General features: G+C 29.5%; 3 protein-coding genes across 9 annotated transcripts in view; 1 reads left to right on the top strand and 2 right to left on the bottom strand.

Moving 5' to 3' along the window:
- Positions 1 to 6,021, top strand: part of LOC107440296 (peroxisomal Multifunctional enzyme type 2) — an 80,191-nt gene extending 74,170 nt beyond the window's left edge. For all 3 annotated transcript variants that reach the window (XM_071183013.1, XM_071183012.1, XM_071183014.1), the window contains exons 28-30: positions 12 to 153; positions 2,466 to 2,599; positions 5,574 to 6,021. In XM_071183013.1, coding sequence (XP_071039114.1) covers positions 12 to 153; positions 2,466 to 2,599; positions 5,574 to 5,663 — 366 coding nt within the window. In that variant the 3' untranslated portion in view covers positions 5,664 to 6,021. The remainder of the gene's footprint in view (positions 1 to 11; positions 154 to 2,465; positions 2,600 to 5,573) is intronic.
- Positions 6,022 to 10,729: 4,708 nt separating this feature from the next.
- On the bottom strand, positions 10,730 to 56,898 carry LOC107455184 (BTB/POZ domain-containing protein KCTD3). 3 transcript variants are annotated; one of them, XM_043039774.2, is made up of 18 exons: positions 56,670 to 56,898; positions 50,749 to 50,802; positions 49,357 to 49,402; positions 46,661 to 46,734; positions 45,092 to 45,150; positions 39,649 to 39,729; positions 38,645 to 39,007; positions 37,050 to 37,146; positions 34,142 to 34,332; positions 30,457 to 30,572; positions 28,083 to 28,170; positions 24,790 to 24,906; positions 22,198 to 22,368; positions 19,780 to 19,935; positions 18,937 to 19,033; positions 15,677 to 15,809; positions 13,873 to 13,921; positions 10,730 to 12,515 (listed from the first exon to the last, which is right to left on the bottom strand). In XM_043039774.2, the coding sequence occupies exons 1-18, from the start codon at positions 56,723 to 56,725 to the stop codon at positions 12,295 to 12,297; spliced, it is 2,169 nt and encodes a 722-aa protein (XP_042895708.1). In that variant the 5' UTR covers positions 56,726 to 56,898; the 3' UTR covers positions 10,730 to 12,294. The 3 variants fall into 3 exon arrangements, with proteins under 3 accessions (XP_042895708.1, XP_071039116.1, XP_042895709.1); XM_071183015.1 differs by having other exon boundaries at positions 56,655 to 56,897; XM_043039775.2 differs by lacking the exon at positions 45,092 to 45,150 and adding an exon at positions 42,977 to 43,035 and having other exon boundaries at positions 56,670 to 56,896.
- A 3,423-nt stretch (positions 56,899 to 60,321) lies between these two features.
- Positions 60,322 to 72,089, bottom strand: part of LOC107455169 (protein SSXT) — a 29,884-nt gene continuing 18,116 nt past the window's right edge. For all 3 annotated transcript variants that reach the window (XM_043039770.2, XM_043039771.2, XM_071183011.1), the window contains one exon: positions 60,322 to 69,868. In XM_043039770.2, coding sequence (XP_042895704.1) covers positions 68,790 to 69,868 — 1,079 coding nt within the window. In that variant the 3' untranslated portion in view covers positions 60,322 to 68,789. The remainder of the gene's footprint in view (positions 69,869 to 72,089) is intronic.

The raw sequence follows: 72,089 nt of genomic DNA on the forward strand, positions 1-72,089 counted from the left end.
TTCTCTTCCAGCCATTTGATCCATCTTTGAGAAGTGAACCTTGTTTTGTTGAACTCGGAACTAGAGTTGCTAGAAAATCTGAATTAGTCAAGGAATTTGATGTTGTAGTTGAATGGAATGTTACCAAAAATGGCAAAAAAGAAACACAGTGGAGTAAGTGACTTTCCATTTATTAAATTTTAAATTCTGTCAGTCAACATGAAGTTTTTTTTAAAGGTAGTTTAAATTTGAACTTACCTAAAGAGATGTTTAATTTTAAGCATGTTCTAGTTTAAAGTACTAAAAAGTGTTTTATCCTAACTCAATTTTAAAAGGGGGTTCAAAAATTTAGTTTGCATTAAAATAAATTAATGGTATTTATGGGCCAGGGTAACCTGGTCTGTAGGGCGCTGGGCCCATGTCCGAGAATTCGTGGGTTCGAACCCCGCCGGCCGAACACTCCATGTGTAGTAAATGGTCACTGATGCACGTAAAATCTATCTAGTCGCAAAGTCCTCCATCTTCCCATAACAAATCGATGCCTCTGGGGGTACTGAATTGGAGATTGGTCGTTCTCTGATTCAGTTCGAAATTACGATCTGTGGATGTATGAATGGGTCCGCCTTATAAAACAAGTGTGACGTATGGTATGGCAAAAGTTAATTCTTGGCCATGGCGTCACTGGAAAACAAGAACAATCACTCCCCTCTGCCTTAACAGGCATATGAGAGAAAGACAATGGCAATTATGTTTTTGTTATCACGTTTTGACTATATGCGATCAACAGGACAGATATTGATAATAAATGCATTTTAAGCATTTTTATTTTTTAGAATTTTTTCCCTTTTTTATTTTGAATGATATTAAGAGCATTATTTTGCTTGTGCTCATGTTTTTTTTTTTTCTCTCTCACTCTCTCTTTCTCTCTCTCACACACAGACACATCTATATACACATATACATTTCTACAAGTTTCAACTTTTACACCTATTTTTCGGAGTGTAATAGCTTCTTTAAAAAAAATTGTAAACATTTTTTCAATGTACATATTTATATATGCATACTCACACATCTCATTGTTTTTCATTTCCTCCAATATTACAAGTTTAACACATTTTTCAAGATATAAAAGAATTCGATTTTGAATTAATGGTGATCTTTCAATTTTAAAAATATTTAAACAAGACTTGATAATGCAGTGTAATTTTTTTGCAAAATTGATTGATTTATCTTTATTAAGTATTACCTTACTTACATTTTATTTTTTTTCCAAAATTATGTATTTATTTTAATTATAACATTATTTTTTTTTAAATATATAATACAAACTCAAGCTATGATTTATAATTTTTTTTAGAAAAAGCTAACATAAAATATAGTTTCAAAAAAAAAGTTTTACGGTGAGCTGTATTAAGGCCATTATTTTTTCATTTAAAGTCTTGAATTTTTTTTTTTCTTTAAGGCTTGCTTTTTTTTAAAAAAATGTTTAGATCATTAACATCTTATCCCTAATAATCAAGTATGTGTATTAAGTTTTTACTTTGAATATTCTTTTTCGTTTAAATTTTATAATTAGCTTTGTAGAGACTGTCTCATCGACAATGCCAACCTTCATTAATCAAAAGGTACCTTGTGATCCAATCGAGTTAGCATGGCTTTTATACTGGTGAACTGATGTTTAATAATCATAATGGTAGTTACACCATAATACTCCCCCACCAGAATTTTATCTAGGATAGAATTTGATGAACGGATACCACTAGTTGCTGTATTTGCGAAAGACTGGGAGAGTTGTATTAAGTTCACTGAGTGTTCACTTTTTTGAGAGTTTGCTCTGAGCTGTATTATGCTGTTACTGAGAGCTGGTTGTGTGTTTGCTCTCTCCTGTGTTGCTATTAGTAGTCGAGTTAGTGCAGGATTCCGTTCTGTGAAATTGAGATCGTGAAGCAACAGCTTGAAAAGGACAATGCTGCAGTCACAAATAGCAGGTCAATTTTTTCCTATATTGGCCCTATGTAGAATTTTTTGATTCCAATATTTTACAGCCACTTTATAACCAATATCAATCATGTATAGAATTGTCAGATTCACCTGATATTTTGTATCCATTATTTAGCCAATTTAGATTCTATATAGGCCAATGTAGGACCCATGTATTCTGGGACCAATTATAAAGGCATCTAGACTTCCCAATATTGGTCCCTTGGCGCATATTTTTATAGGACCCATATTAAGCTAATTTTGAACCCAACTGAGGCCAAGGTAAAATGTTGCTAGGGTCATCTAGGTCACCAGGGACAGTGATATCGACTCTGCCAACCTTCATCTATCAAAAGGTACCTCTCAATAAAATAGAGTTAGCATGTCTTATATACTAGTGAATTGATGTTTAATAGTCGCAGTGGTAGTTACGCCACAGTTTCATTGAAATATATAAGGCTATAATAATATCTCAATGATACATAGAATGTTTTTCTTTTTCATAGTTATGGATTTGAAAACTGAAAAAGGTATGCTTTCCCGTGGACCTGCTAAAAATGGCATGAAGCCCTCTATTTTTATAACAGTTGATGATGATATTTTTGCTGACTGGATCCTTCATAAAATACAAACTAATCAAGTAATTTGATTTTTTTATTTAAATATTCTGCAAGTACTAAACTGTAAATCAAGTATGCAATAATTGACTACAGCGATAAATATGGAGTAGATTAAGTTGGTTGATATCTTTATGATTATCAAAAATTGTAATTGTTGTGTTTGGGCTAACATTTTTTTTTTACTTATGAATAAATTTGTTTGACAATTTTGAAAGAAACATTTTTTTCCCTTTGAAAAATGTTATCCAAGATTTTTTTTAAAAATATATATATTATTGAAATTTGATAATTTTTTTAAATCATTATCATTATCATTATTTTTTATCAATAATTTCTGACATTATTTCAACCCTTAATGTAATTTTTACTTTACAATGTTTCTGATATGCGATTTTTCTCTATATTATTCAATAGAGGAATTGTCTATCAAAGAAATAATTTTACAAATTTTACTATGAATTTACAATGAATTATTTTTTTACTTATGAATAAATTCGTTTGACAATTTTGAAATATAAAAAAATATTTTCTTTTTAAAAATGTCCAAGATTTTTAAAAAGAAATGCATATTATTAAAATTAGACCATTTTTTTATCATTAGATATCAATATTTTCTGATATTATTTCGACCCTTAATGTAATTTTTAGTTTACAATGTTTCTGAGATGTGATTTTTCTCTATGTTATTCAATACAGGAATTGTCAATCAAGAAAATGTTTTTGCAAATTTCACTAAATTTTACATTGATTAAAGATGTGCCACTTCAGTTTTGAAAATGTGTGTAACCTTTGAAGTTACCCTGCGATTCGGTAATAGTATCTAGTGATGATTGCTGCTGCTCGTATAATCTAGTGCAGCAGTTTCCAACCTAACCAGGGCACCAATCATGTAAAAAGAAGAAAAAGCTTTGAGACCCACTAACTACTAAATATACAAGTAAAAATATATAAATATAATAGAGCCTTAATGGCTCAGCTGTTAAGGAGCTCAAATGTCGTAGTGAACTGAATTTAGATCCATAGTGGTGACTTGAAGCCCCCCTCCCCCTCCTCTTCAAATCAATGGCTACCAGCTTTTCAGGGAAGTAAAGTCCGCCAGTGCTGACCTCATTGTCACACTCATGTCGCTGGTTATGAAATTGCAGACCTTTAACCTCCATGACCCCGAACAGGCTGTTGAGCGATTGCTTTACTTTTTTACAGTGATCGTAAGTAGTGTGCTACTACTAGTTAAACTAATGTAGTTTTTTTTTATATATATTTTGTAGTATAATTGTTCTCTCCTTTTTCAAAGGAATAGTGTGGTACAACCAAAACAGTACCTTGTTATCGTTCCTTATGTTTGCTTTTAATGTTACTTTAGTAAAGCATGGTGCATAGCCTTTTTAAAAAGTGCTTGAAGGTGCTTATTTTCGATTTTAGTTTTTAAAAGCCCTTGAAGGTGCTTTTTTCATTGAGTGTTTTTAAACATGGTTAATTTCCCTTTTCAAAAATGAGATTTTTTTCTTTACCATGTCGATTTTCGCCGCATGGTATTCAAAAGCGTGCTATCAACATTGTTCTATTCAACGTTTTCACAATTCATTCAAACACAATCTATTTCGGTTTTCCGTTGGTCCGTAGCTTATGAAAGCGCCATTCATTTGACATGTTTGATGAAATACTTGCGGGTCCGCATGTGCATATACTGAGTTGGGTTCGGTGAGATTCTTACTCTCATATGCAACTCTGCTGCATTTCACAAGATACTCTCAATTTCAGGCTTCATTTTTCACCCTCTGACATTGAACCTAAAAACCTCTTGATATTTTTATAATGGCTAATATAATCGAGAAAAGAGTTCTTTGTCAGAAACTGGTTATTTTATCATGATCTTGTAAAGTGTTAGAAAATTATTTTACATTTTGTTAATGTGTGTAGTGCTTGAAAATACTTTTTGAGTGCTTAAAAGCTGCTTATTTTTTGTTGAAATATTTGGCTACGCATCCTCTAAAGAATAAAGGTTCAAATGTTACACAGCGGCAAGTTTTTCCCTTAATCTAGACATTAGATATGTTAATTACTGACATTTAAACTAGTAATAATGAAGAATAACTACTATATCATTTTAGCCATGCCTTCAAATCGAAATGTACACATTAAATACTAAAAGATGTACATGTTATTCCAGTGGAGTGGAATACATTTTCTCTCTATTTTTTTATGTACTTTATTTCTTAGAGGAAATAAAAATGCTTTATATGCTTAACAAAATCACAAATATTTGATAATTTCTATATAATAACCTGAATAAATATTTCTTAATTATTTAGTATATTTATTTAGTTAGTATATTTTTCAAAACCATTTTGAACATCAGTGTAAATTAAGATATAATTAAATTAAGATAAGGCAAATTTAGATCCGTCTGTAGAAAAATTTGACTCCTAAAAATAGTTAAGTACATTTCAAAAGTAGTTTGTAATCAATACATTCTAAATTCTAGTTGACTACATTTGTAATAAAAAAAAGTAGTTAACTATCAAAAAAATTAGTTTTTCTGCACACTGTTTCTATATATATATATATAATATGCACTTACATCAAATGTGGTTTGGTCACTTTCAAATAACTGCATAAATCATTTTTTATTATTAAAACAAGTTTTCTTAGCTCTATTTTTTTTAAAAAAATACCTATGTGTATGTTTTGGCAACAAAAAAAAATATTAACATGAAAGTAGTTTTACTTTTTAAAAGCATTTTTAATATTAAAATTAGCTACAGCTATGAACTGAATAATTTACTAATATTCTTAGTTATAAAAAATTCCTAAATTAAAGATCAACTAAAGTAAAGTTTAGAAGATTTCAGGTTGCTTTATGTTGTTTCAATTTATTTATATTGAAGGAGAAAAAAAAAATTCTTTTTCCATTTTTTTAAAATTAATAACCTAATTTTTATAAAATTCTGATTCAATTCTAAAGATTGATTTTCCTTTTTAATTTTTTTACAGGTTCTTTCTGCAAAAACTACTGAAATTAATGGCGATAAATCCCTTGTATATAAACTATTGGACTCTTTTAAATTGTCATCAAAGTTGTAAACTGATTGGGATTTATTCATTTATATACCTCAAATGATATTGCAGCTGTACTTAGCAGCAAAAATGACATATTAATAAAAAATGATGAATTGTTAATTTGATATGTATATTCTTTGAAACTACTTTATACACATGCATATCTATCTAATGTATTTATCTCAGTTTTTATTTGTATTTAAACAGTGATTTTTAAAGGCATTCAATTTTCTTTTCTTGGAAGCATGTAGAGCGAAAGTAGAGGTTATGAATTGACATGACTTATGATCAAAATATTCTCAAACCTGTTGCATTATTTTTTTTTCTTTTTTATAATTGTTTTTGTATATTTGTTAAAATAAAAAATTTATATTTTTATGAAGCATGCATGTTTCTTTTTGTTTTGTGTCTTCCTTGAATCTGTCTTTATATACCTGTGTCTTTGTATATAGTACAATATATTTGTACTTTATATATAGTACAATATATCAACCACTTGGAAAAGTTAGCTTTAATATTGTTTGCTTTAATAATTAAGTTAGCTTTAATAATAAAATTCAAAAACAGCTTGTTTCATTTATTGGCAAGTTAGAGTTTCGAAATTTTCTTTGTAGCCCGTTCTATATTCCGGCTTCTTTTATTTGCCGTGTCCGCATTATTATTTAATTATCAATTAAAGTTAGAAAAAATTATTTTTATTTTTAATAATAGTGGAAAATTTCATCACAATTTCATTCTTCACTCATAAATTATCAACAATTATTTTTACGAATTTAGATAATTAGAATTTTTTTTTTCTACATGTCTCCTGGCAAACCATTAACGAAAAAGGTTTTGATTTTTACTTTTTATGCATTGTGCAGAGGGTCAAAAAAAAACAACAGCAAAAAGCGGACAACCCTGAATAGCTCTTGCTCTGATGATCGGATCTTCATGTTCTAGGTCTCGATCTTAAAAGTTCAAGATGTGACCTGAAATAATCTAATTAATTAGTGCAGGCGATATTTTAAGTTATATAATCAAACACAAAAACGTTATTAGCGCTATTATAAGCACTTAGGAATGTAATAATTTTAATTGAAAAAAAATTTTATAAACATAATTTTTAAATAATTCTGGGTTTCGAACCCAGGACCCTCACGACTGGCTATTATAAGCACTTAGAAAAGAAATAATTTTAACTGAAAAAAGTATAGTAATATTGTAAAATAATATTTTTTTTTATTAAACATAATTTTTAAATAAAAACTTTGTCCGTGGCGTTCGAACCCAGGACCCACGGGACTGGCAATTTGTTATTTTCTATCATTTGACCCTACCGTACCTTCTATCCTACAACTGTCTGGCTGACTTATAACAAGCATTTTAAGTACTTTTTTGCCCTTTTTCAATGGTACCATATTGTGGGCCCCCTAATTTATCAATATTTATAGTGATCGTAAGTAGNATAACGATGACACCATAATGGCTATTCAAGCCAACTGAAAAAAATTATAATGCACACAAATTAAACTGTATAACTACAAATTAAAAATGTAAACTAAGATTAAAATCATTGATAGCTTACTGGTTAAAAATCAAAGGATTATTAGACATAAGTAATTTATAAATCTTTATTAGGAATTCATAATTTGTCACAATATAAGTTTAGAGTTCAAAACAAGGTGGAATTCTTTTAACGCTATGAAACTGAGTTTAACAAAATAAAGACTGTTACAAAAACTAAAAATTATCTTTGGAAATTATTCTGCAATGTTGATAAGAAATGACTGTAATTAATTAAAAAAAATAATTTGTAATTAAATAACTACAAGCTAAAATTATAAACTTACTTTAAAATCGTTAAGTTCTTTTAAAATTATATTAAAATAAGTTATAATTAACAAACATAATAATTTTAATAAAACTATTTATATAAAAGTGATAAATTTATAATTATTATTTTAAATTTTGATAAATTGTCTGATGTTATTAATTTTTAATTAATAAGGAATAACTTAGTGAAGTTTAAAATAGTCTGCAATTAAAAAAATTATACTGAAGAGCACGTATTTTGCGATTAAATAACTACAAACTAAAATTATAAACTTACTTTAAAATCGTTAAGTTATATTAAAATGTTGATATTATATTAAAATAAGTTATAATTAAAAAACATAATAATTTTTATAAAACTATTTATGTAAAAGTGATAAATATGAAATTATTCTATTAAATTTTGATAAATTGTCTGATGTTATTATTTTTTAATTAACCAGGAATAACTTTGTGAAGTTTTAAAACAACTTTTAAAATATTCTGCAATTAAAAAAAATATACTGAGGGGCACGTATTTTACAATTAAATAACTACAAACTAAAATTATAAGCTTACTTTAAAATCATTAGATTAAATTAAAATGTTGTTATTATCTTCTCCTAATAAGCTGCATTATAATCCACATCGGGAAGCTTGTTATCTCTAATCTTCCAGAATACTAATTGATGCCATTGCATTTAGAAAACAATTTTTTGATTATTCCGAAGGTTTCAAGCGAATGCAGTACGGACTAGCTCATTTCATTAAAGAACTGTTTGGCGATAAGCATCTTGAAGAAAAAAGATAAACATTGCCATTTGGAATCCACCGCGAAGAGCCTTCCTTTTTGCATGGTTTGAAGTTAAAATTTGGCAAGTAAGGGGCGATAAGGGATACTCCTGTAGCAACCCCCTCACATCGACTTATTTTGCTCCTCTGGTCACCCTCCCCTTAATCCTCTCACTTGCTGGTCACCCCTCCACCCAACTTTGAGTTTGACAGCTGAAGATTGATGAAGAATCACCCCTTCTGGGATGACTTTGCGTAGACAGCATCACTACTACCCATTCACCCTTCAAAGTTCCCCACTGACCCCAGACGGTCGTTAAGTAGTCCGGACTTCTTCAGGCCACTTGGTCTTTAAANGTTGTTATCTAATTTATAGTATTTCGTAAAATCTACTGGATTTTATTTGATCCATGTTGGCAGCTATGATTATATAAAGAATTTTGGTTGTTCACTTAACTGTAAAAGAAACAGGTTTACCACAGGCGACTATGTCAACTTTTTTGCCTGAAAAGTATTAAAAAGCAACTATTTTAAGGTAAATGAGACAATTGGGAGACTTTTCTGTACTCCTAGCGATGCTTTTTGAGCATGAATTGAGATGACAACCTGTGGCTCACGGGAGTTTCTGTACACAATGAATTCTTTTCTTAAAAAATAAAAGATGTTGAAAATTTTCAATTGCAGATTTGAGTCATCATTTTTTAATGTTCTCAATTTGCACATATCCCACTACAAGTCTATTTTGTCCCGCAGTGGACTGATCGTTAAGACACGGTTCCCATCAGATCACCGAAGTCAAGCATCACTGGCTGCGGTCAGTGTGTGGGTGGGTGACTACTTGGATCAGTCTGCGTAGGAACCGAGGTTGTGCGGTATTGGCCCTCGTTAAACTGTGCTACAGTAAAGTGCTCGACTTCGCGGGCAGGTCGTCGGGCTACCGAAGCGGGGGTGCCATCCCCTCTGCAGAGGATCAAAATTGTGATGGCATGTCTTCGGATCATCCTCAGGGATGTTTCCCAGACCGTCGCCAATAGCCCATTGTGCAGCTCTAGTGCGACGTAAATGAGCAACAGCAAGTCTATTTTGTTTCTTGATCGCCTTTTCAACGGTTCTTGCTATGAAATTCTGCATGATTTTAAATAACCCAATTTTTAATATAATATTATGATGCACAAATTTCGAATTTGAGTTATCACTTTTCACAATATTTGCTAAATCCATTATTGATGAAATGGGAAATTGTTTAGACAAAGTATGCTTTTTTAATGAAAAAGTATATTTTTTTTTATATAAAAATTTAATGCTAGAACACAAAACGTTTACATAAAAATTATCACATTTGCAACCAACTTGACTAAATGTATAATGGTATTATGACAATTAAGTCATTTAATAAAATCTTAATTATAATATTAAAAAAAAAATTTCTCATTTAGGCAACTATTTATTAAATTTTTGCTATAGTAATTGTTTTTTTCTCTCATAATTTTATGCTCTCAGTGTCCTACATGAGGTAGATTTTAATAAGATTGAAAATTTAAATCAGATGGTTGATGACGACAGATTATCACTGTTTTGGCAGGAATTAGTTTTAGTTATGCTTATTTTGTTTCAATTTAATGACATATTTGATTTCAATTCTAGATTTATTTATTAACAATGCAATTTGGTACAGTAAATTTGTTATCTCTAAATTTAGTTTTTAGCCAATTTTTTAAAACTATATTGGTGATTCATTCTATTAGAGTTGACTTAACTCAGTTTCAATAAGTAACTTATTATGCTGCAGGAAGAAAAGGTATGCTTTTGAAAAGGTATTCGTTCTACAGCAGATAAAATCTTTAAAAAATGCTTAGATTCCTTCTTTTAATTTTTCATATCATAGCTCTAAATCAGACAATTTGTCTTTGTTACACTCAACAAAAAAACATAAACTGAAATCTAGATTTACTTACACACTAACAATAAATGTTATTTTATTAAAAATGTGTTGTGTTAATATCTGAAGCAGATATTAAACTTTTCTCTTAACGTGAAATGTATAGTACTTTTTTTTTCCAAGTTGTAAATATTTGGCTAAAAAAAAACTAAACAATGAACACTTTTATAAAAATAAAATGTTTATTTTATTTACTTTTTTATCATTTCGATTATGGGATGATAAATTAAAAGGCAAATAGATACAACAAAATAGCAGATGGAAACAAGACTTAGTCCAAACCACATCCCTATGTAGCTAAACAGTGTTCCCACACTCTTTAAAATACTGATAAAGACTGTAAAAGGTGACATATGTGTTTTATCAACTGCTAACAAAATGTTATAACTTATTGAATTCTTAATTGGAATAATTTTTTCAACAATTATATTGTTTAAGCTCTCAACATAGTTTGTTACTTAATAATAAAAACTTAAAAATTTTTAAAATTATTCTAAAATATTTTTAATTAAAGTGTTTCACTAATTCAAATGTGCCTGGAATATGATAATGAAACAAACATGCAAAAGGTTTTATGTATACTTTATTAAAATTATTGAATAATTAATATGGACAAACATAAAACATAATAAATCTCTTAACACACACTTATTGAGAAGTTAACACAGATCAACCACTTTTACAAAATATCTTTTCCTGTTCGAGGAAAAAAAAATTGCAAGGCAATGGGAAAAATGCGTTCGAGTAACTTAAGAAAAAGAATAAATAAAACAAAATATCAAAGATATAAATTATATAAAAAAACTTCATCACAGTATAAAACATTCTACAAAGGGATACTGTAACTAGTACAATATCAAAACGAGGCCTCTTGATGAGTTCAGTCGAAGAACAGTGAGATTTTAGGGAGTGTCTGGCAAAGTTCTGAATCCTCGACTTTTATGCTCATAATTTTTTTTCGCAATGCTCGAATGAAACTTCTGTAATTTGGCAACCAGTGGGTGGGGAAACAATTTAATGATCTCTTTAGAGATGCAGTCAACTTACGAAAAGTGAAATCGTTTTTTTTTGTTTTTTTTTTTTGTCAATTTTGTACTTGACCAAAGATAAACAGGTCTTACTGTGTATTCTTAAATTTACAAGCAATCAAAATATTTAGTGATATAAAATCAACCACACAATTAAAAAAAAAAAAAAAAAAANAAAAAACTAAAAAAAAAAAAAAAAAAAAAAACATGCTTAAACATTAATTTTTATTTACACTTCCATTAAAAAAAATTTTATATAAATTAAAGATTTACAATTCAAAAATTTATTTAGATTTTAAAAAAAATTATACAAAAAAGTTCAGTTGCCAAGTATTTTAGTTTTTACAGAAATTGAGAATTTTCCTGAATTTTTCAAGTGTCTAAAAAATTTGTCTGATTCCTTTAAAATTACTAGAAACTCTCAGTTCAGTAAATTTGATAAAATAAGTTGGAAAAGAATAGAATCACGAAGCTGCTCTTTTTTTTTTTCATTGAAAACTGCCGCTCTTTATTTTAAACAATTTGCTCTTTTAATCAATGTTCTATATTTACTGCCAATTACTATATGTTTAATTTAGTGTTTAATAAAACCACTAAACTTGTACTTCCATTATGAATTATAACATGATCAGCAATTTGAATGTTTCAAGATATCATTCAACATAACTTCCGCTATGAATTATAATGCAAAGGTGTTGATTTTTGAGAGAGATTTTTTCTATTGGTAGCAAAGTATATGATTTTTTTTATTTCATCTTTTGTTCAAATGTGATTTAAAATGCTTTTAACCACCCTAATAAATATAATATTCAAATTATACATATATGAGAGCCAATGATAATGCTGGCAAAAGTTAGACATAATCCTCAAAAACTAAAAAAAAAAAAATTATTACTATTTCAAAAACCTCAAGAATCACAAAAAGTTGGCAGCTATGATTTGCAATTTGAGTTTCGTAAAATATCACTCGACATGTTAACACACTTTTTTTACATTCTCAAATGCCTTTTTTACCTTTTCATTCAATAACAGCCGGCAGCAAATAATACAATGTTTATAAAAATAATTTATAGCTTGGTTTTTATTTAAAAAAGATTAATTTTCATGTATTTAATACTCTATCATCTGATTGAGTGGATTCTGGAAAAAGTTTAATTTGATGATTCAAAAAAGCTACGTTAGAAGCTTTCAGTTTGGAATTTGCTTCAAGAGTCGCAATAGAAGGGCTGACACATGGCGTTGAGCAGTGGGAATTAGTGAGATCACACTGATCCAAAAGACGAATCATTTCATGAGAGGAAGGTCCACCAGTAAAATTACAACCTAAAAAAAAAAAAGATTCCAAATTAGTTGAAGAAACAAAATATTTTAAGAAAGCATGTTATAAGATTTTTTATAACTTTGAAGTAATTCCAAAATTGTTAAAAGTACGGATAGTTGACTGAATAAAAAATAACAAGCTTCCTAAAATCGGAAGAAATTCAGACTTAAACAGGCTTAATATTTTGGAAAGTTAGGTTTTATTATTGTGATTTATGCTTAAATGTATGCTTTAATTTTACTATTCATAAGAGTTTCCTGTAATTTATAAATTCTAACATGACGCGAGCCTAAAACAAATTTAACAAAATTAATATCACAGCATAAATAAAGTGTAAAGCTAGCCCTGTTTTTAATGTTATCCCTTATTTAGCTATATTTGTGTAAATTAGCGCTGTTTGTTATTTTTTAGGTAGCTTGCGGAGTCTTCCGAATGTATTTGTTGTTTATTTTGTTGAAAATTAGATTGAGAGAATGTGCTATATAGAAAACACTACCAGTATAATAATAGTAGTAGATGGTGCATTTTTTTGGAGCTTAGAGGTAAAAGTCAATTGGAAGTAGTAACCTGGAAGTCTTCTGACGAATTTTAACCTCCAAACGCTTAGTTTTACATGGTCAACCATTCATAATTCTAACATTAAATTTGTTTTTAAAAAAATTATTCACTTTATGTTTTATTTGACCTGTTACGCATTTGAATCGGTTAATTCTAGTCTGAAACCAAGCAAATTTTTTTTTTTTAAATTAGTAATGAAAAATATATTTAAAAATAATAACAATTAATAATAACAATAATAAAGTTTGCATTAACCAGTCAAGAAATTTCATAAAAATATTAATTTTTTATCGAAAATGAAGTTATAATTCAAAAGTGTATTGATAGAAATTCAATTTTAAAATAGTTAAAGGCTTTAAGATTTCTCGTGGAATGATTTTTATTTTATCTAAATTAAAAGTTGTAAAAGTGAAAAAAATTTATTAATTAGAAAACATTTTTTTAGCGGCATATTAAGATGCAGAGGATATGAATAGTTTAAACGAGTGCTAGGTATTATAAATTTCTTCAATTAGAAACTCAGAGGGACGAAATAAAGTCAAATATTTTTCCTTACATAAAAGAGGAATTCTTAAAACGTGTTTCATTCATGCATAAAGGAAAAAAAAATTTTAATTCATTCGCAAAAATACATATTTATTTATGGGTAAACATGTTTTTATGTTCTCTTTTTACCAAGTGATACATTTCTGATTCCACTTTTTTGATAAATAAAAAATTAATAACCCGAAATATAGCCAAAGATTTTCACAAAATTCTACTTTACTTTTAACATTAAATGGAAGAAGAAAAAAAACTTACTTTGGTCTCCTTTAGATGCAAGATCCAAAGCAGTAGTAAGGTCCCACATCTGTAAAGTTGAAAAAATATGTACTCAAAAATTACAGCAAAATAAAATAAACTAACAATAAAAAATTTATATTAATGAAAATTTAAATGATCTTACAACTTTATGGATAAAATAATTAACGTGTCTCCCTAAAGTAATGGCCAAAAATTAACAAGGTGTTTTTTTTTTGTTTTTTTTTAAAAATAAAGAAAATTAGAAAAGCAAAGATGGTCTATGATTGCTTTAACCCATACATACATCAGCTTAATATTTTTCAAAAAATCCAATCATCAAACACTTTCATAATGGAGCTTTTCTTACTTGTCATGTCATAAGGATTAACATTTTTCAAACATGCATGTAGTGAAACTTTTTTTTATTTATTCATCAAATAATGAGGATTATTTAATATTTTTCAACTACACATATAGTGAAATTTTTTTTGCATTTACTTAAGGAACAATGAGGATTTTTCTTTTATGCTCTAAAGTATTTAATGATGCTTCATAATTAACACAGGAGTGAAATGTGTGTATGCTTTTTAATCATTTTCTCAAATTTTTTTGGTATTTATATTTCACAAACTTTTGATAGAATAAAGAAATTTAAATTGTTGTGACTATGAACACTTCAATTTATAATTGTGTTGATATAGAAATTCTACGAATTCTCGGTTTAGAATGTGATTTTCAAGTATCGTTGAAATACATAATTAAAGTGTAAATGAAATATGGATGATGAAGGAAGGGACACCTAGTTCTAATCCTTTTAAACACACAATATGATTTAACTCACCATGACTTTTAAACTTTAATCTAACAACTTACATCTAGAATTTTTGATAATAATGCAGCCAACTATTTAATAACAGGGTGCGCAGCCAAATCATTCAACAAAAAATAATCACCTTTCAAGTACTTTTTAAGCACTCTCTATACTTTAACAAAATGCAAAATAATTTTCAAAAACTTTACATGACCGTGATAAAATAATTAGTTTCTGACAAAGAACTTTTTTTTAAATACATTAGCCATTATAAAAAGATCGAGAGGTTTTTCGGTTCAGAGGATGGAATTTGAGAATATCTTGTAAAATGCAGCAGAGTTGCACATGTGAGTGCAATAATCTCACAGAACTCAGTTCAGTAGATGCACAAGCGGACTTGTAAGTATTTCATCAAACATGTAAAGTGATTGGCGTTTTTATACGCTATGGTCCGATGGTACGCCGAAATAGATTGCGGTTGAATAATTTGTGAGCAATTTTGAATAGAACAATATAAAAAACACACTTTTGCATAATACGTAGCGAAAATCGACATGGTTAAAGAAAAAAAAACTCATTTTCGAAAAAGGAAAATTAAGCACTTTTTAAAAACTTGCAATGAAAAAGCATCTTTAAGGGCCTTTAAAAAACGAAAATCAAAAATAAGCACCTTTAAGCACTTTTTAAAAACGATATGCACCATGTCTAATGATTGTAGCTTCACATTCTAGAACTTAATCTTAATGGCTCGCGGGAATGACCACAAATCAAATATGCTAATTAATTAGTACAGACTATATTTTATGTTACAAAAGCAGACACAAAAACTAACTTTCTTTGAATAAACGAAATATAAATAAGAAAAAGAATGAAAAAGGAAAGAAAATTGATTTGAAATGATTTTCAAAAATTTTTTTTTTTTTTTTTTACTACAACAAATAACATTTCGGGGAACTAAGTTCCACACCAGCTACAGCACTGGCTATTCTTAGATTGACAAATTTTATATACCTGTATAGCTCCATTGCTGTGACCAGTAAATATGTAACGTCTAGGCCTTGAACCCATTCTATTTGAACCCTCACACTCGTGAACACAAAATGCTGTTATAGATGAATTATCAACTGATTTTATGATGCAGATCCTAAAAATTAAATCAATTAAGCATTTAAAACTAAAGTATTTGTAGCAAAGATGAACACAAAAAGAAATAAAACTGTTAAGAAGAAATTTCTTATTTCCATTCTCCAGTGATTTTACTAAAGTGAAATTAGATTAAAAAAGAAAATTTGTAACATTCAAAATTATGATGACGAAACACAGATCAAACTAAAAAATATGCCATCACTTTAGACTCTATTTCTGTAATTTTAAATCATGTAATAGATCCATTGATTAGTATTTTATATTGGGTTTCAATAGACTTGAAGATTTAAAGATACACATTATTGATAGTTAGATCACTGATAGCTAAAATTGATAGTGATCATTAAAAATGTTAAGTTGTTTCCATAGAAATTATAATTTTTTTTGTTGTGCACAACTCAACTTTATGGAATATAAATGTATCGTTATTGCTTTGCCATTAAACATGCAGAAGGACTGCAACTTTTTGATCTTCGCTCTTTTATTTAATGAAGCTGTTTTAAGGTGAAGTTATTTTCAAGGGAGGTGGTAGTGCTAGAATCTTCTGATTTTAAAACTGGCTTTTTATACAGGCTTGGTTACTTCCGAAACCACGGCGTACTACGGCAAAGAGTAAGAAATGTGTTTATTCATATAGATATAACATGAGTGGACTTGAGTAAGGTTAAATCATCTGTAATAGTTGGCAGAGTAATACTAAGACACAAACAGGTTTTATAAAGAGGCAAAAATTTAAGTGCAGTAGCCAAAGATCTTTAAATCTCATTTATATTGAGTGGAATATTTCATTTTTAATGATCGATTTGACACCTTCACATGTGTGAAGAAAATCCACTTGTTGGAAATCTTAAAAATCCTGCTTTATGCTGATAAAAGATTTTCAGTTTTTCTAGAAATTTTTTTTAAAAAAATTCTTTTATTTTTAATTTTTAAGAAAGATAAATATAATTCGCAAAAACATTTTTTCCATTGCTTTAAATAAAATTTACTTCAGGAATTTTTTCGGAGTTTTAATCTTCAATTTTAACTACCAGTGTGACCAAAGTGGACCTAGGAAATTGTCATGAGACACCTGAGAAAAAGGATGAAAATTTTAAGTTTATGACTTATTTAAAAATATATTGTAATGATCATAATCCAGTGGAATTCTTCGAGCACAAAAAAAAAATCACTATTCCCTGCTTTTTCCCTGTTATTTTAGGTGATACAGTAGAGAACCAATTATCCGGGATGCTCGGGACCATCGCTATCCCCGATGCCTGAATTTCCCGGTTTTCTGAATCGACCAAAAAGTGTCGTTAGTCAATGTTTTATCGAACCCGAATTACAAGGAAAATGTGTAACGCATAAAGTAAGAGAAAAAAAGAAAAGCACTCCTAAATTTAAAAAGAAAAAAAAATGGTAGAAAAATAACATTTAAAAGAATAAAAAAAATTTCAAGTTTAGATAAGAAAAACAAGTTTAAAAAACACAAAATTCTTATATTTATTTTTTTAAAATAATTAAAATTCTTAAATTAACTAATATAAACAAAACCAATGATTAAATAACGCAATATATTTCATACCTAATCATACAAGGGCGGGGGGAGGGGGGACAAAAAATAAAAGGAAAACTTATTAATCTAAATCACAAAGTATGTGTCGTGATGTCTCTTCTTCTAGATGACATCCTCGACATAGAGAATTGGATTCTATTCCCATAATGTTTAGGTGTCTCCTGAGGATACAGTGACCAGTAAAAAGACCTACGATCTTCCTTATACTGTTTCTATTAAGCTTTAAGAGCTCCTTTTAACGTACACTAGGACAGTCTCGATTCAGCTCCTTAGCTTGTCTCTGACCGCCAGCAGTGCGCCATTGCTCATGGGCAATCTTCCCGAAGAGCTTGAAAATGGTTGTCCTAAATGAGGAGGGAGAAATTCCCAGCGCAGGTTCAGGGCCCCGGAAAATGATGTGATGTCTATTCTGCTCAAAGATTTGAGCATCTAGGACAGCATTGCGTCAATGCCTGGGAACTGCAAGATGTTCCTGTAAGGTGCTTGCTGAACTTTATTTCAGCTATAGTGCTTTCTTGCTAATCGCAACTAGGGTTTGGGTACAATAGACCTCTGGTCGATGTGCCTTGCTCGTCAGAGCTGCCCAACCTCTAAGTCTAAGTCTATTAATCTAAATAAAAACACTTGAAAATTATTGAACCAAAATGATAGTTAAAAAAGCAAGGCAAGATCAAAGGAATTTTTAAAAAAAAACTAATGATAAAATTTATGAATAAAAAGAATTTATTGAGTGCAAAATTTATCGTGAAAATAAAAAAAAAATCAAACGTAGTGGAATCAGAAAAACAAAACTGTAATCTGCTTCATAAAATAATACTATGTTTAAATTAATAAACAATTCTCCTTTTATTTATTTATTTTTTTGTTGATAAAAACACGATTTTTAATTACAGCAGATGTGATTCCACATCAAGAAAAAGTTGCAAATGATCCCGCACTTCCAAAGAATCAGAATTTGTTCAAAAGAAAAAGTTTTTATTTTTATTAATCTATGTCAAATAGATAAATATATTTTTCTCTTTCATTTTCTGTTCACTGATGTGCATGCAATGCATTTCCCACCCCCCTCGTAAATCAAACAGAAAACGAAATCAACATGCCACATCCTTGAGTTTGATTGACAGCCTAAAGGAGAAAATAAAACATTCCTCCCTTTTGTGCCTCCTCTCGATCTTCAAAGTCACAGAGGAAATGACGTTTCTCTGTTTAAACGTGGGGGGGGGGGAGAATTCTCCCCTTCCTTACATTTCCTTCCACTCAACTTCAAGGACGAGTCCAATTTCCGCTTCTTTTTCATAATCGTTCTAGTTTAAAATGGCTGGAAAACTGAGCAAAATTTCCCCCGGTTTTCTGGTTTCCCGGTTATCTGGATACCGGATAAATGGTTCTCTACTGTATTTAAATTCCCCATGTTTTCCAGGTTTTCTCTATTCCCGCTGTGGATTGGCAACCCTATTTAGGCAAGCAAATATATTAATGCAAATCTTTTTTGTTTTCTGAGTTTTTCTTTGCTTGGGGTGTCAAAGAGGGTTGGGCTGATCCTGATATTAATGATGGCGGTTCATACCGTTTTCCGGTGGAAGCATAGCGAACATAAAGTTGATCAGTTTCTGGAACAACTTTTTGAATGAAGACTTGTTCATCATCTTGCTCTCCATAAGGACCTGTAAAATTAATTGTACTTAATCAGAAATAAAATCTTTTATCTAAATTTAAATTACAATAGTTTATAGCTGCCAACATGGATAGGAAAAAACCCAGGAGATTTTACGAAACAATATAAATTTCATGATAATTATTGCATAATGTACTAAATATTTTACACATAAGGAATTTTAGGGTTTTTTATAGTCATCAAAATAAAAAAATTGCAAGATTTTCCAGTTATGATTGACATTAAACATACTTGAAATGTTACGTATCATGTATACTCATAATTTTGACTATTAATAGACATTTTGACTATTAATAGACATTAATAGACATAAGATTTTCCAGTTATGATTGACATTAAACATACTTGAAATGTTACGTATCATGTATACTCATAATTTTGACTATTAATAGACATTTAATTCATCAAAGATAGTAATTAATTTTTAAAAAAAAAGAGTTCAGAATAAAAATAAACTTAACATTTTAGAACAAAAAAAGTTTTGAACTAATTTCTATAAACAAGGTTTGCTTCATTATATATTACAATTACTTATTTAAATATTCAAGCAAGCAAGCAATAATCCGTACAAAAATTCTATTTCAATAAGAATTTTTTTTAGGAAACAATCAATTTTAGGGAATTTTCTAAAATATACAAAAACCAAGAGAATTTTAATTAAACCAGTAAACCAGGAGAAACTGGCAAAATCCAGTAGAATTGGCAGCTATGATAGTATTATAGAGACACACTCACCACTGTCGTTAGCAGTGCTGTAAGAAAAATTGGGCTCCAAATCTTCCAATGATATAACTTTAAAGGAAGCCAAAGGCGTAGATCCAGGCTGAGTTGATATCATTCCACGGAATCTCGTCACACTCCATGTCCTTGCATGATTATATTCAGAACATACTAATACACAAAATAAGAAAATTATCAGTAAAAAGTTATTTTTTAACAAGTCAAAGTAAGAAAAAAAAACTCTTTTTCAAAGAGAAATATCAAATATTAAAACAATTTTTAAATAGTTTATGATAACATTCTAGTTTGAATAATGTTACAATTAATTTCGAACCTATTTTATATACCGTTTTTAAATTTTATAAAAAAAAAGCAGCAATTGGAAAGAAAAATAAATTTTATGAATTTTTTAAGAAATTTGAAAATAGCTGTACTTTTTCATTATTTTACGTTACTGGGTATAGTTAAACCTTATTTTATAATTACATAGAGTACTGTTAAAATATAATAAAATTTAATATAGTGAAATCTCCAGGAAAGACCACCTTTGATTTCTTCTTTTTTTTTACCCCTTTTTTCCACAGACTCTGTATTGAAGAAAACCTTTAAGAGAGACCATTAAAAACTCCTCCAGCAACCATGCAAACCTCTGCACCATTTGGTGCAGAGGTTTGCATGGTTAAAAAGGTCAAATATGGAAATAGGAGAAAATATTAAAACAAATAAATAGATTCAAAATATTTTAAATGATTCTTGTTTAGTAAGTTTTTTTTTTTGTTGACAAACTCTGAAAAAGATTGACCTTATCAAGTTGCAGTGGGTTAAAACAAATGCTTAAAATTTATTTTTTAAGTTTTCTGGCCTTATAAGACATCAAATATAAATATTTTTGAAAAACTCCCAAACAAAATCCATAGAAGAAATTATAGCATAGAGCAAGAGTTGGCTCCACCAAGGCCTTTGAATACCAGAAGATTACAAAATAAAACACTAATAGCAATAACATTAGGTACTAGATGGAAAAAGAAAAAGAGGGTTATCCAGGCTTAATTAGGGGGCATTAAAACAAGTTGAAATTTCTGGCTGGGAAAAAGCAAAGAAAGGTCCTATCTTTATTAGTGAGATAGGCTGAAAGTAACAAACAACAGAACAAAAAGAAGAAATCCATAAGAGAAGAAGGAAAGGGCCTTAAGTGTAGGAAAAAGTATAAGTAACAAAGGTGAAATATGGAGAGAAAAAATAAGACAAACTTTTAAAATAAAAATAGGTGAATCCCAAATCAAGTAAAAAGTAATCAAATTGGCAACAAAATCTGACATAAAATATTTAGCTTTTTAAATCAACTTAGTAAAAATCAGACCTAATTTATCTTAATTTTTCTCGTATATAAAGTTTTTTTTTTTTAAATTTATTTTTTATTTCATCCAATTTAAAAAAAAAAAAAAAGACTTAATACTTTTAGAAAAAAATTATTTTGTTAAAGCTAATACTTAAGTAATTAATTACAAAGGTAATTCCTTTGGTAAGGCACATAATTAAAAAATAAATAAAATTTATTTAGTAATAATTAATTGAAAGCTTGAGTTATGGTCTTTTTTATTATCATTTAATGTTTTCGATTGTTATCAATCTCTATCTCATGCCATCTTCATTTTTTTTAAAAGACNCAAAGAAAGGTCCTATCTTTATTAGTGAGATAGGCTGAAAGTAACAAACAACAGAACAAAAAGAAGAAATCCATAGGAGAAGTAGGAAAGGGCCTTAAGTGTAGGAAAAAGTATAAGTAACAAAGGTGAAATATGGAGAAAAAAAATAAGACAAACTTTTAAAATAAAAATAGGTGAATCCCAAATCAAGTAAAAAGTAATCAAATTGGCAACAAAATCTAACATAAAATATAAAATATTTAGCTTTTTAAATCAACTTAGTAAAAATCAGACCTAATTTACCTTAATTTTTCTCGTATATAAATTTTTTTTTTCAAATTTATTTTTTATTTCATCCAATTTAAAAATAAAAAAAAAAGAATTAATACTTTTAGAAAAAAAATATTTTGTTAAAGCTAATACTTAAGTAATTAATTACAAAGGTAATTCCTTTGGTAAGGCACATAATTAAAAAATAAATAAAATTTATTTAGTAATAATTAATTGAAAGCTTGAGTTATGGTCTTTTTTATTGTCATTTAATGTTTTCGATTGTTATCAATCTCTATCTCATGCTATCTTAATTTTTTTAAAAGACTTAAATCCATCAAAAGGCTCAAAAATTTAACTCCTGATAAATCAATACATTTTTACATATTGTGCAAAAATATTACATTTTCAAAATTAATTCTAGAGGGTCAGTGAAAATTATTGAACACAGCAGTAGAAACTTCCATTTTTTTCTTTAATAAAAATCACAAAAATATTTTGCATAGTTAGTACAAACCTGATATAAGAAATTTTTCAGAGAGTACAACTTTAGTGACAGGACTTCTGTGAACTGTAAAAGTTTGAAACAGTTGCGGTCCATGACCAACAGTTTCTGGATGCTGAACAATAACACGAACTGTTCCTGAACTGGTGCCATATGCTATTTCAATCCAGTTACCACAAAGACCTAAAACAAAAGATAAATATTTTGTGAGTTACATTTATTTTTAGGTTCAGTTTCAATCCAAATAAGATATTGCTTAGTCAAATTATTAGACTGTATAAATAATCAACTGCACTGTAGTTTTTTAATAATTAAATATTTTGCAAGAGTTTATATGCCATACTTTTATATTTAAACTTGCATTTATTACATTACAATGTTAACCAACTGATATACGAACGCAATCAAGTGCAAAAGGCTTTCAGTCGCATTCTCGCAAGCGTCAGTTGCAGACGCGTTTCTGCGGCTTTATGCGCTTTGGTTATTTGTTTAGCAGTTTCATACTACACAGTAATTTCTTTATTTTGTGTGCAGACTATAAATAATCAATTGGAACATTTTCAACGTGGGTAAAGATGACGATCTTCCACCGTGTAAAAAAAAAGCTGAAGTAAAAGTCCTCGTGAATGCCAAAATATTTTCAAACCGTGAAATATCACAAAGATTGGAGCTAGTGTACAGCGCATAAAGAAGAAAATTTAGTCAGGGGACGAATTGAGCTCGAAACAAAAGATAAGATGCAGCAAAGCCTTACAGTGAGTCTAATATAGAGATTGCATATGGCCCTGCATGTGTTTTTGTTAGGTAGTTTCAAACTAAATAACAATTTTATTGTTTTGTGAAAGTCAAATGATTAAAATAATTTGAAGTTACAATATACAAAATAAACAAAAGTGAAGAAGAAAAAATTTCCAATTCCAGGTGGCCATTCTGTAAACAAAATTACATTCCTGTAGATTTGCAAAACAAAAAAACCATTTTTTCCCAAATTTTCATGACTTTAATCTAAATAGTTTTAATTGTCATTTAAAAATTTGCATACACATTTCAAAGTATTAAAATTTTTTACTTAAATACTGAAAAAAAAATTTTTAATCAATTTTTATTTCATACACAAATTTTTCATATAAAACAAATATATATATCTTTTTTATAATTCCTTTTAAAACATTTTCATTGTTAATTTTGTTACAGCTAAGATAACAATTGGGTAAAAAAAAATTTCATTATACTAATGCTTTAAAACATTAAAAAATAATTAAAAGAAGATTTAAGCAGAATTATTTAAAAATTAAACTATTGATTTAAAAGGAACTGATGACAAAAGAAATAACTGAAAGTTCCACTGGATAAGTTTTGAAACATTTATAAAACTCTTGCAATAAAATTGTGCGCAAGTATGGTAATATCATACTCAATAGAATGCTTATTGCGGCTGTTTCAAAAATTTCCAGAGTTGACAGTAAATTTCCCTAAACATTCCAGAATTTCTCTGAATCTAGAGAGAGCCCCCTTCTGCATTTCTAAAGATAAGTATTCTGAATTTTCATGCAAAATGTAACATGATCCAATTTAATCATAGTTACACTTTCCACAAACTAATATTTTGCAGTTTTTTTTCCACAAAAATCTTTTAAACTAATGCAAAAATTAGTAAGGAATTAAATATTTCGGAAACAAATCAGTCAGTTCAATTTCACAAAAAAAAAAATAATAATAAAAAGAGTGAAATTTTATAACTACTAACTCATAAAGAAATATTAGGTTTTTCTATTATTTACAACAATTGTTTCTACAATCTTAACAGAAAAACTCTATTAGGAGTTTACATAACCTGAAAATTTTAGATAAGAATAACTTAATTTGGGTGTTAAAACCTAAGCATTTGATGGAATGTATAAAATAATTTATATTACATCTGAGTTATTTAAAAAAAAAAAATGTTGCTAGAAAGTTAAGCAAATCTATAGAATTATGTAGTTGAAAGAAGTTAATAAGAGCAGCTAAATTTTAATAAAATATGTTTTATTTGATCTGAAAAATAAAATATAATTTATATTACATCTGAATTACTTTAATAAAAAAAAAGGAGTAAATGTTGGTACAAAGTTAAACAAATCTATTGAAATATGTAGCTGAAATAAGTTAATAAAAACAGCTAAATGTTAGTAAAATATGTTTTATTTGATCAAAAAAAAAATATATAATTTATATATATTACACATGAGTTATTCGTTAAAAAAATATAGGTGGAAAGTTAAGCGAATCTATTTAATTATATAGTTGAAATAAGTTAAATAAGAGCACCTAAATATTAATAAAATATATTCTATTTGATCTGAAAAATAAAAATTGCATAAAAATATTTACATTTGCAAAGCCATAGTGAAATACAGACTGAACAAAGGACTTAAACGATAGTATTATATGATACTGTGTGCACTAAATTTAAAAAAGAACAGATGTTGAAAACTTAAAAATAAGTATGAAAAGTTCAATTAACAGTAAAATGGGCAGAACATTTTTTCCTTCATCAAACAAGAAAGAAACACAAACATTTTTCGTCTAGAGCGCTGTATGATAAAATGAGTGAAAATATCTTACTAGTCTTAGGTGTCAAATAAACACTTATTGCAGTGATGATATCATTGGATGGATCGTGATACAGTTCAGTCACTAAAAGATCATTATCTTTCATCCTTAAGGGAAATTTTTGCATATCTGAAATAAATTAAATCATAACCACAAAATTTAACTATTATAGCATAACGTTGAAAATCAAAGAAAAAATCTTGTTTAACAAAATACTTTGATAATACTAGTTTAAAAACAACACAATTACAGTATACTCTCGATATCTCAAAGTGGAAAAGACGCTAAAAAATTTTTGAGATGGCAATTTCAGAACTAAATATGTTCTAAAAAGTAGAAATATATTTTCTAAAAAGTAGAGTAATGAAACATAAGAATAACTACTAACAAATATGTATGTAATGATAGTTGACTAAGTCTAAATACAAAAATTATAGTTTTATTTTTAAAAGTCAAAAATAATTATGCTTTAAATAGAAAAAAAAATACATTGCAATTTTTTGAAAAAATTTCATTTTCTGTTTCGAAAAAAATTTGACATAACAAGGTAAAACCTTGTTATGTCAAATTTTCTAGAAATTTGCTAGAAGAAGCCCTTCGACATAGGAAATCAAATTACCCTTAGGTGGATATATAATGCCAAGGGAAAATATTTTGCTGACATAACAAAGTTTTCAAGAAATTGAAGTTTGAGATATCAAGAACATTTTGTATATACATATTGAACATATTACATATTATTTAAAAAATATTCTGAAGTAAGACTGTCTTCATAATAGTATGTTGTTAGTGAAGTAATGCAAAAACACATGAGATTAGAAAATTCAGGGCGAATTTTCATTCATTCTGGATCCAGTTTTAAAAGCTAAAAAATAATAATAATAAATAAATAAATGAATAATAATAATAAAAATCGAGAAGTAGGAAAATGCCTTTAGTTTAGGTAGTTTTTAAAAATTATTATTAATTTGTTAACTTTTATTTCAAAACATCAAAATTATCCATTAATAACCTTTAATAAGGACATATTTTTTCTATTAATGTTACATTAAAATATTTTCGAGATAGAGATTAATTTATAAAAAATTTTTTTAGCTTATTACTTAAAATGAAATTGATTTTTAAGAAAATATTTTTGGTGGGAAGGTGGATGAGATTTTCTAAAATTTTGCCTATAAATAACTGAATTTATAAATTCTGTGCTTAGATTTCTACTAAATGAAAAATGATCAAATGAAAAAACACAGAACACACAAGAAAAAATAAATCCTCGCTGCTGAGCTCTTTTCCCAGCTCCTCTCTAACCTGTATTGTTGCCCACATTTCTGTAAACAAAACCTCTCATTGGTTTTTATTTTTTTCCATCTTGTATTTTATAAAGCTATCACCAGATGGCCTCACAAATCTTGAGAGAGGAAATAGTTTCTTATCGACATTTAAACATTAAATCAATTTAAAAGGAATTTAAATATTAAGTTAGTGGGAAGTATTCTTCCCACCGGCAGACTTTAAAATGCTATTGAATATGTGTACAAACTAATATTTTTAAAAAACTTTTTGAATGCTTCAAAATAAAGGCAAACATAGTTAAGCTTTTAAATGTGATCTTGTAAATTTATTTGTATTATTTGAATTTATAGTTTTCCTAGTATTAGAATCAAAAAGAAAAATGAAACTGTACCAACAACCAAATTGAAATTATTTTCTCTGGCACCAAAAATTCTTCAGCTTAGCAGCTGCAGTTTATCACAGATATAGCAGCACATATTTTTCACAACAGATCTTAACAAAAAAATGGCTGACATTTTGTTTTCGAATATCTCAAAAATTGTTTCTAAATTATAAAGCTGAGTCAAGGGAGCACAGCAGAGAACAAAAGGTAAGGAAAAAAGTTTTTTTTTTCTGTTATTGATAAAAGACTTTTACTACATCAGGATTTATTCCACTTCCATTTTCAGCATTATTGCATGAAAATCAAAATTGAAGTTTAAACGACAAAGCTTTTAATTGTAAATTTCAATTATCGTACATTTGCATTATATATGCTAGGTTATCCTGATATAATATATGTTTCACAGCCCTGCAGATAAATTTGGTTTATGAAAGCGGCAGATTTACTTCATAAGTTTTCTTAATAATTTATATAAGTTACTAGTTTATATAAGTTTTAATAATAAATAAACTAGTTAAATTTTTTTAACAGATTTATTTTCTATTCATTTTTTAAAGGGGGCAACTAGGTTATTAAAGCTAATCTAATTTATTCCTTAATTGCTAAAAAGAAATATTTGTCTAGCATTGTTTACCAAAATTTTCAGAAATTTATAGCTCACTGCTTTCAAAATGTACCTTGAAAAATAATGGCTCATATATTAAATCAGTGATATAATTATATTTTCTAATACATTTTTTTAAATTTTACTAATTTATTTTTTTACAACAAACAAATTAACAATAACAGCAAAGTTAGTACATCTTTTTACGCCAATCATTGAATAATAAAGCACTAATTTTCTCATGAAGCTATTTATATCTCTACTATTTTTCATTTCACCATTATTTATCTTTTATCCCATCTCTATAAATTTTCTTTTTCTTTTCAAAAAAAAAAATTAATAATAATAATTATAATTTTAATTTAACTTTGGGCAATATTTCAAAGTGTTGGGGGGAAAAATGGAAACTAAAGCAAATTTAGATACAACAATATTAAAATTTTATTCAAGCAAGCATAATTTGAAGTTCAATCAAACCCATTCCTTCACTGTGTTGCGTCATCATTTTGCAATAATTATGAAAAATAACAATGTCTAAGATTTTAATTTATTTTTAACAAAAAATATTTATTACATTTTTAAGGAAAAAAGGTTTTAATTTAAAAAACAAATGGGAAAAATATATTAATTGATGAAATTTACTAGCTTATTTAGCCTATTTTTTTTCAAGAACTACTAATTACATAGTTTATTTATTTATTATTTTTTTCAAGACTGATTTCAGTCCCCAGGACTAAAAAGTAGCATCCATGTGTCGTGTCCAAAAACTGCAGAGGAATCAGATAGCACCGAACACAGAAAGAAATATTTGTATTCTTTTAAAGCAGAGAAATCTCTTATGTAATTTACATTTTCTTTAAATTTGTTATTTCAATTTCATTGAACTATTATTTCTAATAAATATTCTAATTATTGCAAATTGCAATACTGAATTCTATTGGAATCATCATTTATATTAAGTTTTTTTTAAAGAAAGAAAATATTTTTTCTAAAACAGAAAAACAGTTATAAAAATTAAATTATCTTCACCTATATAATAAATGGATGCATCATTGCAGCCCAAAAGCAAAAAAGAACCAGCTGTGTCAAAACTTGTAATAGGATTAACATCTTGAATCTGAAAAATTAAGTACAATAAGAAAAATTGAAAAAATAAAACTAGCCTTGATACTATTTAAATAACATCCGGGTTGCCACTCAAATTTGGAGGAAAAAAATTCCCTGCGTTTTCCCTGTACGTGTTATACACAATATATTAAGAGGAAACACAATTACTGTTCTCTTGTGTGAGCTATATTGGGCTTAGTGTACTAGATTTAATTGCTAGAAAAACTTAGAGAAAAAAAAGGAACAGCTGAACATACTTAAATAATGCTATAATAAAATAGTTCAGTGTAGCTGAAATATCTTCCTTAAATATCCCATAGATTGCACTTTGAGTGGTCACCATTTTTTAAAAGATGAAAATAAAAAACGATTTCCCCGTATTTTCCCTGTTTGTAAAGAAAAACTCAAAATTCCTTGCATTTTCCCTGTTAATTTTGGTGATTTAAATTCCCTGTATTTTGCAGATTTTCCCTGTAGAGTGGCAACCCTGAATGCATTTTTGACTAACCATACTTAAAGAACACCATGTATCATCAACTCCTTATAAATAGTGAGTTAAAAATACTCAAAACTTTTACTGACAGGCACATTTCCGTAAATATATTAGACATCAGATTTTGTAAATTGATGTTTTGTAAACGTAAATACATATCTTCTTTATTTATGTATTTATCCTTTTATTGAAGACTTAGACTGGACATATTATAGTATCTAGCATAAAAATAGCATATAGGGTTTTACAAATTCTACATATTTATTTTAAAAGGGTACATGAAAATCAATTTACTTTAATATCTTCATGAATCAAAAATAATTTTTGTAATAACTGATAAAACATAAAGCATTTAAAAAAAGATATTGCAAGAGCAATATTAAAACTTTATACCTCATTTTTATATAATTCTTGTCATAAAAAAGAAATAAAAGCAAATTTGCAGAATTCCTTCACATTTACATAAGGGTACTCAAACTATGACCCAGGTAGGGGCCAAATGTATCCTTTTAATAGTTTCTATGCAGCCCCCAGCTTTCTAATCAAAAAATGAAAAATTCCTTACGTAAACTGACTAAAAATTTCAAGTTTTATTCATAAATTTGAATTATTAAAATAAACTTTCTTAATCCTGAAATTTGTTTTAAATCAATATAGATCAATAGGATTTATTAAGAGCAAAAATTTTAATTCATGTGCAGTAAAAAATTTTCAATTTTCATTTAATTTTATTGAAAACAGAGTGCAAGCTTTTAAAATAATTTTACACTGAGACATGTTTTATGAATGTTTAAGAGAATTTTTTTTTTTTAACAGAAGTAAAACAATGTGTCTAAATGTTTACAGAAACTTGAATAAGTTCTGACAGGACCCGACCCAACACTTACAGCAACGTTTCAAATATAGAACTATTTTATGCTGAAGCAACAAAAAAAAATCCATAAAATGTAAATCAGATTTTTAAAAAAAAAATTTAAAAACAAAACACAATTTAGCTATTATAAAGATCTACTATCTAAAGCACCTGAATGTCACACAAAAGTCACTAACACATTTTAACGTCATTACTCATATATCTTTCCATTCTTTCAAGATTGACTGTTGCCAAATTTGTTCTAAAACTTATCCTCACTTTTCCCGCATGCTTCCTTGATCTGCTAACCTTTTTTTCTCCCTTTCTGCTACAGCTGTTCGTTACTATTATCCATTCTTTACTTTAATCAACAAGTCGATCACTGGTCTAGTGGTTACTGTACTGGATCAGTGGTGGCGGGTTCGAATCCCACTGTAGACATGGATGTAACTTCTTCTCTCTCTGCGTTCTATGTCCTTCCGTCTGCGTGATTGTAACCTGCCCTGTGAACAGGTTTGTGGTTGTATGGCGTGGGCAACGCTAATCCACCGCCGTGGCTTAGCCACAGATGCCCACTGGGTAACAATACGAGATTAACAATTCTGAGGCCAATAGAAAATAGACCCAAATGCCCACCACCACCAAAAAAAAAAAAAAACTTTAACCAACAAAATTTTCAAATTTCTTACAAGTTCAGTCTGTTTTCAAAAGTTGTCCTTGAAGATTCAGTTATATAGCCTGATTGCCCTTTTATCAAAAAGGTTGTGTGCCACGATGCTGTCAGATATTTTACATTCTTGCTAATCAGTGAAAAATTTTATTTAGCAGCAGTAATTCGTAAAATTTACTCTCAATGTGCACGGTAACAAAAGAACACTATTAATGAGTCACGAAAATATCCAAGCAAATATAAAATTAGTTATGCAGAATTTAAATACTATTTTACATACTTGCCAATGCTGGGTCATAGCATGCCAAACTCCAACTTTGCCAGTATGACTCAATGCAACAAGTTGACTACCAATAAAAAATAAATGATCAACAGGTGTTGTAAACTGAAACGTTCCTGAAAGTGAACAGGAATTAAGTCAGGTTGCAAACTAGTTATCAACATTTCAACTATAGCATACCATACTATGGAGCCATAAGGATTAGATAAAATGGAGAAAATTTGTAAAGCTGCCAGCTTCTACGATCAATGGAAAGGATTTTACAAAATGGTAGCAAAATACCAATTAAATTAGGAAGAATTTTTCAAAATTAAGCAATTTCCTTAACATATATGCATAACTGCATAAATGTAATGATAATTAATTTATCCTAAATAATAAATCTAGTGATATTAAATCTAATCAAATAATATCCTAATTACGATTTATACACAGAAACATATATGTTGCTACCTCTAAGAAAAATTCTTCTCAACAACCGCACAAATTGGCAGCTATGGATTTTGACAGACCTAATCTGTGACCAGTGCTCAGAAAGAACATAATATTCCGGAACACATATAATCATAAAGTAGAAAAAGGAAATTTAATAAAAATCAATTGATTTTAATTTAAAAAAGGTGTAAGAGCTTTTGTGAATAGCATTAATTATGAATTCTTTTGTATATAAAATAATAAACTAGTAGTGATTTATAAAAATAAAAAAAATTTCAATTCCAATTTTCTAAAAATATTTTTAATTATGTAATAACAAGATTTTTAATCTTTTAGTAAATCTAGCAAATAAAATAAAGAAGTTTAACAAATTTCAAAAGCATGCAAAATTTTCAGGGGATGGGGGAAAAATAATCCCAATAATACATATATGATGATGTGATAATTATAGCAGTAATAACACAATATAAATAATAATGTACAGTGAACAAAATAAAAAAGACCACCCTGAATATCTTTTGATTTAATGATTGCATCTTCACTTTAGAACTCAATGATTCGTACTGTAAATTAATTAGTGCAGACGATATTTTAAGTTACAAAATCAGACACAAAAATGGGCTTTCTGACCCTCAAAATATAGGATGTAGGTGCAATCTGGGAAATATGGTCCCAATAGTTTGGTCAGGAAAGAGGTCCAAAGTTTAGACCCCTCATTGCTAATTTTACTTTTTTGCGTAATTTGCCATATCTGGAGAACTTTTTAAGCAAATTGAATAAATTTTGTATACAATTATAAAATTTGTTAATGCAAAGACAATTCTATGAAAGAAACAGCTTCCAGTAAATATTTATTATTTTATTTAATAATAGTCAAAAAGGTTTTTAATTGTAAGGTATAAAATTTTTTACTTTATTTCAAGGGATGTAATTTTACATGGTGAAGTAAAAATTTGAGTGAAATCAATCAAATAGTTCCCCAGAAAATAAATTTTAAAAGTTAGTGTTTTTAATTTTCAATTTCTCAGGAAATGTTTGACTGATTTTGCTCAGCTTTGTGTTTTGATGTGTAAAATTACATTTTTCAAAAGGATGTAAAAAACTTTATATACATTCAAATTCATATTTATTACATACAATTCAAAAATTTTCCAACTATTATTAAATAAAATTAAAAAAATAATTAATATTTAATAAAAGTTATTCTTAGCATGGAATTATCTTTAGATAAACAAATTTTATAATTGTGTGCAAATTTTTCTTAATCTGCTTAAAAAGTTCGAAAGATGTGACAAAATATGCGAAAAATAAAATTAACATTAAGAGAAGCAAACTCTGGACCCCTCTCCTGATTGAACTATTGGGGCCACATCTCTTAGATAAAAGCTACTTTTTATGTTTTAGGGATCAGAAATCCGAATCCGTCAAAGAAATTTACGCCCATTCAGAGAAAGTATGTTTTCTTATCTGATTTTGCAACTTAAAATATTGCCTGCATTAATTGATTAGTATATTTAACCCTTAAACCATCAAGATTGAGTCCTAGAGTATGAATATCCGATCATTAGATCAAAAGTTATTCAGGTTGGTCTGTTAATTTTTTTAGTGTGTGTGTGTGCACTGTACTAAATAATAGTTCTGTTTGGTAAGACCTGATAACGAAAGTAAACGGAGGCATCTCAGCGTAATTTTTAGCTGATTGCAATCAACAAACAATGCTGACTAGTGGTCAACATGAAAAGTAACACTGATTTAATGAAGATACAGCAATTAGTGTCGTTGAACATAGTGTAGCTATGAACATGATCCCAGTTTTTGATTTTAAAAAATTTCTTTCCTAGTGCTTTTTTTTAAACTTTTTTTTGGACAACTCTGCGGGATATTTTTTTTCATTTTAGGGTATTTTGTTTCCACCTATATTTACGAGCACATTTTTACATTTTAGACTTTTTGACATTGAATAAATTTTTTATATGAAGCTTATCTAATATTTTTGTCTTTTATCATGATTTCCCATGACTAAGTTTTATTCATATGCCAATTCTTTCCCCATTTAACAATTATATCAAATTTGAATAAAAATTGCTTTTTAATTTCACTTTATATACATTTTCACCAATACGTATATTATGTGTATCATAAAATCAAACATATGCCAATTTATAGAAGAAATAATGCTTTAGAATAAGATTCTTGCAATGAAATTTTCCATATTTTTAAAAACATTTGTTTTATTTATTTATTTTATTAACTTTTTTTTTTGCTATTAAGAGCATTTGTGGGACATTAAAATGCAGGCTCTGTTAATAACAATTGATTTCAACAATATGGTTAATCATATTATGTAACAGTAGAAAAACAGAAGGTTACAATATAATTAGGGATGTAACGAATATTCGGCCACCATTCGGCCCTTTTGCCGAATATTCGGCCTAGCCGAATACTGAAGTTATTCGGTCGAATAATGAAGTATATGCTATTATTAATTATGCTGCTATTATTAATTATTTAGATTTGTGAAAGCCTTATTGTTGACATCAAGATATTTAAAATATTACAAAAAATACAGCAAGTTGTTAATTTTTTTTTAAAATATAGAAAGTTTAAAAAAGCAAATTTGTTAATATTTATTTCATTTTTAATTTAAAATTTGAAAATTATTTAATTACAAAATTAAAATTTCAAAAGTGAAACTTTTTAAAAAGTTCTTAATTTTCTGAGTTTTAATAATTTTTCTGACAAAAAAGAAAGTTAAGAATACATTTAACAGTAGTAAGTAATAAGTTCTTATCTTAAATAAAATAGCATATAAATTACAAGTATATCTATAACTAAAATATGCAATTATTAATTATTTAGATTTACAAAAGCCATATTGCCTTGTTATTGGCATCAAGATATTTAAATTATTACAAAAAATAAATCAAGTTGTTAAAAATGTTTTAAATATACAAAGATTAAAAAAGCAATTTTGTTAATATTTATTTCATTTTTAATTGAAAATTTGAAAATTACTTTAATTACAATGAAAAGAGAAATTTTTAAAAAGTAAGTATTCGGCCACCGAATATTCGGTATTCATCCTAAAATTTGGCCGAATATTCGGCCCCATCACTATTTGTTACATCACTAAATATAATGCAAAAAAAAAATTTTAAAAATGCAGCAAAGCCCAATTTTTTGCAAATAGCTTTTTAATTTAATTTTTTTAAAAATTAACAAGTAATGAATTAACTTAAACTTTACAAACCAATTTCTGACTTGTTTCCATCTTCAGAAATTCCCCAAAGTCTGACTTGGCAACTATTAGCAATAGCCAGCATTTTAGTACTGTTTTCCACAGGATTAGACACGACTTTAGCATTTAAAGCTATTCTGTCAACTACTGGATCAATATAAGGACTCATGAATGCTAGTTGCCATCCTGCAGAATCTCGTAATCTAAAACATAAAATTTAAAATTCAGCAAAGACCACCTCTATGAAGTTACCATTTTTGGTAAGCATGAAATTATTTCCATAGACTTGGTGTTATAAAAACCTTTAGGAGAAACGAGACCATTAAAACCCCTCCCAACGACCGGGCAGAACCTCTGCAAAATACGCAGAAAAGGTGAAATAAGGAGATACAAAAAAATATCAAATAATATCTTTCTAAACAAAAAATATTAATTAAACAAATAAGTAGATAAAAAAGTAGTCAAAATATTTGAACGAGGCTCTTACTTAAAGAGCTCTTTTTGTCAATCTCTGCAAGAGAATGACATCCTCGTGTTGCAGTCAAAGTGCACTAAAGATGATGCTAGCAATGATATAGTTTTAGAGTGGAAAGTTCAATTAAAAATCAATTAAGAAAGAAATTCGTATTTTAGGAAAAAATAAGCATCTCAAACAAACAAACCTATTCTCATCTCTTAAAGCTTTTTATGATATAAAATTAAATGCAAATTTTAACGAAAAACAATAATTGTTTATTTATGTAAAATAGTTCTATCATTCTCAACAGGTAAATTTGTTTTTACACATAATTATATCAGAAGGGATCATTTCTAAGGAAGCTAAATTTTATTAAACGACCCAGTTTTCATGACGCTTATTGCATTGCAAAAATGGCATTTCCGCACCAAAAAAATGACACTGACTAAAATTAAAATAATTTGCCCAAAATCCTGTATCTTTGATAGCATTTTGAAGTCAATGGAGGTAACAAGTAAGAAACGACCAACCTAAATAAACGACCATCTTACTGTGAAACAGAGAGTGGTCGCTACCGAAAAGCTTCACGGTATTTTTTTCCAATCAATAAATATATTATTAAATCATTTTGGTTTTAACATTGATTTAATGAAGTTGAAATTGTGATATTTTTTTGTATTGTGTTTTCTTACTTAATAAAGTTTGCACTTGAAAAATTCAAGAAAAGTATTAAGAGGTGTATTATTGCTCCTAAGGGCCTTAAAAAGTGACACGATCATTGAATATATTTAAATATTTGTTTTTTTTTCTCAGTAAAGGATATCAGCATGAAATTTTTTCCGAAATCCTAACTTAATGTTAACACTGAAACTTTTAACCTAATTTTACTATTAAGTTTTCAAGGCTTGTGGGATCCCAAGGTTGGTTGCTTTTGAAGTGCGCATTAGGTATCCCAAAAAATAGCAACATTATTCTTTTGAAAGATAATTTTGCCCGTGATCGCCAACACACTTGTTTTATAAAGAGTTTGTCTTATGGATGGTGTTTTCAATATAAATGTAAACAATAACAATCTCGATATCTTGGATTGCTTAATTTCCGGATAGAAAGTATACAGCTTACTGCAAAGCGATATTTTCTGTATTTCTAACGATATTAAGTAATTCTGATGAGTGTGAAGTGAAAATTTGTTTCAGTTATTTATAGATGTCTTGTTAAAAGTGGTAACATTGTTGCTGGATTTAGAAAGAATCCGCTTTTTTGGCAGTTCTGATTTGGCCTCCGTTAACTTGTTCATTACTGTTTGTTCTTGGTGCTACTTGCCCACCATGCAAGCCTTTCACCATCATACGTTAGTGTTAGCATATTTTTCGAGCAGTGAGATAAAGTTCATTTCACAAATTATCATTCAAGTTTAATTTTCGCAGCTGGTATATTGTTAACAAGGTAAGTAGTATTTTATAACTATTCTTTTTTCAAACAACATTTCTTATGTCTTGAAATGGCAAGTCTTCAAATGACAATTCTTCTTTTAAACACAAATAATAAATCAGGTAACAAATACACGTATGCAAGAAATACTACTCAAGAGAGTCTCAAAACTCAATGATTATGTTGTGAGTCAAATGGCTTCAAAATATGCCAAAAACCTTAATTTGGAAGTATAGGCAGTCAAGAGCTTGCAGCACTCAGTGTAGAAAAAACCATCCACAGGCAGGAAACAAGGTGACATGATATATGCATTTCACTTTAATGTATTGATGCTAAAAATAAATAAAATCTTTTTTTTTTTCTTTATTTCGTGTAGCATTTCTCACTTTAATAGCAGAAAATGTATTTTCTCAAACTCGTTATCAACGTACAATGCCGGGATATGTCCTCACCTTACATTGAATTTTTACTGTGTAACTTTCAAGGGAAGGATTCTTTTCACTACATAATGACATAAATACACCTTAATCTACATGTGAATTACTTCAGTTAACTTTCAATGCTAAAGTTACTAGCATGGTTGCCACTCAAATCTGGAGGGGAAAAAAACCCTGCATTTTCCTAATATATATTATAGACAATATATTAAGATGAAAAACACAATCATTGAGCTCTTGTATGAGCTGTATTGGGCCAACTATACTAGTTATAATTGCTGAAAAAACTTAGAGGAACAGCTGAATATACTTAAAACAAATAATGCTGTAGTAAATGAAATAGTTTAATATAGCTGAAATATCATCCTTGAATATCCCATAGATTGCACTTTGAGTGGTTACCATTTTTTAAAAGACGGATATAAGAAACAAAATTCCCCTTATTTTCATAGTTTCTAAAGAAAAACTCAAAATTCCTAGCATTTTTCCCTGTGGAGTGGCAACTCTGACTAATGACTTTAACCTCAAAAATGTCTGACTAATAAGAATACAATGAGTAAACAATTTATAGCAGTAAACTCTGCTGGTCAATTACCTATAACAGCTAACAAAGTGAGCATAAGCCACGGCAATCCAGTTATGGTGCCCTTTAACTATTCGTACACGAAGGGGGTCAGTCCAATTGCAAGAACCTAAAATAGAAAAATAAATAAATCAGAGATACACATTTCAATACTTGTTACTCTTTGTTTTTCAACCTGACATTGCTTTAACTCATAACATATAGTTTGTCTAAAGTAAGAACTCCCCATGTCATTCATCTGGATCCATGGTAACGAAGTATAACTATTTCAAGTAAGGGTGCATGGTCATTGTTTACGTTTTGGCTCGATCTGGTTGGAGAGAGAAAGAAAAGGTTAAATTCTTCGGCCTATGTTAGCCCTAGAGTGAAGAGAAGCTTTCCTTCCTGAAATGTGCTATTCTTGTTACCATAGCAGAAGATGGCCTCAGACATTGTGGCAGGGGAAGTTCTTACCATAGACAAAATATACATGCCATTTAAATTAAAAACAAACAGTTCATTTTGCTACTAATAACATTTTTGATTTTTTCACTCAAAATTAAATGCTCAAAACTAAAAACATTTTTTTTACGTTGTTTAGTAATTGCATATTGCAACTTGGGAAGAAGAGGACTGCTGAAATCACACAGCTGTGAATGACATATCAACGTTTACAGTTGTTAGGCTTGGTTTATTATCAGACTGAATAAAATTTTCGGATTAGATTTAATTGGATACCTACAACCGACACCAAATATGTGTGTCAAATCTGATTGGCTGCTGAAATGAGGTGCAAACAAATGTCACAATATATCTATGCGTCACGTCACCCGCAGGTGTCTAAATGTAGAGCTACTGTAGCTCAGCGGATTCAGTGTTCACCTCCCAATGAGGTGGCTCAGGTTTGAATCCCAGTCGTGGCACCCAGTGATCAGCCTTTTGATACACAAACTAAGAAATATATAATCAACAAATAATATTAGGAGAATAAATACAAAATAAGTGCTGATAATTGCAAAACAATATTAGGGAGTAACTTTTTCCAGTGTTTTTAAATAACATGTCTAGAATATAAGTAACTAAATATAAGAACTTGATACAGTCAAACCTCATTAATGCGAAATTGCTTAAAGTGAAATATCGCATTAAATTAATCACATGTTTGATCCCATGTGTCAGCAATCAATTACTACTTTATTTTAAATGTTTAACATGAAATTTTCAAGCTGAAAAATCGCTTAACATAAAAGGAAACTGGACACAACACAGATAAGAAGCATGTGAAAAAAATGCCAATCATTCATCTTGAGGAAAGCTATTTCTATTATTCACCTTCGCTAGAAGTAGGAGATGGGTAAATAAATAAAATAGTTAAAATAAAGTTGCGATTTATAAATTTGTAAGCTTATTTTAATTTGTTTGGTACATAATATGAACTAATAGTACATAATAAATTGTTTTCTTCATGTATCAGATAAGATGAAATCTGGTTAACATAAAGAATTATGATAGTCCTAAGAATTTTGAGTTAACGAGGTTCGACTATTTTTGACTATGTAACTGAGGAAGCGCTTCTAATGCAAGAAACAAAAATAGAATTATAGGCACCTGATATGAATATATTGTACCTGAACTGTTAAACAAGTATCCAATGTCATTTTTAAATGCTTTGCTTAAATCTGCTGAAGAGTTTCTGGAATGTCTCATGTCTAAAGACGATGCCCTAGAATGTCCTCTACCGATATTTCGAATGTCCGACGAGCTACGTGACAGTGAAGAATGCGGAGGCCAGGCATCTGGTGGTCGGATTGCCGATACTGAAGCAGTTCTTTGGTGGTCGGGCATGATTCGAAATACTAGTCCTGGCCTTGAATCGGCAGCAGCTGCATTACTACTACTCGTTGAACTTGGTTGACTACTGTTTTCTGTTCTTGGATGTGTAGATTCTTTAAGCTCTCCACTTTTTGGAACACCATCATATGAAGGAGCAGCTGGAAACAAAGAATTTTTTGTTGTTGTAATAATGAAATAAAGTATTTAAAAAACAAATTTAATAATGAATTAATAGAACAACATTGTATACGACACAAAGAAGTTGGATGCGAACAGTGGCAAGCAGAGGTGTTTGGTTAGAACAAACAGCTTTCAAAAGTTCTTAAAGAATAGCAGAAATTAACATTGATACAAGTTTATAAACGTATCTAATTACATTTTACACACAACAAGGTACATTTCCACTTTTACACTACATTACATATTTACAAGGGGTCAGGGAACTGACCTTGCATCGGAGAGGTTCTGGATTCGAACAAGCATGGATGCTCTTTCATTCTCTGTCCTAACCGTGGGAGCAACGTTGGCCCACCTAATATGGTGCCCCTGAAAGAGTGGCCAACAAATATGCCCTGTAAATGCCTGAATTGATGAAATGTTAACACAGGTGGGCATTTGAAACAAAAAATTTAAAAAAAAAAACATTTTACAACAACTATATCCCCCTTATATTTATAAATAAATTCAGGGCTTAACAGAAAATTTATGACAACAACATTTAGTATAAAATAATAATGAAAATAGACATTTAAATTTCTTTTCCAAGAAAAGAAAAGTAAAAAAACTCTAGATCACATACTAGCTGGAGGTAAATATCCATGAAATAACACATCTCCGCAGGAAGACCGGTTTAAATCTTCACAAAGTATGAGCCGTTTCACTGAAAAATAACATCATATATAGTTAAAATGACTTAACAAAATCAGGGCTGCCAACGGTCATGCTTTTTCCAAAATATTTTATAGAGAAAAAGAAAATTAAAAACCAAAGCTTTCAGAATTTTGCTGACATTTTAAAAGCTTCAAACTGAAAGTAGTAGTACATAGTAGCATTTTATATAATCTTTTGAAACATTAATATGTAATGGTGAAAAAAAAATTTTAAGAAAATTTACTGAACAAAGAGTCATACATTAAAATATAAACTTCGCTACTATAAGAAGTTTTCCCACAAAGCGTAACTAGTTGGCATCCCTAGTTTCTAGTTTCACTGGCAACTAAAAGTAACACTCAAAATTAGAAACCATTCCACAGTTCATAGTAAAAAGGTTTTTAATTTTTAAAAAAAAAAAGAAAGAGAGGAAAAAAAATCAGATCAAACATAACCAAATTACAAAAAAAAAGGAAGCATAACACTTAGATTTTTTTTATGTCTCCTGATTTACATTAATTCAGTTTATTTTATTTTTATATTTTATAACTATTGTTGAACAGTCGACCCAATTTTGGGTCTAAGACTACTAATGTTCAACTCCGTAGCCTTGTAATTTTGAACCCAATCAAAAAGACAAGGCAACTCTTAGATCAAGTATTGGGAGAAGTTTGCCTTCGTGGAAGACTTTCTAACCCGCATTTGCGTTGGAAGAAGACGAGAACCTCCCATGGTTATCCTGACGATAACGGGACTCTAACCCATGATCTACTGAGGATCTTTTATGCCAGTACTGTTGTCGGTGAGAGCCGGATGAGGAATTCGTATCTATCAGCCATTGTTAGGATTCGAACCTGGTTCAATTCATTGGAAGGCGAACGCTCTATCCCCTGAGCAATTGCGGCTCTAATGCTTCATTTGAAATTTAACAGTCAAATGGCGTCTATGTCTGTAAAAATTCATGAGAGTATTGAGTTGAACCCTTTCACGTCGACTATCATGCCAGCAGGAAACGCTCTCATCTCAAAAAGTGCTAGAGCGATTTATCGTTCACTTCCAGCTGTTACATATTTGTGATAATGTTCAGGCATGATTTAAAAAGAATGACACAAGATGGCACTATATGTCCATAATATTTCAGATAGATCCAGATTTAACATTCTACTCGCAATGAGAGATACATGACTAACATGAACTTGGTTTATGATTATATAAACACGAGGGGAAAAAAATATTTTTGAATCGTATAATTCAAGATAGTATTTCATTATAGTAAGTGGGGGAGTTTTATTTTTACTAGAGTGTTATGTAAGTTCGCAATCCAGTTTTCTATTGATAGTCAGAACTCGTAGACGTCAAATTCCTTTGCTTTTACTGTTACTATGTCGAAGTGTCGAAAATGTTTAACTGAACTCAAAGCAGCAGAAATTGAGCAAAAATTTGTGTAAACATATAAAACATGGTTAAAATTATACATAGTGTAAAAATCTGTCACTTCATATACACAAATATGTAGAAAACTCAAGTAAATAAAAAAAAACTATGCAATATACGTTGTTTATCCATTTTACAGTATATTATTAAAGAGTAACATTCACATTTTGATGATTTCAGGGGTTTAGGCTTAAGAGCAAAAATATCACCAGCCGTCGACAGGTGCTCACGTAAAAGACATTCCTGCCTTAGCATAAAGCACACATTTGCAACTCTAACTAAACTACTCTTACTAAAATAACAATGACTTTTTTAGTTTGGTGATTAATTTATTTAATTGAATTTAACCATTTTAGTAAGAAATATTAAGTGTTCTAGTCATAATGTAATGCTTAATACTATTTTTTTTTACATAATATTAAGCATTACTTACATATTTTATCAGAGTTTTGATTAGTAAATGTAAAAAAATTAAATCAATTTAATTTAAGTCCGAAAAATTTGATTTCATTGTTGTTGTTTTTTTTAAACATAATTTCCTAACCTCTGATGATAAACTAATAAACCTCTGATGATCTTAGTTTTAGCATTTACATTTCACTATGTATTATTTTTTCTTTTTTAAAAACTTGCAATGTACAGGGCAAAATCAGGAACTTTTGTTTCTGGTCAACTGTATTTTTTAAAATATGGTAAACACTACAAGGTTCATTTCTAAAATAAAAGTTAAATTTTCTTGACCACTTCAGTTAGGTTTTCATAAAATTTAAACATTGTGTATAACATTTACAACTACCAAAATTTAAGGTTTGAGTTATTGAACCAATACTGCATCATAAAATTTATGTTTATTACAGTTACAAAATTTATTTGCAACAAAATAAATTTGAACTAGTTACAATCATACTGATGAGATTCTATTATTATGATTACTTTTAAATATTGGTCATAAATTTAAAAATAAGTAATATGAACAAAACTTTTGATAACCAACTTTAAATTAGGAAACAATATAAAATAACCTTCTAAGCAGTTTTTAATCTCTATTTCATGTATTTAGTCAACCTATAGTCAGTGACAACATACCTGACAACAATGGAGAAATAAAATAACGTAGATATTACTAACCGACCCAATTTTGGGTTTACGACTACTGATGTCCAACTTCCTAGCTAAGATAAGGGAACTCCTGGAATAAGTATAGGGAGAAATTTGCCTTCGTGGAGGACTTTTTGATGGAACTAACCCACATTTGAGTTACATGGAGAAGAAAACCACAAAAACCTAACCCCCCACGGTTAGCCTGACGACAAGGGGACTCTTACCTGTGATCCGTCTACCACTGAGGATATTTTACATCAGCACTGTGGTCGGTGGAAGCCAGATGCGGAATGCATATCGACCAATCATAGCTGGGATTCGAACCTGGGTTTACCTCATTGGAAGGCGAACGCTCTATCTCCTGAGCCATCATGGCTCGACCTAAACAATTAACACTCAACATACTTCAGTACTGGCATTAGTACCATCTGTTCAGGAATAAGAGAAGTATTTCTGCCATAAGTGGATATTTTATCATAATTTTTTTCTTTTTTTTAATTTCTTCAACAAATATGGAGAAATTTGAGAATATACAGGTAAACAGGAGATTGCCATAAAATACAGGAGTTTTCGTTAAAAAACAGGAGACTTGGCAGGTATGCAACTGTTAATTTTGCCATATATAATAATGTAAAAGATGAAACATTTTATTCACACACATAATTCATTGCAAGTAAAATCAAAACTGCCATACAATATTTTGATATAAAGCTTTAACTTACCAAGAGGAGATATTCCATAAAATTCCGCTTCATGCCTTAAAATAGTAATATCAATATTGCTAAAAAAAAAATTAAACAGAATATTTAAAACAATAAACATTAAACGAATACATAAACATTAAAAGACATTAAAAGAATATCAGTATTACTTACAGAAAAAATAGCGTTACCGTTAATAAAATAAAAACGTCAATAATATAAAAATAGTGTTAATAAAAACGTTGTAAGATCTATGTACAAATAAACAAACTGGCATACCACCGCTTGAAAAAGATAATATAATAAACATCCATAAAAGGGGAAAAAGTGAATATGAATCCGTAAAAGGTATTGCTTACAGAAAAAATAGGGTTAACGTTAATAAAATAAAAATGTTAATACAGTACGACCTCAAAAATACGGACTTCTAAAACCGGGAAATCTCTAAAATTCGGACTCTTACGTCCAGTTCACCAGAAAAAAATTTCCAAAGAAAAAAATTCGCTTACAATAAAAATTTTCATGTAAGAGAGCAAAACCACAACTCTTCTCCAACAATGAAGCAGTAGATGAAGAGGTAGGGGTGGGGAGTGAATGAAAGCTCATAGCTGATGAAGAAATTCCAGTGATTCTTATCATCTCTGTATAGATAACAAAGAATATAGTTATATGGAAGAATATAGGACTTCCCTTCTATATTCTTCCATAGATATGGCATACAGGAGGAGGAATTCTTCTACCACCTTGTTTTTCCTCCTTGTAAAGAAAGAAAACTGGTTCTTTCTTAACCTTGAAGCATATGAGTTGGGGAGTTCTTTCATCCCCCAACAAAAAAAACGATTAGTATCAGCTGGTACAGTCTAGTCTAGAAGCATCTGTTTCAGTTATAAGTTGAAATTCAGCTCGCGTTTTAAGCATATATTTTTTATTTTATTAGCTAATATTACATTATTAAGACGATCGATTACGGGGGGAAATGACAAAAGTTTCACTTTTAATGTCTCTTATTTATTATTTAAAGTGTATATTTATGTTAAGTTGTTAAAATTGTTGTTGGAGGTTTACACACGATTGTTTAAACGCGAAATCGCCCCGGCGAATTCGAAACTTTGATAATTCTATCAATTTAAGTAAGGTATCTAAAATCCAGAAATTACGGAAATCTAGACCTTCCAAAAGCCCCATCAGTCCGGATTTTCGAAGTTGCACTGTAATATAAAAATAATATTAATAAAAACGTTATAAAATCTATGTATAAATAAATCTCGCTAAAATTTTTGGTAATTTGTTTGTTTTTTTGTTTTTTTTACTTTCCAAAAGAAAATCTTTCCGCAAGAACTTTGTAACATTCTGCGACAATGTTGTCGTGAATCNACCTGACAACAATGGATAAATAAAATAATGTAGATATCACTAACCGACCCAATTTTGGGTTTACGACTAGTGATGTCCAACTTCGTAGCCTTGTAGTTTTGAACCCAATCCAGAAGATAAGGGAACTCCTGGATCAAGTATAGGGAGAAATTTGCCTTCGTGGAGGGCTTTTGATGGAACTAACCCACATTTGAGTTACATGGAGAGGAAAACCACAAAAATTTAACCTCCCACGGTTAGCCTGATGACAAGGGAACTCTTACCTGTGATCCGTCTACCCCTGAGGATATTTTACGTCAGCACTGTGGTCGGTGCAAGCCAGACGCGGAATGCATATCGACAAATCATAGCTGGGATTCGAACCGGGGTTTACCTCATTGGAAGGCAAACAATCTATCTCCTGAGCCATCATGGCTCGACCTAAACAATTAGCACTCAACATACTTCAGTACTGGCATTAGTACCATCTGTTCAGGAATAAGAGAAGTATTTCTGCCATAAGTGGATATTTTATTATAATTTTTTTTTTTTTTTTTAATGTCTTCAACAAATACGGAGAAATTTGAGAATATACAGGTAAACAGGAAATCGCCATAAAATACAAGAGTTTTCGTTAAAAAATAGGAGACTTGGCAGGTATGCAACGGTTAATTTCACCCTATATAATAATGTAAAAGATTAAACATTTTATTCACACACATAATTCATTGCAAGTAAAATCAAAACTGCCATACAATATTTTGATATAAAGCTTTAACTTACCAAGAGGAGATATTCCATAAAATTCTGCTTCATGCCTTAAAATGGTAATATCAATATTGCTAAAAGAAAAATTAAACAGAATATTTAAAACAATGAACATTAAACGAATACATAAACATTAAAAGAATATCAGTATTACTTACAGAAAAAATAGCGCTAACGTTAATAAAATAAAACGTCAATAATATAAAAATAGTGTTAATAAAAACGTTATAAGATCAATGAACTATAAACAAACTGGCATACCACCGCCTGACAAAGATAATAATATGAACATCCGTAAAAGGGGAAAAAGTGAATATAAATCCGCAAAAGGGATTGCTTACAGAAAAAATAGCGTTAACGTTAATAAAATAAAAACGTTAATATAGTACGACCTCGAAAATCCGAAAATCTCTAAAATTCGGACTCTTACGTCCAGTTTGTCAGAAAAAATATTCCAAAGAAAAACAAAAATGCTTACAATAAAAATTTACATGTAAGAGAGCAAAACCACAACTCTTCAACAATGAAGCAGTAGATGAAGAGGTAGGGGTGGGGAGTGAATGAAAGCTCATAGCTAATGAAGAATGGGGACTTCCCTCTATATTCTTCCATAGATAAGGCATGCAGGAGGAGGAATTCTTCTACCACTTTGTTTTTCCCCCTTGTGGAGAAAGAAAACTGGTTATTTCTTGACCTTGAAGCATCTGAGTTGGGGAGAAGTTCTTTCATGCCCCAACAAAAAAACGATTAGTATCAGCTGGTACAGTCTAGTCTAGAAGCATCTGTTTCAGTTATAAGTTGAAATTCAGCTCGCGTTTTAAGCATATATTTTTAGTTTCAATTGCTAATATTATATTATCTAGGCGATCAATTACGGGGGAAATGACGAAAGTTTCATTTTTAATGTCTCTTATTTATTATTTAAAGTGTATATTTATGTCAAGTTGTTAAAATTGATATTGGAGGTTTACACACGCGTGTTTAATCGCAAAATCGGCCTGGCGAATTCGAAACTTCGATAATTCTATCAATTTAAGTAAGGTATCTAAAATCCAGACATTTCGGAAATCCGGACCTTCCAAACCCCCCATCAGTACGGATTTTCGAGGTTGCACTGTAATATAAAAATAGTGCTAATAAAAACGTTATAAAATCTATGTAAAAATAAATCTCGCTAAAATTTCTGGTAATTTTTTTTTTTTTTTTTTTTTTGCTTTCCAAAAGAAAATCTTTCTGCAAGAACTTTGTAACGTTCTGCGACAATGTTGCCGTGATTCTGTCACGGGGATTTACAAAAAATTTTTTTGTCATTTATACATATAAGTTCTTTTAGGGATGCACAAAAGATCGATTTATATATTTCAATTTAATAATTTACTATTATATTTAACTTTAATATTTCTTTTTAATTCGACCATGTCTTAAAATTTTATTCACTAAAGGAACTTTTCTTTAATATTTTTAAATTCTAAATATTAATTTTAATATTTTTAATTAATATACCATTGCTACACAGAACATTCAAGGAAAAATATTTAAAAAAAAAATTTTTATGAGAATTTAAAAAAGAAAATAAGAACTTACTTCAAGTCAATGTCTTTTGTCCTCATAAAATTTAGAATAATGTGAAACAACTTCGGATCTCGATCAATAAAAATCTAAAAAAGAAAACGTTTTTCAGTACATAAAACACAAGATAATTTATTTCACATAAAAAGCATACTTTTTATATAATACTACTACACAAAAGTTATGAAATGTTCAAGACCTGAAATCACAAAAAATTTCTAAAATCAATAAATTCAATATTTGTGACAGCGTTTTATAAAACTTTTTAACTTTGGCAAATTTGAACAACTTGTTGAACTAGAAGTGTGCACAACTTTTCAGATTGAAGGGCTACTTGCAGAACAGGCTGACTGATGAAGGGACACTCAGCATTAAAATATTTTGATGACATTTAAGTTACTTTTTAAGTGAATATCAGTATTTCTATTCCTGAAATTCAACATGAAAAAATCAAAGATCTTTAAGATGGGATGTGTTACCCTACCCACCTTACTTGTCAGACTGTGCTGTCAGATTTCCACCTATTTTGCTCTCTTCAATACCTCTTGTGTGAAATAATGTTAAATTCAGATGAGGCTTTTAATCAGCACCTTGCTCAGCTTTTTGCAAATACCTTCTACAATGATAGTTATAAAGCTCACCAAACAATGGCATAAGGTTGTCAAACAAAAGGGAAAGAATATCGTTGATTAAAATTGCTATAAATACATAACTTTGAAAAATTTAGAAGAAAAAAAACCTAATGACTTTTTACAACACCCAACATTTTGTAAAAAGGCTGTTACCTTAACAGTTCACTTTAGAACATTGGGAGAATACGTTTTTTCGGTACTGCATAAGAACAACTCAGCATAGAGGGATAAAAAATATCCCTGAATGATCCAAAAAATATGAGCAAACTTTAACACAAATTGCAAAGCATATCAGTGAAGACCTTCAAAGCATATTAAGGAAAATTTAATCTGTAACTATAATTTACATACAAAACTTTGCAAACTGTAGAAAAATACAAGATCCTAATCAGCACTCTTCTTCTTGAGTCATTTGTAACAAACATACAGACTTTCGCTTTTATATACACAGGGTGAGTAGCCAAATCTTTCAACAAAAAATAAGCACCTTTTAAGTACTTTTTAAGCATTCAAAAAATATTTTTAAGCACTATATAGTATACATTAACACAATGCAAAATAATTTTCAAAGACTTTACATGATCATGATAAAATAACTAGTTTTTGACAAAGAACTCTTTCCTTGATTATACTAGCCTTTAAAAAATGATCAAGAGATTTTTCGGTTTGATTTCAAAGGGTGGAAAAGAAAGCTTGAAATTGAGAATATCTTGCAAAATGCAGCAGAGTTCCACATAAGATAAGAGTGCAAGAATCTCCCTGAACCCAGCTCACTATACGCACATGCAAACTCACAAGTATTTAATCAAACATGTAAAATGATGAATGCTTTCAAACGCTATGGACCGACGGTATGCTGAAATAAATTGTGGTTGAATGAATTGTGGAGGCGTTGAATAGAACAACGCGAAAAGCACACTTCACTTTTGAAAAATATGTGGTGAAAATTGACCCGGTAAAGAAAAGAAATCTCATTTTCGAAAAGGGAAAAAGAAACACTTTTTAAAAACGCCCAACAGAAAAGCACCGTTAAGGGCTTTTTAAAAACGAAAATCGAAAACAAGCACTTTTAAGCACTTCTTAAAAACGCTATGAACTATGATACATAGAGAAGACCCGTGGCAGAATCAAGGTAACACGGCAACTTTGTCGTAGAACATTATAGAGTACTTGCAGAAAGATTTTTCCTTTGGGAAATAAAAAATTTTACTTTCCTTTCCTGCAGAAATTTCCGAAAGATTTTATCTTTTCTTCAGAATTATATTCAAAGATGCCTTACACACGCATATCGGAGTGGAAAAATATGCTTGTGATTTTTCCATTTTCATTTGAGAATAATGAAAAATAAGAAGTAATGAAGTAAAAAATTTGGTTTTCTTTTCTGTAGAAATATTTGTTCTATTTTTTTTATGCTGTTATTACTATTGATTTACACATAGCTTTTACAATCCGATATTTCAAATGCAATATTATTTATTAAAACAACTGAATTCCAAAATGAAAGAATGCATTTTAGTAACCGCTTTTTGAAGAGTCCGATTTGTGTGATTTCATTGTCGATCTTTTTTTTTTTGCAGTAGTAACTACTGCCAAGGATTACGTGATTTTATTATTTTTTTAATGTGATGAATTACAAAATGTGAAAAAGAAAATAGTGTGTTATTCTCTTACAAAATGCGAGAATATGGCCCATAATATTAGAGAAAAAAAATTACATATTCAATAAAAAAAATAATTTTATTTAATTCTAATTTTTTTTTGACATTAAAGCTTTTGTTACTTTAAATTAGTAACATGTATATTTGTTATTTTTATAAGTGTCTTGCAGAAAGATATCAGTATTAGAGAGGAAAGCCCGAAAAAATTCTGCCACTGGGTAGAAGTGAATCAAAATAACAACTAAAATTAAATCGAGGATGTACTAAAAATAAAGAAATTAAATGGTAAACAAATTCTGATACAAAAACACAGTAGGAAAAAGTTCATTAGAAAGAACAAATTCACTAAATAACATAGTCTACTTTTTTCTAAATCTAAAATGATAGAAAATAAAAGCAGGGAATAAATAAATAAACTTACGGCTCCAGTTTCATCCTTTAATGTTGATATCCTTCCGCTCAGCATGCTTAATTAATAAAAATTTAATTATCAACATTAAAATCTTCATTACAAACATTTTTTTTTCATATTTAAATCTAGACATTTCTACCCAGTAAAGGATGATAGTGTATAAACGGACAATAGCGTATAGGACAATAGTGTAATGAAAGCTTTAGGGGCCAATCAAATATAAGCGCTGGAAAGATATCAGTGATGTTTCAACCAATTGTTTTACTTTAGTTTATATTCATATACAATATATGAGAGTTTCTTCTTATTTATACATACTTGGACATTTCCTTAGAACTCTTATTGGGATATTATGAATTCCCAGTAATATTAATGCCACAGTTAATCCGTGAGGTTTTGTAGACTGATTTTTCCAGTAGTTATGAAAATGGATTTTCATTCAGTTTTTAAAATTTCAATATTTTAATACGATACCATTTCGTTTGGCAAACTTTGAATCGCATATTTTTCATTTCATTATTGACGATTCATTTGAAATCCCACATATATTTACAATTTGTCAGTTATTGCTACCTATTTTCATAGTTCTTTAATTATCGTACACGGGGAACTTCAAATCGCACATTTATTTAGTATTACTTTTTGATGCACTACATTTGTAAAGATTTTATTGTTCACATGGTTTTGTCAATCTAATTTTCAACAGTTTAAGATTTAACCACAATTTTAAAAATTTAAATTTCATTTTTTAAAAATATTATTACGTTCCGCGAATTCCAAATTGCACTTTTGAAGAATCACTTAAGGACCCGCTTTGTTCGGGACAATATAATCTTGAATGCGCAGTTTTTTTGAAAATGTGAAATTTTTGCACACTCTGATTTTGAATTGATTCTGAATAATCCTTATACGCATCAATGTGAGAAGGGAAAAAAATATAAGACTTTTATAGCACTGTAGTGAACTGCCAAATTTTGTTTCCGTGATAACTATATTTTTTTCCCCTATTGTAGCGCAAATCGGATTAAAATCAGACAAAAATCACAAGTGTCGAAAAAACCATAAAGTAGAGTGCGAATTAGCGGACCTTTTTTTTTTTAGAGTAAAAAAAAAAACAATTTTTTTTAAAAGGAAAAGGGTTTTGTTTATTTTGATTGTTAAAAAGTGTATGGAAAATAGGCAGGTAAACGGACATTCGAATATGGGACTTCGTACTGTATTAAAAAAAAATTTTTAGGAAATATCCTACTTTTTTTTCTCTTTTGAATGAGTAAAGACACTTTCTTCTCTTCAAAACTAGTAAAACAGCAAAACAAAATTTTAACAATAAAATATAAATTTCTAATTTTAAAAGTTAACTTTACTAAATTTTGAGATTTCTTATATAAAAATTATTCTTACCTGGTAAAAAAAGAATCTGGCACCCATGTTAAAGTTTGGCGAGATGTTGCAAATCTGCACACATAAAGAAACATAATTAACTACCATAGTACTACAATGACATGATGAAGCATAAGCATAATATAAAAAATACAGTAAAAGCTAAATATAACCAGTACAGCCTATTGTAAGAAGTCTGTCATTATAACTATTTTTAAAGAAGCTGTCAAAATAGGAATATTAAAGGTACAAAAATTGTATTTTATAACAAGCTAAAAATTATTAGCCATCAACTATTGAGCCAAATATTTTCTAGGGAATAAATTTTTTTTGCCGTCAAAGTATGCAATATTAAACAGAATACATTTTTATTTATTTACGGAGAAAAATAAAAATAAACTAAGTAAATATGTAGATAAACATAGGCAAACTTATCATCCAACTTACAAAAAAATAATAAATAAATAAAATTCTTCTCCTTTTTGAAATTTTGCTGTACACTTCAAAATACAGCACCTTTTATTCATCTACTCTGGAATATTTTCGTATCGTGATCTGTCACATTAACTACAATAGCCAAGGTGCCGAATGGATTTTAAACTTCCATTTTTAAAAAAAAAAGTTTGCCCAGGGGTGGCTATGAGTTATACCTTTCGAGCTGGTTCCTTTCTGTGATGTTTTATTTATTATTTTTTTTTTTTTAGTTTCTCGCATGCTGCTGCATATATATTTCAATAGAATAGCTCTTTAATATAACAGAGAATAAAAAAGAAATCAATTTTAGATAAACCCACTTTAGGGTGGGTTTTACTGGGATTTTCAGAGTGGGTTTTGCCTAGTAAAACCTGCCCAGGTTTTACTGGGTAGGTGGTTTTTTTGCAAACCAGATAAAAAATAACAAAAGTGCTGTGTTTACACAAAAGAAACTATAGAATTTTTTTAAATTGAACAAGTAATAATTTTTTATTTTAATATTACGGGTGATATTTTCACGTTTTGTTTGGCAGGTAGACACACAAATTATTTCTTTCTTCACATTTTGTAAATAATCATCACAATAAAAAAATAATTAAAAATCACGAAACCTGTAGTAGTAATTGGTTAAAAAAAGATCGACTGAATCACGCGAATTGGACTCCTGAAATGCGTATTTTCATTTCGAGATTAGGTTGTTGTAATAAATAATATTGTATAAAAATATGGGATTTAGAAACTATGGAGAAAACAATCGCAATAACTGCCAAACATTCGATAGAATTATTGCCTTAAAAAGTAAATACTCAAATGCACGATTCAAATTTTACATATTGTTTGATCAGGATATTTAAAATCCATGTGAAAATCAATATCAATAACTGCAGTACATACAATCAAATCTATTTACGATACTATCAGCGTAAATTGAACACATCAAAAAGTGATTGTCTAAATGCATGATTCAAATATTATATGTAAATTTCTGTAGAAATAAATTTAATTTTGTTTTACTTTTCAAAAGAAATATCTTTCTTTCTGCAAGAAATCTGTAGCCCTATGGCAGAATTTTTTCAAGCTTTCTGCGATAATTCTCTCTAGTATTATAACCTTTCTGAAATGCATTTTCAATAGTAGCAAATATATATGTTACTAATTTAAAGCAACAGAAGCACTTTCTGTTTACAAATAAAAGCCTTCATGTATAGAATAAAACAGTATATATATTTTTTTAATTATAAATGCAAGAATCTTTTTTAATCTACATCTAAAAGAATACTTCTAATATATATTCTCCCGTTCTAAAAAAAGATACTTGTATAGTTAACTTTTTAAAAAATTTTGCGATTTAGAAATTACATTTTATAATACCAATCTGAAACTCTAGCTAGACAATCATTGCGGAATTTTTTTTATTCTCAACAAAAAGTTCTTCTTGCACCTCCGATATGCTCGAAAGGTATTTCAAAGAATTCTGCAGATCAAAAAAACCAAACTTTTTTGCTTTCCAAATAAAAGATCTTTCTGCAAGAACTCAGTAATGTTCTGCCACAATGTCGCCACGATTCTACTACCTGGATCTGTAGCGTTCTGAGACAATGTTGCTGCAATTCCATCATGAGGACATTTGCAAGGGGATACAGCAATAATTATGAAAAAAGTAATAATCAACTCTTTCATTCACTTATCACAGAAAATATTTTTTAAGGTAAAAAAAGAAAAAATATTTTTTGAAAATTATCTAAAAAACAAATTGAAAATAGATATTAATTGGAGGATAAATTTTAGACCACCGACTTTTTCTCAGGACCGATTTCAGTCCTGAGAACTGAAGAGTGGTACCTATGTCAAAGCTTATATTAGTGAGGTAAAGTGTAAAGATGTCCTTTAATCTCCCTGATTCAAAGTTCATTAGAAATAAGGGGGAAAAACCACATAAAAATGTAGTTAAGACAATGTGGGCTTCTTTAGTCTGGACCAAAGTAGACAATATTCACTTATTTTGGAAATTTTTTATTAAAAAGATATCCCCGTGACATAATCGCAGCGACATTGTCGCAGAACTTAACAGAGTTCCTGCAGAAAGATTTTTCTTTTGAAAAATAAACAATTTTACTCTTCTTTTTTATTGAAATTTACATGTAATATTTGAATCATGCATTTAAATAATCACTTTTTGACACGCTCAATTTACACCGATAGTATTGTAAATCGATGTAACGTTTTGACTGTATTTTTAGAAGTTAGTGATATTGATTTTCATGTGGTTTTTAAACATCGAGATATATTGCAAACAATATGGAAAATTCGAATCGTGCATTTTATTTTTTAAGGCAATAATTCTATTGAATTTTTAGAAGTTATTGCTATTAATCGTCGTAATCTATTAAACGTATTGCTAATAATTTCGACGTCTATCTTTTTTTTTTTTTGACAATTACTACTATGGATTTCAATATACAGTGGAAAGTCGCGTATCCGGAATCGGCAGGACTTCCCGAAGTCCGTATATTTGATTTTTCCGTATAATTGACCTCCAAGGTAAACAAAGCTTAAAATGATCTGAATCTAAGAAGCAGAAAATAAATAAACATTATTTTTCGGGCAATAATGTTTTAGTATTAGAATGATATCTAATCAATCATAAACAAAATATTAGAAAAAAAATAATTATTGCTATTTTAAAAATAAATATAGAAAACGAAAAATATTCAGTTATGAAAATAGTAATTGCTCTCTCCGCCATTTTGAACTAGAACGATTCAAGCAAGAAGGGGAAATTCCCGTCATTCATTAAGGTGGGTAGGTGGAGAAGAAAAATTCATTTCCTCCTTACTTGTCATTCAAGTTGAGGGCGGGGTAGTGACAAATTCTTATTTTCTCTCCCATCATTGGCTATCAATCAAGCATAAAGGCGTGGCATGCTGATTGGGTTCTCTTTATTTTTTCTTGTGTGACTACAGGGGATTCCCCCTTCACTTTAACATTTGCTGTGTTTACCCTTTTTCACAGTATTTCTTCTTCCCCTGACACTCAAATAAAAAGGTTCCAGGAAATGCCTCTTTTACTAACCAGTTGCATAGGAAAGAAGGGGGAGGGAGGGGACTCAGTTGTGCTCTTTTGAAAACAAATCCCCCTCTCTTTCCTGCATTCCAGAGGAGGAGTGTCATGGTCTTAGTAGATCTTCTGTTCTCTTTTCTGTTGATTCATGGGTTCAATGCATAGATCTCTAGTAGCTGAGAAGGGGAAAAACCTGTCAAAAGACTTCGTTTTTTTTTCTTCTTCTTCTTCTTCTTTAAGGAGAAGGGAAGATGAAGAAATGTTTGTTTATTTTGATTGTTAAAAAGTGTCCGGGAAATCGACCCTTCCGGAAAAGGGACGTCCGGATATGGGACGTTACACTGTATTTAATAATTATTGCAATGTCGAAGAAGTAAATAATCTGTGCATTTTCCCCCCAACAAAATGTGAGAATATCACCCATAATATTAGAATAAAAAATTATTACATGCTCAATTAAGAAAAATATAGTTTTTCTGTTTTGTTGTAAACACAGCGTATTTGTTGTTTTAAATTAATAACACATATGTTTGTTAGTATTAAAAGTATCTTGCAGAAAGGTGTTAGTGCTAGAGAGTTTAGTCACAGATAGCTCAAAAAAATTCTGCCACAGGGCAAGCTACCATTAAAATTCCAAACAAATTTCTCAAAGTATTAATAAATATCATCAGATCAGTAATAATGAATCAAACTGCAAATTACTTTTAATCAATAACATTAATCAGTGGCTATTTTTCAATGTGTTCAAATTTTGGTTTTTAATTTATTTCAAACTATTATTATTTACTTAATATCATTCTAAATGATAAGAAAGCTGTAATTGCTATAATGGACCTTGCTTAAATTAGGTAAATAGCTCTTCAACTGACAATGTTTCAGTCAGGGTTGACAAGTTTTTTACAATTAGCGGTTTTATGTCCTTATGTCAAAAAACCCACTTTTCAATTAACCACTTTTTATTTTGAAAAATGAAAAGATAATGCAAGCTGCTTCATTGTTAAGGTTAAAAATTTTTAACCAAGTAGGTAATCCACCCGGCCAAACCCCCTAGGATCATACTGTTAATTCAAATTGCCACCGCGATAGATCCGTCAGAAGAGAGCGCAAATCTTGGTGGGGGGAGATTTCCGTATCCTGATCTACGGCAGAATAATCGCCAAGTCTAGGCAGCGACCAGCAAGAAACTAAAAATGATAAATTCATTTTTCTGTCTACAGTAACATAACAACAGAGCAAAAGAAAATACTACAATACCAGGGGTCTGTTTAGAAGAAATTTGGGTCCCTTAACGAATCCTTCGCAAAATACCTTTTCAAAAAAACGGATCCTTCACATAATTTTTCTTAAAATCGGACCCTTCACAAATTTGTTTACCTTCATTATTGTTTTGTTAATCAAATAAATCCTTCCCAGGGGAAAAAAAAGAAAGATGGATGTAGCGAATTATGTTTTGTCTTCGGCAGAGGCATCTTACATTATTCGTNACATAACAACAGAGCAAAAGAAAATACTACAATACCAGGGGTCTGTTTAGAAGAAATTTGGGTCCCTTAATGAATCCTTCGCAAAATACCTTTTCAAAAAAACGGATCCTTCACATAATGATTTTTCTTAAAATCGGACCCTTCACAAATTTGTTTACCTTCATTATTGTTTTGTTAATCGAATAAATCCTTCCCAGGGGAAAAAAAAGAAAGATGGATGTAACGAATTATGTTTTTTCTTCGGCAGAGGCTTCTTTCATTATTCGTCCGAAATGAATATTTTGCGTTCAACAGGATAGGCTAAATACCAAATATTTGTATGTTGCATCCCTAATTTAGATGAAGCAATTGCTGTTTATTTTTGAAAATTTATTTTTTATTATAATTTTACAGTGTTGAGCATAATCTTATGTCTATTTACAATTTAAAAACTTCTTGAAAAAGTTTTTTTGCAATAACAGGACCGTATGTGCACAAATTCATAAAAGCAGGACCCTGGTTGAAAGAATGTGACTTAACGTTTATTTTATATTCACAAATTACGAGTAATTTTTTCACAATTTTAAAAAAACAGGACCTTTCACAAAATGTCTGGACAGATCTCTGAATACTTTCAGTGAATAATTTGGCGCCTAGAATATTTATTTTTCCTAAAAATTTGTAAATATTTCATCATGTTATGGTTTTGATTAGTTCCACAGACTTGACCTAGTTAAGCATTCAGAATAAGACCAGTTATTAAAATTTTCTTGTAAATAATTGCAGGCATAAAGTACTTTAAACTATAAAAAACTAGGTCATTATTACTTAAATGAGTAATTTTTGTTATTATAATTTAAATACTATAAAAATTCGAAACATTGTCATAAATTCATTCAAAATGTATTAATTCTTTGCAACAAAATATACAATTATATTTTTCACCTCGTTCCGCCAACGTTAAGTTTGATTATGTCCCCAGGCACCATGTAATGACACATAATATAGAAAAATACAGGGGATATCAAAACAAATCTTTTCTCATAAATAACGTTTACTCATTATGATTAATCAGTTCAGAGTTCACAATTTTACTTTAAGTTCACTTCCAAAAATCTAAACTATTTACATTGTAGAAAAGTGCGACGAGCTATATGCATTAGTTCGTTTATAGCTCTCTGTTCATGAAGATTATGGTTGAGGCTAGATATCTAGCAGAAAAATGCAGTTAAGTCAGTTGTAGTTCATTTACGTCGCACTAGAACTGCACAATGGGCTATTGCGACGTCCTGGGAAACATCCCTGAGGATGATCCGAAGACATGCCATCACAATTTTGATCCTCTGCAGAGGGGATGGCGCCCCCGCTCCGGTAGCCTGACGGCCTGCAAGCCAAGTCGAGCACTTTACGGTAGAGCAGTTTAACGAGAACCAATACCGCATACCCTCGGGATCTGAGGATTGAAGGATAAGTTTATGATCCCAGAAAGCATCAAACCTTACGGTAACCTTGTCGGAATTTTTCTTTTTATACTCAAGAAAATATTTGCACTAAAAATCACTTTTCAATAAAGCAAAAATATTGCAGTTTCAAACCTTTCATCCTAAAAGGATTAAAAATTATTTTTAAAGCTGTATGGGTCCCGCAGTGGACTGATTAGTGCCGTAGATAGGAGGAACCCGCAAGAGGAAGTGAAGGTCCTATCTTCCCGATGGCAACGAAAAACCGGTTTTCAGGTTTGCCTTATTTTTGTGGTTTATCTTATTATTGGCGTTTAAAAAAAATTTACTACCATCTTTTTTTNTCCTCCGGGATGTTTCCCAGACCGTCGCCAATAAGAATAGTTGTTGTTGCTGTTGTTGTTGTTAATTTACGTCGCACTAGAGCTGCACAATGGGCTATTGGCGACGGTCTGGGAAGCATCCCGGAGGATGATCCAAAGACATGCCATGACAATTTTGATCCTCTGCGGAGGGGATGGCACCCCCGCTTCGGTAGCCCGACGACCTGCGCGCGAAGTCGAGCACACCAATAAGAATAGAGCAGATTGTGAAGGATCACATAAACCACATAAAAAACCTTTTTAGGTTTAAATTAGAAGTTTTTTGCTGAGTGAAATAAACCTTATTTTGCTATCTGGGATATCACTAAATGCTGGATTCTGAAGAGATAAAGAATGGACTTTATTAGCATTCTGGAATGAGGGACACTCCAGAGGACCCCTAAAGTTTTTTTACGAAAAAAAAAGATAAATTATTGATTTTTTTTTTCTTGTGACTTCAACATAGATTATCTTAAATAGTGTTGATGTTTTATAAGTCTCTACGAGGAGTATTAAAACATCGAACATGAAAAGCTGTCGAATATGTAGCCAAACTTTTTGAACGTCATAAAATATCCCAGTATCTTAAATGTCGTCCTAACATAATTGTGAAATTAAATTTTCAATTACCTGGCCTCGTGTGATTCACAGAACTAATATTCACAGAACTATCCAACTAATTATTTCATTATATCTTTTACTCTTTCTTTATGTTACCACGTAGATTTTTTACCTGATAATATACAGAACTATTTTGTTTATACTTAGAGGTTCTGATAAGATTTTAAAAACATTCTCTATGTTAAAATTATTCAGTGCAAAACGTCAAACAAATTATTTATTTATTTACTTTATTGTTTGACTTGTAAAAAGTAAATACACATTAAGGCAACTTAAAAAACCACAACTGTTTGATTTGTTTTAAAATAATTAAATTTGGACAGCAATTTTATTTTGACGCTTTACTTATATATTACACAGTTAATTTTAAGAAAGTTGCTCTTTTAGAAAAAAATATTGAAAAAATTTACTTTGAAAAAATTATTACTTTAGCACGATTCCTAAGATATTATTATAGGATAACTTGTTATTAGTAAAATGCCTAATTTTGTTAAACAGCGAATACTAAAAATTGAAAAAAGATTCCTAAGGCATGTCAGTTTTAGAATTCTCATCTGATTTTTTAAAAAATGTTATAAATAATATGCAATTTTCAAACTTTAAAAAAAAAAAAAATAAATAAATACGCGGAAAGAAGGTTAACATAATTTTTACAGAAGCTGTGAAAAACCAATTTTTCCTATATATTTTGTCACAAGAGGATAAGAATGACATTGCTCCAAGAAACCTACTCAATAAATTTCGTTTCTTCCAGAATTGAAATCTGTTTGGACGAAACATATTATTCGTTGAAAGCTAAAACTAGAAAAAATTTAACTATTATTATTTATTTAAGCTTATTCCATTTATTTATAGATAGTGGTAACAAGGTTAAGGATATGCAATGGAAGTCCTGTTTACTATTTTACTATAAATGCATTAAATCATATAGCTTGAATAATTTATTTTAAGCAAATTATTTAATATTATTTTATTTTATAACCGTCCTTGAAAAGCCTACCCAATTTTTTCGGTCTACTACTACTAATGTTCAACTCCGTAGCCTTGTAATTTTGAGCCCAATCCATAAGACAAGGGAACTCCTGGCTGGATGAAGTATTGGGTGAAACTTGCCTTCGTGGATGACTTTTTGATGGAACTAACCCGCATTTGCGTTACACGGAGAGGAAGACCACGAGAACCTCCCACGGTTAACCTGACTGCAAGGAGACTCTAACCCATGATCCGTCTACCACTGAGGATATTTTACGCCAGCACTCGGATGCGGAATTCGTATCGACCAGCCATAGTTGGGATTTGAACCAGGATCGCCTCATTGGAAGGTGAACTCTCTCACCCTTGAGAACTAAAAGTTTTTGAATGAAATTTTTTAAAAATTTGTTTTATTTATTTGAATTATGTAAGCTAAGGAAATGAAAATCTAGTATTTGATCTATTGAAGTGCCTAACTTAGCTCTGTATTTCTAGTACACAGAAAAATTGTAATAAAGAAATTTTTCAAGTAAATGCGCTGTTGGAAATGGAAAAAATTTAGATTTATTATTTTTTTAAGGTTAAGGAAAATTATTTTTTTAAGTTAGGAAAGCATTGTTAAATGATTTCATGTTGTGCAGCTTCTGTTAATTCGATTGCTTCTCGTGAATACTAGGCATAAAACTTAGTATCAGGCGTCAGATCAATTTTTTTTGGATTTCTAAGTTAATTTCGAACATTGCATCGAAAACAAAAAATTTCCCCCCTTTAGTCTTAAGAATACGTAGGCTTTTGATTTTTTTTTTATTAAATAAAATTTAGTTTTTAATTATTTCAAATATTTGTAGAAAAAAGTATTTAAGTAAAGAGGTCAATATAAAGCTCTGTAAAAATTATTCATGTAAAATGCATTAAATAATTTTTGAGAAATCATGCATTCTAGTTTTATATTTCAAAATTTCCCTTTATATACTTCCTTTTTAAAATGCAAGAAATATTCATTTAATGAAATTTTTCAAGGTATCGATTATTTCCTGTAACATATATTTTTATTATTTAAAAATTCTTCTTGATTTTGCTTACGAGAAGTAGTGTTTTGAAATTTTATGCATGCAGAAGTGTCATGAGACAGATTTGTTCATACGTTGAGGAAGCAAAGTCGGAAACATTCGAACAAACACGATATATTCATACATTTATTAGAAAAATTGATACGTTTATACATTAATGGATATTGCTACAAAATATTTATAACAAGTTAAAGTAATCACAACATTGCTTTAACTTTCAAGGCAAAGAATAAAATAATAATAATACCATTAACAATGTACTGCATAGCACCTCATTACATTGAATAAATTGCCCTCTTCTTTCTAACCATTATTTCTTTCCTAGAGAGAAAAAAGTATTTAAAAAAATGATATAATTACTTTTTTTTTTCATTAACATTTTCTATGAAGCATTCTTTCATTTCATTCATTCGCATATTCTTCTTAAAATTGTTAGCTTTTCTCATACCATAGCTCTAGCGTCCTAGTATTAGAACACATATTTTCATTACTCAATATTCCTTATTTTTAACTTCGTAATCTAGCATTCTAATAACAATGCATACAAGAATAGAAGTAACGTATCGAATTTGCTTAGTTAATGGCAGCATGTCCGCAAAGAAAATAAGTCACAATTCTTATTTATTCTTTTAAGTTGTTTGTTCTTTTCATACTTTTACCTCTTCGGCTCTAGCGTCCTAGTATTAGAACACATATTTTCATCACTCTATATTCCTTTTTTCTTTAACGTCGTAACCTGGCTTTCTAATTACAAAACATACAAGAATAGAAGCAGCGTATCAAATTTGGTCAATTAATGGCAGTATGTCCGCAGCAAAGAAAATAAGTAAAAATTCTTATTGCATTATTCTTATTTATTCTATTTGCAGCAAAAAAATTAATGAATCTTTTGATATTATTAAATGTAATTCCTAGTATCTTTGACCAATTCAGGGACGAAGAGGTTAATAATAGATTTTAAGTAAAACTAGAGTTCTCATATCTAAAAATATTGTTTTAAGAGTAATGATGCATGGGTAACTGAAAGGTAGAATCGAATCATTGTGTGCATTGACATCTTCATTTTGAAGAATCTTAAAATTATAGGCATGCATTGATTACTCAGAAGCTATTCGACAGATTTCACTCAAAGTTTGAATTTTGCCACATAAAAAAATATTATTTAAAATGATGTAAAAAATTGTATACCTATACAATTCAAAATGTTTTCGACTAATATTAAAAAAATAAATGTTTACTAGAAGTTATTTTTTGTACAGATACAGAATTATCTTCGGATAAATGAATTTTATAATTGTATGCAATTAGCTTTGAAAGTTCTCGAGATATGACGAAATACGCTAAAAGTAAAATTAACATAAAGGGGACCATATTTCCCAGATTGCAGCTACCTTCTATAATTTGGGAGGGGGTTATGAATCCGTTGAAAAAAGGTACGTTTATTTAGAAAAATTATATTTTTCTGTATGATTTCGTAACTTAAAATATCGCCTGCGCTAATTAATTGTCATATTTGAGGTCACCTCCTCGAACCATCAAGATTGAGTTCTAGAAAGTGAAGATCCAATTAGTTCAAAAGTTATTCAAGTAGGTCCGTTTTTTATTTTGCGCACAATAGATTGAGAGTTACAGCGCAAAATATGTTCCAAGGAAGGACTTTGGTAAGTATTGCATCAGTCAAATTTGAAAAATTATTAAGTTTGCATTTTGTTCCTTTATTAAACTAGCATTCAATTTTGTTGCCAGCAATCGTTACCAACTAGTGGGTATTTGTTTTGCCTTACACACTACAAATTATGAAAAAAAAAGATGCCACTACAGAAATTTTGTTACTTGTACCACTGCCATCAATCAACTTATTCAGTTTTGCGACCTAGATCCTTAAACTAGGAAGGGAAAAAAATTAACACAGTTTGAAGGAGCTAACATGATTTTGACACGAAATATGACAGGGAGATATTAAGAGAAACTATTTCCGTAAATAAAGGCTATCATACTCTTTTGCTCACAAATCTGGGCAATTTAGCACCTGTCAGTCATCAGGGTGCGTAGCTTAATTTTCCAACAAAAAATAAGCACTTAAAAAATAATTTTAAGCACTGTAAAAAAATATCATATAAATTCGAGAGATTTTTTGGTTCGATTTCAGAGGGGCGGGAAATGCAGTCTGAAATTGAGAATCTCTTGCGAAATGCAACAAAGTCACTCCTAAGTATTTCATCAAACATGTAAAACGATTGGCGTTTTCATACGCTACGAACCAACGGTACATAGAAATAAATTGGGGTTGAATTAATTGTGAAAACGTTGAATAGAACAATTTCAGTCTGAATAATTCAGTGCGAAAATCAACATGGTAAAGAAAAAATATCTCATTTTGAAAAGGGAAAATTAAGCACTTTTTAAAAGTACCTATAAGGGCTTTTAAAAACCGAAAATAAGCACCTTTAAAAAACGCTACGCACCCTGGTCATCATTTTGTTTAGATATAAAAACTCTAGGTATAACAACAGAAGTTAATTTTATTTAAGAGCAAAGCTTCAATCAAAGTTGATAGTTTTATTAAAAAATTAGAATTAATATACTGGGACATTATTTTTTTACTATACAATTACAACTCTTACTATACTTTAGTTTCTCCTCTGATCCCCCCCTAAAAAAAATAAATTGCAATGCAAGGAGGAGCTATAGTATTTATACCAACAGTAGAATTATAACAGAAGTACTAAATGACATAATTTCCCTTCTAGTTAATTTTTTAATAACCTTTTTTTACAAATATTCTCTTTAATTTTGAGTTTTGCAGACACGTAAAACATCCACATACGTGAAAATGATTTACATAACATATACGTAAATTTAATATACATAATTAGGTGCTACGTTCCTCCCTTATAAAAACTGAGACACGAAGCTAATTTGCTATATATTTTAATAACCTTATCTTGCACAGTTATTTCTGCACACTACAAGGTGCAGCTATTAATTTCCAAACCTGATCTAATAACTCTTAAAAATATTATGTGAATAACATAACCAAAATTATGCGTTTCAAAGTAACCTTCATCCCATCATAATATCCTTCTGTATTCGTCTATAAAAGTTTCTGAAACGACTTCTCGAGTCCTCTTTCAGAATGCTCTTTAATTCTGACGTATTTAAGGGGAAAGTTTATCAAATTTGCCAACCTTCATCTATCAAAAGGTACCCCAGTTTAGAATCAAGTCAAGATGTCTTATGTACTAGTGAATTCGTATGGTATTTAATATTTATATAGTGATAGTTAAGCCACATTACTCCCCTTCCAGAATTTTATCTGTGATAGAATTCGATGAACGAACACAGCTAGTATATATATATATATATATATGAATACACACACACATATATATACATACAAACATATTTTTTTGCTCCTTATTTATTTATTGGCCGGGAGAATTTATTTATTTCACCAGATTATTTTTCTTAACACAATTTTGTGAACAAATCAACTATTCAATGTGGACCATCAAACACCACTAGTTGATAAATGTTATTTATTATATATATACATACACATATATATATATTTGCTCATAATTTATTTATTGGCCGGGAGAATTTATTTACTTCACCAGATTATTTTTCTTAGCACTACTTTGTGAACTAATCAACTATTCAATGTGGACCATGCATCGATGCTAGCGAGTTCATATAGGTCTCAAATAAGAAGAAAGTTTATCAAATTTGTCAACCTTCACCTATCAAAAGATACCTCAGTATAGAATCAAATTAGTAACATTATTGAATTGGTATTTAATAATCTTAGTGGTAGCTACGCTACATATTCTCAATGTCTTCGACATAATTGATTTTTTGTTCCATTAGCAAACTTTTGGTTTTGAAAGTCGAGGAAACAATCTCTCTTGAAAAGTCTCTTGCAGATATTTTGTTTAAAAAATTGAAAATTTCGCCAAAAGAACAAGGTTTGGGTTAAGACCGTCAAAAATGAAGAGAGTTCCAAAAGAGGACTTAAAAAGTTGTTTCTGAAACTTTTACATCCAAATACAAAAGAACATTACAGAAGTTGAAGGTTGATTAGAAACATGAATTTGGTATATAATTCACATATTTTCAAGAGTTATCAGAGAAACCCTGGAAATCTATAACCACATTTTGTATATTGATTTACACAACAGACAGTGAAGAGAATACAAGAAAAAGAATACGCAATTTCATACACACAAGGGTAAAAATACAAAACCCCACTGTAATCAACATTAGAGAACCATACTTCTAAAGTCAACACAACATTATGATTGAATAATATGAACTACTATCTACAAAAAACATTTGCAGTACATTCACAAATAGTATATTTCAACTTCTATCAGTTAAAGAAAAAATGAGATATATATATACACAGGGTTGATTACAATAAGATGCATCATATTGAGATAAGATGTAAGAACCATAATCAGGTTAAAAGAAGGTACTTCAATTATCAGAAAAACTCAAGCTACTCAAAAGTGTTTCAAATATTTATCAAATATGAATTCATAGCTGCCAAAATGGATAGGAAATAAACCAGTAGATGTTACGAAATAATATAAATATTGTTTTATAATATACTGTTAACCCCTTCCTTCTCGCTCCCATAAAAATGACGGGGTGAGGTTTCATCCTCTATTTCTCACTCCCGTGAAATTTCAGGGCTGGAGTGTTCAGTAGTAACGCGCCAATAAGAATAAAACTAATTCATTTCTTTTTTCAGGAAAACATTTTATTTCTCCTTTTACACACCAGATGGCAGTACCAGGATATTTTTATGGTAATTGTAGATAATTTATTTTAAACTAGATGTAAAAAAAATAGGCACTTTTATGACCTTTTTCTTGAAAATTAACCGATCGTTAAGGGGTTAATAATGTAATGTAACTGTTGTATAGTATACTAAATGCTTTACATTTAGGGAATTTTATTGTCCAGGGTTGACACTTAAATCAGGAAGAAACAAAATTCCCTGTATTTTCCCAGTTACTAGAGAAATACTCAAAACTCCCTGTCATCTTAGATAATTTTTAAATTCCCTTTATTTTCCAGGTTTTATTTGTGGAGTGGCAACCCTGTTGTCATCAAAATACAAAAACTTAATTAATGGTAAATAATATGTACCCGTTACGATTGACGTTAAATGAACTTGAAACGATTTTTCTTACGTTAACTCATAATTTTTAATAGTAAAAGACAAGTAATTTATTATTGACAGTTCAAAAATATTTTAATTAATTTAAAAAGAGAGTTCTGAATAAAATTAAACTAAAAATTTTTAAAAAAGGAAGAAAAGCTTTAAGCTGAATACTATAAATGAAGCTCACTTCATTATGTAACACTAATTTAAATATTCAAGCAAGCAATATATAGAATTCAATAGGAATTTTTGTTAGAAAACATAATTTTAGGGAATTTTTTTAAGTGTACCAAAACCAGGAGAAAGCGGCAAAATCCAGTAGAGTTGGCAGCTATGTGTATTATATCTACTGTCACAGTGTAGTGTAAATTACTCAGAAATACTAAACAATACATAAAATTTCCCAGTGAAAAGTTTAGGTAAAGTTATTCTAATTTATACATAAGTACTAATTATACATAGTAGTAAATAATAAGATTATAGTGATACTCAAGTACTTTGATAATTGAAGAGCTAAATTGAAAAAGATTCATTCAGAAACCTACTTGTATTTTGCTTTCAGTTTTGACCTATTCTTATAATATTTCTAAGTTCGGTAACTTATTAGAGTCCAGTAATTCCAGTTTTATTAAGATCTTAGAGTGAGTATTTACAATTATATAAAATAAGCATAGCTATTGATGAGGATGAACAAAATACTCTTAAAATGAGAATTTTAACCCTACAAAATTACAGCACAATTCTTAATTACTATAAATCAAGTTTTTATGTACAATGGTAAGGAACTTGAAATATGTGTCTTCAATAAAAACAGATTAAAAAATTATAATATATTTTGAAAATAGGAATCGTAGGAATACATGAAAATTCCAAACTTCAATAAATTAGTCCACGAACTTGAAATTTAAAAAAAAAAAAAAAAAGTCATGCTATATTTTAATACAGTAGGGAACCGATTATCCGGAATGATCGGGACCATCGCTATTCCGGATAACTGATTTTTCCGGTTTTCTGAATCGCTACAAAAAGCCGTTTTTTTTATTGTTAAACCCCTTTGAAAAAAAAAAATATTTGGAAATAATCTTAAAAAGAAGAAAAAACGATGAAGTAATACACTAATGATTATTTCCAAAATGATGGTAAGGTAAACATCTTTCAAAAAAGAAAGAAAAATCTTAAAATCTTATGAGGAAAAAAAAAATTTTTTTTTTTTAAATGGCGGGAAAATTTATCAAATTTTGTTCCGGTTTTTTGGTTTTCCGATTTCTGGATAATGGGTTTTGTTGTATTGTATTTTTATTTTTGATGAAGAATTCTAGAACAGTCATATAAGAAAACCAATAATTTATTTAAAATATTCAAAAGATAAATATGCAAAATATGAGAAAAATACTTAATAGGGAGAAATATAGACTACACATCAGGAGGAAAAAAAGAAGTAATTATACATTCACTTCTTTCATATAGTATATATTTTTGTTCGGATATAAAATTGATTTATTTGGTTAAATAATAAAAAAATATAGTAAAAGTAGCTTTTAAAAGCATTGTCAAGGTTGTTACAAACATGCTACCTTGGCAAAAATAAATAAAAAATGGCACTTTGGGATCATCCCATCGACCGTTTTCGAACTTTGGGAGTATTCCGTCGACCATTTCCCCCAAACCTGATATTATCACCAAAAGGTTGATTCTACGCCAATAACCACAAATTTTATCTTATTTAACGTGTAATCCTTGACTATGCGAATTAGTTTTCTTCAGCTTGTTGAAATATACTGCATTTTTACTACACAACAAAATGATCCGAATTTGGGATTTCCTTAGCAGCGACTACACAAGGAGGATAACTTGTTTGCTTGCGCTATCAAGGATTATTGGCAGACGAAATGATTTATAATAATATATATGGTTAAGTTCAATAATAATTCAATGTTAATTATAAAAAAATTAGAAGTTTCTACTCTGTTTTGATTCTTTTTGTTATTTATTTTTACATTTTTTTTGTAATTAATATTTTATTATTACTTGATAAATCAAATGTGTTTAGAATGATAAGAGGATTTGCGCATTTTCGCAAGCGTCGACAGATAATTCCAAAGTACCTAAAAAAAATTTAAAGCAGAAAACTCTAAATTGAAAAAAGATTAAAAACAGTAAATATTTTTTAGACATGTATCAAACTACAAGTATACATTAAAGAGCAAGTTAGAAAACATTATTAAAAAACCTCTCAGGTTCTAAAACAAGTTTTTCATTCAATGTTTCAAACATGATTAACACAGATGTTTTAAACGTAAGGAAAAAAAAGTCTTTACTTTGATTTAAACCTACTTTAAAAAGTAGATATTTTCAATTTTAAGTTTACACTTTTTCCAAAACTACACTACAAATTTGAGATTTGGTTTTTAATTTTAAATACCTTTTCTAAGCCACACTGGGATTAATAAAAAAAAGTGAGATTAATAAAAAATAAGAGGAATTACAATATTTTCATTTCTTACATATTAAATTCTAGGGATATTTAAACACAATTTATATAAAATTTAAGATGAGAAACAATTAATCGGATGTTCAAATGAATCCAACAAAGGCAAGTATGATTTTTGGCACATCTTTAGTGTGTTCAGATATAAGTCACTAAGCCAAAATTCATTTTATTAAATACATTTTTATGAGCAATATTTTAACTATTTATACATATTTCATTATTTATTTTTTTGCTACATTGCACAACACACTGAGTGGGAGAGGGAAACTTATTATTGAAACCAAAACTGTTAAAAAATAGTGACAAAACTTTTCCTAATAATTAAAATTTACATTAAAGAATTATCAAGTTAAAAGTATTGATTCCTTTAAAACCACAAGACAATAGCAATGAATATTTCATATATACAATAATATAAAAGTAATATTACATATCACTTAATTCAGTGCATGTTTTTAACTAATTTTTATTTATTTATTTCTTCTGGTTAATGTATAGTGCAACTTTCAGGAGAACTTCTCCAGACACAAGTCTCGCATTGTACTATGGTTACGAGGAAAAGTTATTACGAATAGGGGTGAACAGTTTTGCCTTAATCTTGGCCTAGGTCGGCGTACTATGGTTACGAGGAAAAGTCATTACCAATAGGGGTGTGAGGTGAATATTTTTGCCTTAATTTTGGCATAGACCGGCGTGAGTAAACCAATCGACACCTTCTTTCCTTCATTTCACCCACATCAGAGATGTGATCTCGCTTGTTACCATAGTAGCAGACAGTCCAAGACTTTTAGTCTGGGAGGAGTTCCCCTCATAGCCGCACTGCAATATGCACTGTTTTGCAGTCAAAATCTTAGAGTATCACATTCACTCTAAAATAATAGTTAAATAATCATCATAGTGGTGTTGATGGCGTGCCTTACTGTTGTTGATAACCATAACCTTGATTTTGTTCGTAACTGTAATTCTGCGAGTTGTTATTTGGAGGAGCTTGCCTGTGAACGGAGGGAGGACCCATTTGATTACCCATATTGGGATGGGTTTGATTGCCCATTCCTCCGGGCTGCGCCTGAGAAGCCGGCCGATAGTGAGAATAATTACTCTGAGCGTAATTAGAAGGGAAACGATTCTGGGGGGCTGGAGCAGGTGGGGGTGTTGAACCCTGAACATTTGGACCAGCTGATGGGTGGATATAATTCGACTGCTGTGACGAGGGTCCGTAGTTGGACTGAGCAGTGGTGGGTGGAGAATTATATGAACTATTTGGAGCAGAAGAAAAATTCTGAGAATGTCCCATATAACCACCTTGGGACATGGAATAGCTTGGTTGAGTAGATGTAGCAGATGGGTACGATTGGGTGTTTTGATTCTGGTACCACTGGGAAGGCGAGTTAGCGGATTGCTGCCCATACTGCTGGGGCTGGTTGTAAGTTTGTGAGGACTGGGTCGTGTACACTTGCGGTTGGGATGAGGAGGAATTGGGAGGAACGTTGAAATTACCCGGCGGTTGATTCACAGGCTGGTTTGGGTAATTCTGACCAGGCGGCTGGTTATTTGGTTGCTGGTGTGGAGGTGGTACCTGCTGCTGCTGTTGGGAGGGTGTAGGCTGTGGTTGTTGAGACTGGTGTTGAGGATGTTGCTGAGGCTGCTGTTGGAGTTGTTGTTGTTGCTGCTGCTGTTGTTGTTGTAATTGTTGTTGCTGTAACTGTTGTTGAGGTTGAGGAGATTGTTGTGGCTGTTGTTGAGGAGGAGCTTGGGGCTGTTGTTGTTGAGGTGTTTGAGGATGAGGTGAAGAACTTGGTCCATAACCTTGTGGTTGATTTACCGGTACATAATTTTGAGTGGATGAATTGTAGTTGGATGATGGGTGATTCTGGCCATAAGTATTTTGAGGAGAAGAGCTGTTGTACTGATTATGTGGGGGAGGCTGTGGTGGCTGTCCTGGAGCAAAAGGACCCTGCTGTTGCTGCTGATACTGTTGTTGCTGATGTGGGCCAGCTAAAATGGAAGAAAAAGTTTAACAGATTTTTAGATAATTGAGAAACTAAAACTACGTACAGACAGCATACTTGTAATGTAGGTAAATTTCTAGTTATTAATAATAAATATCAAGTTAATAATATTAAATATTATATTAGTAATAAATATTGAATCAATAACATAATATAAAGCACGGGGTTGACACTCAAATCTGAAAAAAAAAAAAACTCCCTGTGTTTTTCCTGTACATATTATACACAATATAGTAAGAGGAAACACAACAATTACTGTGCTCTTATGTGACCGATATTGGGCTAACTATACTACAGGGTGAGTAGCCAGATTTTTCAACAAAAAATAAGCACCTTTTAAGTACTTTTTACAAACTCAAAAAATATTTTTAATCCCTTTCCAAAAGAAAATCATAATTAAAATCTGTGCAATAATAAAAATTATTTTTTTCTATAGTTTAATGTTTTTAATTTATGAACATAAAATCAATAAAATTCAAAAAACTTCACATACTCATAATAAAATAATTAGTTTCTGATAAATATTGTGGAGAAAATTGTAAAAAATTCTGCATTTTTGTAATTTAGAGCGACAATCGCCACAACAAAGAAAAAATAATCTCTTTTTAAAAGATAGAAAATTAAGCACCTTTTACAAACCCCGAATAAAAAAAGCACCTTTAAAGACTTTTTAAAAATGCTATGCACCCTGTACTAGTTTACATAGCTGGAAAAACTTAGAGAAAAAAGAAGGAACAGCTGAAAATTTTTAAATAATGCTATCGTAAATGAAATAGTTTAGTATAGCTGAAATATCATCCTTAAATATCTGATAGATTACGGTTTGAGTGGTCACCATTTTTTAAAAGATGAAAATAAATAAAATTTTCCGTATTTTAACAGTTTGCAAAGAAAAAAAATCAAAATTCCCTACATTTTCCCTGTTATTTTAGGCGATTTTTAAATTCCCTGTATTTTATAGGTTTTCTATGTGGAGTGGCAACCCGGTGTAATATTAAATTTATAATCTAAAATAACAATAATTGATAAACTACTAAAATATTTTTTTCAAATGTTAACTTGCATTTTGGTGATAAAAGTTACTGAAGGATTTAAAGTATCATTTTGTCAACCTAACAAGTATTTCTCAAGTTACTTTATTTTAAACAACTTGTACGCCATTTTTATTTTGTGATTACAGTGCCATCTTTGAATCAAATTGCAAAACCATGTAGTTAAAATGAGGTAACTTTTTTTTTTCTAGAATATTCAAATCTTCACTAAAAATTTGGTGTTTTTATTTAAGTTGTCCTCATAATATCAGGAGGTTGATTTTGACACAATGTGTAATTTTCAAGATAGATCACTGTCTCCAGACTTTATGGACCCTCTACCCTGTATAATAACGATAATTCATAACAACTTTCAGAAAAAATGAAGTATTTAGAAATATAATGGAAAAAAGGGGAAAATACAATCTAAAAGGGAAATACATTCATTCAAAGATTAAAAAATAAATATGAATTTGCTACAAAAGCATTATGCAAAACATGCTAACTAAGCATTAACTTCATGAGAACAGGCAATAGCCTCTTATTTAACAAAACAAAAAAAAAATGAAAGAAAAGTAGAAGCTGTTAAAAATGCTGATGTTACGTTTTTTCAAAATGGAAAAAATTACCCCAGAAGAAATTCTTTTATGAAAAGAAATATCAAAAATTTAAACAGTTTTTTGAACAGTTTATAATTACAATCTAGTTTGAATAATAACATTAATTTTTAAACTATAAATTACAAATTTTTTTTTAATAGGTTAAAATTATAAAAGTAACAACTGAAAAACTTTCTCTTAAAATTAAAATAACTAGTTTTTCAATATTTTATTATAATGAGAATAGTAGAGCCTAATTTTATAAACAACTAACATAATATAATAAAACAATAACATAATAAATTTTTATTAATACCATTAAATTAACAAATCGCATATTACACGTAGACACTACAATAAAAACTCACATTAAATCCTCGATTACAAATAGCATACTAATTTTCATATACAAATACTGCTAAACATAAATATTCAAACTGACTTAAATTAAAATTCTCCCTAAAACAAGAAAAAAAATGTGAAAAAATTTAAACTTTCTCTTACTATATTTAATTTATTTAAATTTGAACTGTTTATAATACTCATTGCTAAACAGATGAATTGATTATTCTTAGTT

This window comes from Parasteatoda tepidariorum, chromosome 7 (genome assembly GCF_043381705.1).
Source record: "Parasteatoda tepidariorum isolate YZ-2023 chromosome 7, CAS_Ptep_4.0, whole genome shotgun sequence".
Lineage (NCBI taxonomy): Eukaryota > Metazoa > Arthropoda > Arachnida > Araneae > Theridiidae > Parasteatoda > Parasteatoda tepidariorum.

Bases quoted from the DNA above. Each gene is read 5' to 3' on its own strand.
- LOC107455184 (XM_043039774.2), bottom strand. From the start codon at position 56,725: ATGTGTCATTACATGGTGCCTGGGGACATAATCAAACTTAACGTTGGC. The intron at 39,008-39,648 runs GTATGTGATCTA...CTTTGTTTCCAG, and splicing joins TGGATATTTACCTCCAGCTA to CTGCTCCTTCATATGATGGT. The intron at 34,333-37,049 runs GTAATTGACCAG...TTTATGTTTTAG, and splicing joins CACTTTGTTAGCTGTTATAG to ATTACGAGATTCTGCAGGAT.